Source organism: Daucus carota, chromosome 2, assembly GCF_001625215.2.
Source record: "Daucus carota subsp. sativus chromosome 2, DH1 v3.0, whole genome shotgun sequence".
Lineage (NCBI taxonomy): Eukaryota > Viridiplantae > Streptophyta > Magnoliopsida > Apiales > Apiaceae > Daucus > Daucus carota.
The window spans coordinates 32,541,954-32,610,614 of record NC_030382.2 but is presented as its reverse complement, the minus strand read 5'-3'; the positions used below and the strand labels follow the sequence as shown (position 1 = coordinate 32,610,614).

The 68,661-nt window shown below is 33.4% G+C and overlaps 6 protein-coding genes and 1 long non-coding RNA gene across 12 annotated transcripts; 2 read left to right on the top strand and 5 right to left on the bottom strand.

Moving 5' to 3' along the window:
- Positions 1–10,120: 10,120 nt before the first annotated feature.
- Positions 10,121–12,354, bottom strand: LOC135150507 (uncharacterized). The gene is made up of 5 exons (XM_064086845.1): positions 11,974–12,354; positions 11,427–11,838; positions 10,767–11,264; positions 10,329–10,661; positions 10,121–10,239 (listed from the first exon to the last, which is right to left on the bottom strand). Exons 1-5 carry the CDS (start codon positions 12,352–12,354, stop codon positions 10,121–10,123), a joined length of 1,743 nt encoding a protein of 580 aa, XP_063942915.1.
- A 3,613-nt stretch (positions 12,355–15,967) lies between these two features.
- Positions 15,968–20,661, bottom strand: LOC108206968 (probable mitochondrial-processing peptidase subunit beta, mitochondrial). Its single transcript, XM_017377422.2, has 9 exons — positions 19,978–20,661; positions 18,876–19,040; positions 18,415–18,549; positions 18,168–18,328; positions 17,964–18,072; positions 17,381–17,479; positions 17,160–17,219; positions 16,797–16,904; positions 15,968–16,194 (listed from the first exon to the last, which is right to left on the bottom strand). The coding sequence occupies exons 1-9, from the start codon at positions 20,602–20,604 to the stop codon at positions 16,108–16,110; spliced, it is 1,551 nt and encodes a 516-aa protein (XP_017232911.1). The 5' UTR covers positions 20,605–20,661; the 3' UTR covers positions 15,968–16,107.
- A 1,224-nt stretch (positions 20,662–21,885) lies between these two features.
- On the top strand, positions 21,886–25,991 carry LOC108205934 (uncharacterized). 3 transcript variants are annotated; one of them, XM_064087165.1, is made up of 8 exons: positions 21,899–22,681; positions 22,927–23,175; positions 23,281–23,529; positions 23,722–23,787; positions 23,944–24,026; positions 24,130–24,301; positions 24,619–24,709; positions 24,809–25,027. In XM_064087165.1, exons 1-8 carry the CDS (start codon positions 22,327–22,329, stop codon positions 24,867–24,869), a joined length of 1,326 nt encoding a protein of 441 aa, XP_063943235.1. In that variant the 5' UTR covers positions 21,899–22,326; the 3' UTR covers positions 24,870–25,027. The 3 variants fall into 3 exon arrangements, with proteins under 3 accessions (XP_017231555.1, XP_063943235.1, XP_017231554.1); XM_017376065.2 differs by having other exon boundaries at positions 21,906–22,681; positions 22,927–23,529; positions 24,809–25,991; XM_017376066.2 differs by lacking the exons at positions 24,619–24,709; positions 24,809–25,027 and adding an exon at positions 24,476–24,612 and having other exon boundaries at positions 21,886–22,681; positions 22,927–23,529.
- Positions 25,992–30,846: 4,855 nt separating this feature from the next.
- Positions 30,847–38,771, bottom strand: LOC108206890 (uncharacterized). 4 transcript variants are annotated; one of them, XR_010288794.1, is made up of 14 exons: positions 37,770–38,771; positions 37,277–37,342; positions 37,041–37,144; positions 36,771–36,967; positions 36,621–36,679; positions 36,341–36,445; positions 36,068–36,198; positions 35,344–35,943; positions 34,084–34,158; positions 33,895–33,993; positions 33,258–33,336; positions 33,096–33,160; positions 31,815–32,036; positions 30,847–31,164 (listed from the first exon to the last, which is right to left on the bottom strand). It is a non-coding gene; the product is annotated as an uncharacterized LOC108206890 (long non-coding RNA). The 4 variants fall into 4 exon arrangements; XR_010288792.1 differs by having other exon boundaries at positions 30,847–31,059; positions 37,240–37,342; positions 37,770–38,770; XR_001804188.2 differs by having other exon boundaries at positions 30,847–31,059; positions 37,770–38,770.
- Positions 38,772–40,842: 2,071 nt separating this feature from the next.
- On the bottom strand, positions 40,843–44,125 carry LOC108208287 (uncharacterized). Its single transcript, XM_017378806.2, has 2 exons — positions 44,047–44,125; positions 40,843–43,265 (listed from the first exon to the last, which is right to left on the bottom strand). Exons 1-2 carry the CDS (start codon positions 44,123–44,125, stop codon positions 40,843–40,845), a joined length of 2,502 nt encoding a protein of 833 aa, XP_017234295.2.
- Positions 44,126–45,758: 1,633 nt separating this feature from the next.
- Positions 45,759–50,860, top strand: LOC108208343 (uncharacterized). The gene is made up of 7 exons (XM_017378868.2): positions 45,759–45,868; positions 48,277–48,970; positions 49,059–49,234; positions 49,320–49,400; positions 49,519–49,594; positions 49,678–49,764; positions 50,398–50,860. Exons 2-7 carry the CDS (start codon positions 48,301–48,303, stop codon positions 50,589–50,591), a joined length of 1,284 nt encoding a protein of 427 aa, XP_017234357.2. The 5' UTR covers positions 45,759–45,868; positions 48,277–48,300; the 3' UTR covers positions 50,592–50,860.
- Positions 50,861–53,518: 2,658 nt separating this feature from the next.
- Positions 53,519–64,281, bottom strand: LOC108210179 (fatty acid amide hydrolase). Its single transcript, XM_017381458.2, has 20 exons — positions 63,891–64,281; positions 63,697–63,806; positions 62,904–62,964; positions 62,022–62,209; positions 61,817–61,946; positions 61,614–61,691; positions 61,391–61,538; positions 59,748–59,860; positions 59,574–59,649; positions 59,415–59,486; positions 58,600–58,648; positions 57,781–57,861; positions 57,604–57,687; positions 56,594–56,697; positions 56,385–56,477; positions 56,035–56,103; positions 55,697–55,761; positions 55,049–55,110; positions 53,893–53,988; positions 53,519–53,757 (listed from the first exon to the last, which is right to left on the bottom strand). Exons 1-20 carry the CDS (start codon positions 63,967–63,969, stop codon positions 53,698–53,700), a joined length of 1,818 nt encoding a protein of 605 aa, XP_017236947.1. The 5' UTR covers positions 63,970–64,281; the 3' UTR covers positions 53,519–53,697.
- Positions 64,282–68,661: the final 4,380 nt, after the last annotated feature.

The window sequence follows — 68,661 nt, the reverse complement described above, 5'->3', positions numbered from 1 at the left end:
AAAGGACAAAAGGCTGATGCGTCCCAAAACGTGACAGTCACGTTCAGGGTATGTACATTACTTTTTTTAATAAACTAAAACGGGGCATGTGTATTACTCCCTCCGTCCCCCTATACATCGGGGGACGGGGACGCGGCACGGATTTTAATGCTCCTGTAAAATGTAGTTGTGTAATTTATTTTTAAAATTTTCTTTTTCTGAATTAAAGTTTGGATGTTATATTTTTATTCAGAAAAAGAAAATCTCAAAAATAAGTTACGGAACTATGTTTTATAAGAGCATTGAAATGCATGTCGAACAGTTAAAAAGAAAAACGTATACAATTAAATGGAACAGAGGGAGTACTTGTTTTAATAAACTAAAACGTTACTTTAAGTAACGTTTAAAGGTACGTGACATTAAGTTGTGTTTTACGCTCTAAGCTCAACTTAAAGTTGCGTTTTGAATATTTTTTTAATATTTGAAATTAATTTAATTTTAAGTATAAATAAATTAAATTTAGGGCGTTGGTAAATGCCCTAAACCCTCCATCCTAAACTTTAACCGTTGGGCAATTTAATTTTCAATATACTAAATCATTCTAAAAGTCAAAAGTGAACCCTAAAATATTAAAAATTATTAATGTATGTTTTTTGGATTACTTTTTAATTTGGTTACTCATCTTTAGGGTCTCACGGCCCCAAAGCCTCGAATTAATTAGGGGTTTAGTATTGTGGGTTTAAGGCCACCCTAAAGCCTAAACCCTAACCGTCGGGTATTTTAATTTCCAGTATAATAAATTATTCTAAAATCCAAAAGTGAACCCTAAATTATTAAAAATTATTAATTTCAAATTTATTTTTATTAAAAGGCAATTTAATTTCAAATATAAATAAATCATTTTAAAATCCAAAAGAGAACCCAAAAATATTAAAATTATTAATTTCAAGTTTTTTATAAAATAATATTGTTAAACGTAACTTCAAGTTACGTGTTGCTTGCATACAGACATGAAGATCTTCAAAACGTCAGTGCAGGTGATATTATAAAAATATAAGGAAACGTAACTTTAAGTTGTGTTAGAGCATCTCCAAGGGAGATATGTATACTTGTTAGTTAAAATTGTAAAAATAGATGATATGTGAAAATTTGCTGAACCTGTAAGTGTTTGTGCTCCGGTGATTAGTTATAATGGTTAGCTATTGTTTTCAAATTTTAAAAACTATATGTTATAAATAATTTCATCAATAATGTTTTTCAAATTCAATCAAATAAAACTTTACATATATATATATATATGTTATCCTAATTATTTGTAATTTTATTATTTAAAATTTTAATATATCAAATATGTATTTAAAATTTGCTGATCCTGTAAATATATATGTTATTCTAATTATTTGAAATTTTATTATTTAAAATCTATATTTAAAATTTTAATATTTAAAAAATATGTATTTAAAATTTGTTGATCCTGTAAACAAATTTTTTTCGGTGTAACAGCTATAATGATTAGCCATATTTGAAAATTTGCTATTTGGTTATTTTAAAATTCTCACGACTATATATTTAAATAGTGATTATTTATTGTGAATATATTTTATAATTTTTAAATTCAATCAAAGAAATTTTTTATTATATATTGTTAATAAAACTCAAAAATAATTTTTCTTCCAAACTCAATCAAAGAAAGTCTTTATATAAGGATAAAATATATTTTTCATATAACTCACAACGTTGTATATTTTACAAACAAAAATGAGAGATTATATTTAAAAACAAATATTATATATACATATTTGTATTTATAATATTTTTTAAAATAAACATTAAAATATGTCTTCTTTTATAATTTAATATAAAATTTACAAAATAAAAATTAAATTTAAGTTTATTATATTCATAAAGAAATTGAACAACACTATATTTAAATTGAATTGAATTTAAAATATAAAATTACAATAATAATATATAATATAATTATTAAATATAAATGAATGATAAAAATATAAAGTAGGGTACATTTTAAAAGAAGTTGATGTGGAACCAATATAGATGATGGGTTTTCATTCAACAAACGTACGTGTTTTATATTATTTAAAATTTTCACGCGTTGGAATAGTTTATTTTGCAACCATTAGGTATATTTTTAAAACCTAACATGATAGCTAACAAATGCATGGCATTGGAGATGATCTTATAGAATGACACTGAGGACCATTTTTCGGGCCTTTTCTCCATAAAGGTTAATATACAATTATACATAAAGCCAACTACTCCCTCCGTCCCATTGAGTAGTATACATATGGGGAGTGACACAAAAGTTAAGAGAAAGTGTAATTTAGTGATAAAAAGAAAGAAAAGTGGGTGAAGTGGTGGGACCTATTAATATTTAAGGTGTAAAATGAGTGTAGTGTGGGTAATGTGATGAGACCTATTAATATTTACAGGTCGTTTGGTAGACCGAAAATTAGTCAGGTATTTCAAATAGCTGGGAAGTGCTAATATATGCAGGTATTTGGTTTACCGAAGTTGAAGTCACCAGGAAGTTACATTAGCGGCAGAAATTAGTTACCCACTTCCCCCTCGGTTACTCAGACTTCCTGCATGTCGCACGTAATTTAAATTTTATGGTATAGAACATAAAAATACATAATCCACTCCTAAATAATAAACAAATATGTATAATATTAATAATAATTAATTAAATTTAAAAATTAAAATTGACATTTATTTATTTATTTATTATGTGTAAATCAAAATATTATTTTGGAACACACCGAAATTTAATTTTATTTAATATACTGGGAAATAACATAAGCGATTCTAAAATAATAAATTGATACATATAATAGTAGAAATAATTAGTAAAATTTTGAAAAATTATAAGATTGTTATTATTATTGTTATTTTATATAACTCAAAATATTATTGTTGAATTATATTTCTTCATTAAAAAAAATTCTAGAATATGTTCATTTAATTTAATAAAAGAATAAAGAGAAAATGAAACATATTAATAATATTTTTTTTCAAAACTTTATAAATATCAAAAGTCAGGAATAAATTGAATACTTAATTTGTTTAATAAATTAATATATAAATATTTATATAAAATATATCTTAGGTCAATGTTATAATAAGGAAGAATAATATATAATAAATATTGATCAAATTATTTTATAATAAATTAAATGATAAAAATATTATTCAAAATTTATTAATAATACATGTATAATTTGGTTAAACAAAATAATGAACATAATTAGTACGTAATTCACTTTTGTCAACCAAAGATGTTTATTAGACTTCCCACATAATTTTGACAACCAAACATGTTTATCATACTTTCTAGGTAGTTTTTAGGGTTAATTATCTAGTTGGTCACTGAAGTGGGCTTGATGTATCAAATTGGTCATTGAACTCAAAACGGTATCAAGATGGTCACTGAAGTGGCCATAAATATCAAACACGTACCTTGAAATATAAGTTTAAGCAGTAAAAATATTATTTATAAACTTTTACACATTATTTTTGAATGTTACCAAAACCAAGTAAAAGATTATAACTTCTAATATTTATGATAATATATTTAGATTTTATCAAGTTTATTTATTTTTTATTTTTAATTAAAACAAAGAAAATAACTATATAATAAAATATAAATAATAAATAAACATGATAAAATATAAATATATTATTTTAAATACTAGAAGTCATAACCTTTTAGTTAAGTGTGATATCATTTAAAAATAATGTGTAAAACTTCATAAATAATATTTTTACTACTTGAACTCATATTTTAAGGTACTTGTTTGATATTTATGGTGACTATAGTGACCATCTTGAAATCGTTTTGAATTCAGTAACCAACTTGATACATTAAGCTCACTTCAGTGACTGACCAGCTTAATAATTAACCCGTAGTTTTAATGGAAGGGAAGTATAAATCTCTTTGGAAAGTTATTTCCTGCATCCAACCAAACGAGCCCTTAATGTATAAAGTGGGTGTGGTGGAAAAAAGTAGTGGGTGTAGTTGAGTTTTTATATTATAATGGAAAGTTATTTCCTGCATCCAACCAAACGAGCCCTTAATGTATAAAGTGGGTGTGGTGGAAAAAAGTAGTGGGTGTAGTTGAGTTTTTATATTATAACGGTTTTTCTGTGGGACACACACTAAGCGCTAACTTCCATGGGTATGGTGCATTTTTATTGGTCCTCCAATCATAAATACGGACGGCCCCTGCGTTTACACCAAGTTCACCAGTAAAAATCCACCAAACTCATTAAATTTAGTGTTTATTGTGTGCCCTTGGGCACACATTAGAAAGACCCATATTATAAATCCTTACCTTTTTTATATGTACCATTGATGATGAGACATCCCAAAAAAAACTGTATACAATTTAATGGGACGGCGGGACTATATATTAGTCCACAGCCAATCATGCCAGGGTGAATCAAGGATCCGCATAAGAGTTTTATATTCTCATAGACAAACAGGATAACCTTTGCGGAACCATTCCGAATTCCGATAACAAATGAATACAGAGTCTGGCCAAATAAGAAGCTAGATTATTGGAGGACAGGCTTTAATTACTACGTAGTCATATACCTCTAAAAATTTAACATTATCTATTACTCCCTCCGTCCCTTCGATTTCTATGCACTTTCATTTTTGGATGTCCCATTCAATTCTATATATTTTAAAACTTTCTCAAAATAGTAAACTTTTATAATATAAAAATCCCACCCACCCACTAACTTCATCTACTTTTTCAAATCTATCACTTAAATATTAATGGGTCCATATGAGGGTAGAGAATAAATAAATAATTAATTCTTTTCTTCAGATCTTTTTGTCTTCTTGTCTTGAAATCTTCGTCTTTGATTATCTTTCGCTTGAACGACCACCTTCCTTTGATGTTAAATATTCAATATAAATAGCTGACACACAAATGTACTGTCTGGTTCATTTGTGTCTAACTAAATTAAATACGGTTTTTCTATGGTGTGCCCATGGGCACACATTAAGCACCAAAATTTATGAAATTGGAGGATTTCTATTGGCTTACCTTCTTTAATAATGGTGGACCCCCCTGCAGTTACAACAACCACACCAATCAAAACCCTCCATTTTTATTAATGTCAGTGCTTAGCATGTGCCCATGGGCACACACTAGCCAAACCGAATTAAATATTCTCCATCAATTAAACATTTGAGCTGTGGTCGGGTCTTCGAATCTTTGTCTTCTTGTTCAACTTCATTTCAATACACATAGGGAATCTCTAATGAAATAAATATTTGAATCTTAGTACCTTCTGAACTCCTTGAACTGCTACACAATTTATTTGACACTGAGGGTTGATCATATGAAATGAACTTTTTCCAGTGGCTTGTAGCTGATATCTTGGAATTCTTCTGACATTCTGATTCTTGTATATACTTGACATTCTTGATCAACCTATTAGGAAACAATCCCAATTGATAAGAGAAACATAAAACATTAAAACGTACATAGTAGATGGTTTCTGGTAATACATATAACATTGTATCAGTTTCCATTTTTCTTCAGACATCTACTTCTTTTGGAATACCTTTCAATCACTTAAGACCTTTAATCTCCCCAGAGGCCTTGTAACCTCCTTCCAAGATATAACATGTAATTCTCCCTTAATCTTCTCCCTCATAGGTTCATAATATTCTCCCCCTTAGATGATAGATTAGAATATTCATATTCTCCTTCTATGGGTTCTGGCAATATTATTCTCCCTATGTGATTCTACACTCCCCCTAAGTGAGGCATAGAACATCTTCCCCTTAGAGCATGGATCATAGAATATTCTCCAAGAACATTCTCCCCTTTAACATCATAGAACATTCTCCCCCTTAGTTGAGGAATCCTCAATTGTTATCAATAATGATATCAACTGATTAGATAAAACATTGAATGACAGAATCCAGTATGAAGAAGACAGGGCTTTCAAGAAGGTGCATCCAGTAGAAAAGTAACCATAGTAAGCATCCACTTAGATAAAACTTTTTAGATACCAATTTTGAACAATTAGGTTTAAATTTGGTAAACAGTGGGTGTCTCACTAAAACATTCTGCAGGTGTATCACTCGACACTCAAAATATCTCTCAGTTTATGGGTAAAGGTGTCACTCACAAGTTCTGTAAGTGTTTCACTCCAAACAAATCCCGAGCTTCCAAAGTGTGATGTACCTGCAAATAAGATCACCTTAGCCTCCTCATGGAAGGTCATTGGTGGTGCAATGGGAGTTTATAATTCCCAGTCCTCGTAGACTCATCGGATAAATCCAAGTCATAGTCCACAAGTTGCCTACTACTTTCAGAGAGTAGTAAATCCTTAAAGGTTCCAGAGTTTGATTCTGGGAGGGTATACAATAGGCCTTTCAATGGCATGAAACCTATGTTTCCCTCAGATACCTGTTAAGGCACTTGATCCTTAGAAGAATCCTCTACCAAAGTAGATTGCCTTTCACCTTCAAGGGTGAAAGATCCCTTAGGGGATCCGGAAATGTTCCTTCCGGGAGGGTAGACAAGGACGTTTTTGATGGCAATGTGTCCAAGTTTCCCTCGGATGCCTGTGAAGGCACTTGGTTCAATAAAGAACCAGCAATTCCAATGTCTATCCGTGATATGGACGACAAAGTTATTGCAACCGTCAATTACTTGAATATTTACAAACCACAGAAATATTCACAACATATTTAGTATTCACAAACATTATGGATATCAATGAAACTAACTGTACAGGCATACAATAAATTAAAATTGAAATAAAAACAAAAACTATTTACATGAGCTCATGTCATGTTTAACATTCCAAGTTCACAAACCAATCTTGAGAAAGTGGGTTCATCAAGTGGTTTAGTGAAGATGTCAGCAATCTAATCAGATGATGGTACAAAGTGTAACACCATTCCTGACATGTTCTCATATAAAATGATACCTGATGTAGATGTGCTTGATTCTTGAATGTTGTACATTGTTGAAAATGGCTATCACACTTTAATTATCACAAAATATAGGAATTTTGTTTAATACAAGTCCATAGTCATTAAGTTGATTCCTAATCCACAAGATCTGAGCACAACAGCTACCCGCAGCAATATATTCTGCTTCGGCTGCCGAGGTAGATACTGAGTGTTGTTTCTTGTTGTACCAGGAAACCAACCGTCGTCCTAGAAATTGACAGCTTCTAGAAGTGCTTTTCCTGTCTATCCTGCATCCTGCATAATCAGAATCTATATAGCCTGTTAGGTCAAAACCAGTATTCTTAGGGTACCAGATACCTAAAATAGCTGTACCCTTAAGATATCTAAAAATTCTTGTAACAGCTATAAGATGTGACTCTTTAGGATCACGTTGGAACCTTGCACATAAATATGTTCCAAACATTATATCAGGTCTACTTGCAGTGAGATAGAGTAATGAGCCGATCATACCTCTATAGCTTCAAACCACAACTTTCTTACCAGATTTGTCCTGGTCAAGCTTAGTGGCAGTGGTCATGGGTGTCTTTGCCGGTGAAGAGTATTCTAGAATGTACTTCCTCAGAAGATCTCTGACAAAATTTGATTGGCAAAGGAAGATCCCATCATCTTTCTGACTTACTTGAAGACCAAGAAAGAATGACAGTTCACCCATCATACTCATCTCGTAGTTACTCTGCATCAACTTAGCAAATCTCTTGCACAAGTTATCACTAGTAGATCCAAATATAATATCATCAACATATATTTGGACAAATATCATATTTTTTTCATGCAATTTGTAGAAGAGAGTTTTGTCTATGACACCTCTAGTGAAACAAATTAAAGTAAAAATTTAGATAGTGTGTCATACCAGATTCGTGGTGACTGCTTGAGTCCATAGACAACTTTGAATAAGAAGTACACAAAGTCAGCAAATTCTGGATTTTCAAAGCAAGGGGGCTGTTCAAGATATACTTCCTCTTCAAGCTTTCCATTCAGAAATGCACTTTTCACATCCATCTGATAGACTTTAAAGTTGGAATGTGCATCAAATGGAAGAAAAATTCTGATCACCTCAAGACGTTCAACTGGAGAATATGTTTCATTGTAATCAATTCCTCTTCATGGGAGTAAACTTTAGCAACCAGTCTGGCTTTGTTCCGTACAACAGTGCCATCACCATCAAGCTTATTGTAGTAGACCCATCACAGACTTGTTCTTTGGTCTTGGAAACAGGGCCCATACTTCTTGTCTCTCGAATTGATTAAGTTCTTCTTGCATGGAAAAAACCCAATCCGGATCGGCTGGTGCATCTTCAATTTTCTTCGATTCTTCTTGAGATGAAAAACCCGAATATAGACATTCATTTTGAGATGCACTCGTAGTCCGAACACCAACATCTGGATCACCAATAATTAGATCAAAGGGATGATCTATACTCTAGATCCTCTCCCTTGCAAGATCCAATCTTGATGATTCGCCAGAATTATCATTGTGATGTTGTGTTTGACCATTTGATCCACCATCTCCCCCTGAGTTGCTGCTAGGTTGACTAGATGATCCACCACTGACATTAGTAGAGTCCACAGTGTTTCCATTGTTTTCTCCACCATTACTTGGATCATTATCATCATTATTATTGTCATTACCTGTTGCAGCATCAGGTGCTTCATAGTCATCATCCGAGTCCGAGTCCGGATAATTTTCAAACTTTAGTGACTCAGATGGATCTTCAATTTGGATACTTGGGAGTTTAGTGTCGTCAAAAGTAACGTTGACACTTTTCTTGACTTGTAATTGATCAATGATAAACACATTATATGCTCGATGAAAATAACCAACACAAAAAAAATGCTTAAAGTGCTTTGGCCTCAAACTTGCCACGATGTTCATCTCCATCCTTAAGCACAAAGCATTTAGCTCCAAATACATGAAAGTACTTGAAAGTTTGTTTCATACCATTCATAAGTTCTAAAGGGGTTTTCATGTTTTCCTTTTTGATCAGAGTTCCATTCTGGGTTTAACAAGTAGTATTCACAACTTCAGCCCAGAAGTAGATGGGCAACCTTGATTCACAGCATAGTTCTTGTTGTTCCTATCAAGGTACGATTCTTCCTTTCTACTACTCCATTCTGTTGTGGAGTCCTTAGAGCTGAATATCATCTTGTTATCCCATTGTCGGAGCAAAATCTGTTGAGAGTTTCATTCTTAAACTCTGTTCCATTATCGGACCATAATGCTCTGACACAAAGTTTATCATTAGAATCCAACTCGATCTTCATGACACGATCAATTACCAATTACGGAGTTTCATCCTTAGAATGTAGGAATAAAACTCATGTGAACTTTAGAGAACTCATCAACAATCACCAAGGCATATATTTTTCTTGATACAGACATCACATTGACTAGACCAAATAAATTCATATGCAGAAGTTGCAGTGGTTCAGTAATGTTATCGGTGTCTATGCCTTTGTATGATGTTATCTTAGCCTTCCCTTTCTGACATGCCTCACAAAGTCCTTGTTGAGTGAATTCCAAAGGAGGCAGTCCTCTCACCAAATCCCTCTTGACCAGAGAGTTTAAAGTTTTAAAATTGAGGTGAGACAGCTTCTTATGCCATAGCAAACTATCTTCAGGTGAAGCCTTTGAATAGATACAATTATCTTCATCATTGGTTCCTGAAGATCAGCTATGTATAAGTTAGCTTTTCTTACTCCACAGAGAGCAAGACGATCATCTTTAGTGTGAGATATCAAACACTTCTCCATGACAAAATTTACTTTGTATCCTTTGTCACAGAACTAACTGATAATGAGGATGCTGTGCTTGAGTCCTTCAACCAAAGAAACTTTTTCAATGATAACATTTCCAGCATTTAAATTTCCATATCCCGTAGTACGACCTTTGCTGTTATCTCCAAAGGTGACAACTGGGCCAGCTCTCTCAATCACATTTGATAGAAGGGCTCTATCACCGGTCATATGTCTAGAAGATCCACTATCAAGGATTCATACAACCTTTTCAACCTTGTTTGGCTCCCTGCACATATCAAACGAATTAAGCCTTCTTCGGAACCCAAACTTGGTTGGGCCCGACATACTTAAAGAATTGACCTTTGTCGGCTTTGACAACAGATCATGTTCGAATAACATCAGCATCCGCCTTGACTGTACTTACTTTCCTACAAACAGCCTTGAACACTTTAGGTTTAGGCTTAGGAACATAAGTATCCTTCTTAATAGGAGAAGGACCAGCTGTCTTGGTTTTTGCAAACTTACTATTCTTGTGCTTTCTAGGTGTTGTGTTTTCTTTGTTGTTGTGTTTTCTTTGTTAGCATGCATACTTTTGAAATAAGAAGACATTACATTAAACGCACACAACATGCAATTATCAACACCACAAGGTCTATGGCACATATCAACTAAAGGAACAGTAGGCATGTTATTCAGAACAACAGGGGGTTTAATAGTTTCTACATTAACATTTTCAGAAGTTCTAATGTTATTAGTAGATGAGCATGTATTGTTACCATTCCTGCATTTAACAAACTTATTAGGCTTGTTAAAATTATTCTTTAAGCCATTGGCACCTATGCCAGCTTTGGACGAACTGAATGTGCCCCCAACTTGCATTGGCTCTACAGATGCCAAAATCTCCCTCTCATTCTCAATATTCTCTAAATTCATTTCATATTGAATAATCACGGGCATATCAAGTAATGGTTCTGCGATAGGGGTTTTGAATAAAGGTTTGGGAGCATCCTTTAAAACATGTGGGATACCCCTGTCTTCAGCACTCTTAACAAAAGGAGTTATGTTACTAGCCTTACCTACAGACTTGTTGTAATAGAAACCTATACCAACTTTCCTTTTAATCACTTTTTGGTCCACTAGGTTCTTAACAATATTAGTCGACTCCTTATAGGCAAGGCACCTAACCTTCTCTTCAGCTAGTTGCTCATTCAGTTTGTTCTCCCTATATTCTAACACTTTAACCTTGTTTGACTGAGTTAATAAATCACTAGTCAATTGTTCAATTTTAGGAGTGAGAACAAGCTTTTCTTTTAACTTCAACTCATGAACTTCTAGCTTTAACGCTTTGTGTTCAAGAGTCAGAGCTTTGAGCTTCTTAAGAGCATCATCACGATCAAGTCCTAATTGCATAAGTAGTTTAGGGCAAGTAGGATCCACCGGAAATCCACCAGTGCGATGTGGAGGTGTAGAAGGTTCCATGAAAGCCATTAGAGCAACATTCCCCCGCTCTTCCTCCTCATCACTGTCTGTGTCATCCCAGCTTTTCCCTTTTGCCACATAGGACTTCCCTTGGCTGCTTTGGCCTTGATGTTTCTTTAGCAGAGCCTCATACTTCTGCTTTAGCTCGTCGTAAGATTCTTTCTTCTTTTCCAGCTGATTGGGCTTCTTGCACTCCGATGCAAAGTGACCAGGCTCATCACAGTTGAAGCATTTAAACTTTCTTCGATCAACCATCCCAGTCTTGTAAGCCCCTTTTGATGTTGTGGACGAAGATTCCCCTTTCTGGAATTCACTACCATAAGATTTAAACTTGTAGGAGGGATTCTTCATGAATCTCATGTTGCTAAACTTCCTAGCAAACATAGCACGAGATTCGTCCTCAAGCTGATCCAACTCTTCCATAGAGTAGAATTCATCATCACCCGTATTTGTTGACGTATGTCCTATTTCAGGAACCACATACTCTTGGGTGCTTTTAGAATGTACAACAACCTTCCGCTCTTTCACAACAGGTGATTCTATTACGAGAGCAGTAGAATTGCTGACAGATGTAGACGCGTTGATCGTCTTTCCCCATCCGTATCTCTGTTTCATCTGGACCTGTTCCAACTCATAGGTTTTTAGAACGCCATAGAGTTTTTCTCATGAAATCTCTGACAGATCTCTGCTCTCTCTGATGGCAGTTATCCTATGTTCCAGATGCTCAGGGAGCGTCAACAAAAACTTCAGGTTCACCTCTTTGTTGTCATAGTATTTCCCGTTCAGATTCAGATTGTTTATCAAATTGTTGAATCTAATGAATACTTCAGAAATCCCTTCTCCGGGATTGGAACCAAATTGCTCGTATTGAGCCACAAGAATTTCCTTCTTGTTTTCCCGGACTTCCTCAGATCCCTCGTTGATTATTTGCAAGGTATCCCATATTTGTTTTGCACTAGTACAATTAACAACATTATTGTACATGACACGATCCAAAGAATCAATCAGAATGAGCTGTAGATTCATGTCCAGTTGAATCAACTCATTATCCTCATCAGAAAACTCAGCATGAGTTTTTAGATAGGTTCTGTGAGGAATCGTAACTCCATCTTCAATATGTTCCAAGATAATATTCATTGGGGGCGAGAGACCCTTTGTCAAAATATTTATGTATTTTTTATTCGACGCCCGGAGGAACAACAACATGTGTCTCGTCCAGAGACCAAAATTAGCCTTGTCAAAAGGTGGAATTTTAATGCTGCTAATTTTTGCGGTAGATATGGTAGAAGATTTGAGTGTTTATGTGTTTGGGAAAAGATTTGGATTTTGAAAGAAAAATAATTTCGAATCAAAAATAATTTTTGGAATTAAAAATTATTTGGAAAAAGATTTGAAATAAAAATAATTTTCGATCAGAAATAATTTTTGGAATAAAATTATTTCGAATAAAAAATTATTTAGAAAAAGATTTGAAATAAAAATAATTTTCGATCAGAAATAATTTTTGGAATAAAATTATTTCGAATAAAAAATTATTTGGAAAAAGATTTGAAATAAAAATAATTTTCGATCAGAAATAATTTTTGGAATAAAATTATTTCGAATAAAAAATTATTTGGAATTTTTAGAAATTTTCAGAGTGAGCGTAGGATCTGATAAGGTAGATTATATCAACCGCTCTAATACCAATTGTTAGATCCCGATACGATCGTAGAATGGGGGGTTGAATACAATCGTCACAAAATTCGCGCGGAATAAATCTGATTTGGATATAACTTGTTAATCAGATTTTAATTAATTAATATAACAATGTTTTAAGTCGTTACTCCCTCCGTCCCACCAGGTTTTTTACGCTACTTTTGGACACGTATTTTGAGGCTCCTATAAAGTATAGTTCCACAATGTTTTTTTTTATAAAAAAAATTCTGAAAAAAAGTCTGACGTTTAAACTTTTATTCAGAAAAAAAAAAAACGTTATTGATCTATACTTTATAAGAGCCTCAAAATGAGTGCAAACAGTGAACGTAAACATCCTTGCGGGACGGAGGGAGTATATAATTAATAAGGTTCAGTTTTAATGTCCAATAATGTTCGTAGAATAAATTCGACAAAATGTATTCTAGATTAGTGGTTAAAACAACCGAGTGATCAAAGCACAGGAAACTGTGGATATAACAAGCAAGTTACGAACAACTTGAAAGCTTTACAAATGCTTTGATTTACAAAGTGATGAACACTTAGAAATGAATAAACTAAGCCATATTTATAGGCAAAGCTTTGAACTTGTAAGACAATAACAAGACAAGACAATTACAAGCTCGGAAAGACAAAAACAAACAAGGCAAGACAATATAGCCTTGGGCAAGACAATACAAGGCAAGGAAAGACAATTCCAGATTGTCTACCAAGCCTAAACTAGCCAGAAAGACAATTGTAAGAAGGACAAGACAATTGGAGACAAGGTAAGACAATTTATCACAAGGTAAGACAATTTGACACAAGGTAAGACAATTTGTCACAAGGTAAGACAATTTGATTGTCTACCAAGTCTTTGCACATGGCAGAAAGACAAAGTGGCTTTGTCTTGGCCACACATGAAGCAAACGGTAAGACAATTTAAATTGTCTTGCTGCCATCAACCCATTTCGGTAGGATAATTCATTTGAATTGTCTTGCACTTCTCCTTCCTTCCTTGAAGCAAGCTCGGTAAGACAATCTTTGATTGTCTTAGAGTAGTCTTAGCCACCATTCTTTCATCAGTAAGACAATAAGCTAAATATTGTCTTAGAGTAGTCTTTAAAGGAGCAAGACAATGTAATTCTTTTCTTAATGGTTGTAGTAAATGAATAGATAATAAATAGAATATAATCCACTTAATTAATTTATTGAGTATCTTTATTAGATAAATTAATTCAAGAGTGAATTAATTTACTAAATAAAATACACAACTAATATAATTATATGAGTAGTGAATATATATAATATATTTAATATTTAATTACTTTCCTTCTTTAGCAGAGCTTCGGTCTTCTATCAATATATTAATTTATTTATTTATTTTCTACTTGATTAATTAATTGAATAATTCAAGAATTAAATTAATTCAAAGTGAATTAATTTAATAAATAAATCAAGCAACTAAATTAATATGAGGGTAGAGAATAAATAAATAATTAATTCTTTTCTTCAGATTTTTTGTCTTCTTGTCTTGAAATCTTCGTCTTTGATTATCTTTCGCTTGAACGACCACCTTCCTTTGATGTTAAATATTCAATATAAATAGCTGACACACAAATGTACTGTCTGGTTCATTTGTGCCTAACTAAATTAAATATTCTCCATCAATTAAACATTTGAGCTGTGGTCGGGTCTTCGAATCTTTGTCTTCTTGTTCAACTTCATTTCAATACACATACGGAATCTCTAATGAAATAAATATTTGAATCTTCGTACCTTCTGAACTCCTTGAACTGCTACACAATTTATTTGAAAACGAGGCTTGATCATATGAAATGAACTTCTTCCAGTGGCTTGTAGCTGATATCTTGGAATTCTTCTAACATTTTGATTCTTGTATCTACTTGACATTCTTGATCTGATTCCGAATAAACTATCTACTATCATATCTTATCAGAGACTAATCCAGGTGGAGTTACATGTTGAGTTACAAGTAGAGAGGTTATCAGACACAAGTTGAGTTATCACCGGTTGTACAAATAGGCTTAGACATGTACCTTGTAATAAGGCCTTTCAATTTTTTTCAAGTGCTGATATTGTTGGAAATTTTTTCTAATATTCAAATTGGATCCCACGTGCAGATGTATAAACTCATAAAGTAAAAGTTGTTATATACTACTCTTTTTTGTCCGCGCTCCGTGCACGGGTGTCTTGATATTTTAGTTGGTTTTTTGTGGTATAGTAAAATAATTTTTGTGGAATTAAACTATCAAATAATCCCAAATGAAGAATAAAATTAAATAAAACAAAATGCCATACTTAAATCAAAATAGTTCGGATGATAACCTCATAGTCTATAAAGAATTTGAGTATAATCTCAAATACTTATTACATTATTATTTCATAAAAATCTAAATATTGTACTACGATTATTCAGCATTCTTGGAGATGTTATAATCGGAGATCTAATAGCGATACATATCCATCACGATCAAGCTTGGAAAAAAATAAAAAATTTATAAATTATTCTCGTATTATTTTGATAGAGTTGGGCTCTTTGAAATCTTTTTTAATTAGACTACTTGGAGACCTAGTCTACAACCATTAGATCAAAACTGAAATAGACGGCAGATATGAAGGACAACTTTACTTTTTTTAAAATTGAGAAACCGCTGAATAGATACGGCTTCGTACAAGACTTGCTAATTTCTTAAAATTGAGATTCGAGCGTTTTTGAAATTAAGCGAGTTAAGCGGTCCAAATGATATTGACTTGCTAATTTTTTTTAATTTTAAAATATTAATGTTTTTATATTATAACTATAATTATATCAAAATATTAAATATATATATTTTTTGTTATAAATATAAAAAATTTAAATTCTTACCACAAGTCCACAACATAATATTATTTTTAAATATATTAATATTATAATTATATATTTAATTATATATAATTAATCCGCTTATTGACCCGCTTAAAATTCCGTTTAAGCGTCCGTTTTACCGCTTAAGCGCTAGAAGGTCCTTCCGCCGCTTAGCACGGATCTGCGTAATGTTAGTAAATCCCTTATAGCATAAGTATGATACTTTATCGCTAGGTATGCTAGTAATTAGCAACTCCTAAATGGCACAAACAAAAGATAATTTAGGACAGCCTTCTCCTAGCAGCTGTCAGCTGATTTTGATGTAGAAAATTAACAATTTTATCCACCTAGCATCTGTTCCAGTAGGTTCTACGAGCAAAATAGTTGTAATCGGGTAGGCCTTGGACAGGCCCAACAGCGGCAATTGCAATATCCTGCAGGAAAAAAAAGCATACAATTACTCATCATAATGCCAAAAAAAATGTATTATCAATAGAAGCAATACAGTAAGACTGCAACTGGGGGTGTAATCGAGCCAAGCCGAGTCGAACACTAACAGGCTCGGCTCGAGCTCGACTGAAAAGTTCGGGGCTCGAGTTCGAGTTCGACCGAGCCTTTAATTTCAAGTTCGAAACTCGGCTCATAAATAGTTCGATAGGCTCGAGTTCGGCTCGAAAGCTCGAATCGAGTCACTAAATACGACAAAAACTCGAAATATGATCGGCTTGGCTCGAGTTCGATTCGATTAAATATATGAATTATAAATAAAATATTAAATATATTTGAAAAAATATATTTATAATAAAAAAATTTAAAAATAGTGGGGGCTCGATAAGGATCGGGAACCTTACGAGCCGAGTAATTTGAAGCTCGAGCTCGGCTCGGTAAAACATCCAAATAGCTCGAGCTCGAGCTCGGCTCGATTATTACCGAATCAAATTCGAATATTTTACGAGCCGAGCTCAAGTAGCTCACGAACAGTTTGGTTTGTTTACACCCCTAACTGCAACTTAGCAAAATCTCTTACAATACTTACCTTATCTTTTATAAAACGACATGCAACACGTTTGATGGTGCTGGAATCCACAGCATCAATCCTAGCAAATAGCTCCGCATATGGAATTCTTCGTCCGTATGCAAGTAGCTATTTAAATAATCAGTTGGCAAAAAAATTAAAACAATCATAAGATCACAAAGCTAAAATTTCTAATTTGCTGAATCAAAAAAGTTCCAGTAAACACATGAAATACAAGTAAATTATTGGTTTTATTATAGAATATTCACAAGTACGAAGCCTGTCAGAATTCAAAATTGCAGCTCAAAGTAATGATCACGTCCTATCTACCTGATAAGTACCTACATATTCAAAGTCAAATGTTTTTATGGCATAAATATGTACCTGGTGGCCAATGTCTTGTGCAACAGAAATGGTTCCCTCCGTTAGCAGGGAAAATTTCAGCTGTAATACAATATCGTGTAAGCACAATACCACAAAAGAAGGGAATTACATTATGACCACATCCCATATTAATCATCTCCTGGTTACTGACATGTCAATCGAAAGCGATAGAAAGAATAAAATAAACATAAATATCAATTAATAAGGTAAGCAGTGAACACCTGATTGCGAGCACGAACCACATCATCCTCCGAAGCCCTATAGCATAACTGGGTCACCTCATACATTATCGCATAAGCTAAATCGTCCAAACAATCCGGCTAAAACAGAAAACGATCACTAAGATATTTGGAAATTATTTTAAAGAATCAATTTTCTCAGTTGAGTTTAAAACTCTTAGTCAATTACAAATGCCATTAGAACAAGTCATGAAAAATGAAATATTTGAAATGCAATTAAAGGTAGGAGAGCTTAGTTGCACTGGCAAAACTTAATCAGTGTGACAGTTTTGAAGCATGTTTATACTAGGAAATATATGGAAGACTAAGATACTGGACATACAAAAGGTTATTGCAACTAACATTTCTTATAAGGCTATAAACTTATGTACAATCACGGTCCTTGCCTGGGAGCTATATACCATCCAGTTTATAGCAAAAGATTTCCAAACAGACAAATTACAAAGTTTAGTATCGTTCTACACTTCTTTATCTACATTCCTGTTAAGATTAATGAATATACAAAGCAAGAGAAAAAAAGTCACCACCATTTATTCAAGGTACAGAAGATATACAGTAGGCACACCTTAGCTACAGCATGAACCCCAAACAAACCAGTATCTTTATAGTTATAGTTAAAGGCCGTCATGCTTTCAGCTATATCATTAATGGCAATCCTCTGCACGAGCATAGAGCTGTGCATAGATAAAACTCATAAATACATCCGGCCAATATGTAATGACACAGACAAAAGCATCGAATCAATTAATTATCAACAGTCACAACTTACCCCTTGTGCTTTCCACCACCTGAACTAACAGATCTTTTATTATAAGAACCCAAAATTGTTCGCATTACCATTAAGGCTGTGGAATCTGGATCTGTCCAAGATGCTCCCTTAAAAGCAACGGCAAATTGCGCAAGAGGAACACTGTCGTCAATAATCCTAACCTGATTTTGAGAAAATGTCAAAACAAGTAACGTAATTGTTTCACTACACGAAAGTCATGGGTGACAATGCACAACATAACTATTACCTCAGAGCCTGTAAAAATTGCAGGTTCTTCTGCAGCTAACTCGGAAGTTGTTAAACCCTCTGAGAACTTTATAAACTTAGACTGTACTTGCTCAACAATATCTTCATGTTTAACTGCTCCAGAAGCAACAATTACCTACAATTATATTCCCACGAACAAAAAAAATTAAAAAAATTTTATACAGCTATAGTACCATAAAATTGAGTTCGTCTATCAGAATGTTAGAGGTTGAGCTCTGTAACACACCACAGTCCCACATCGAGGAGTGTGGAGACTTTAGTACAGTTTATAAGCATAAGTTGTTGCAGTTGGGCCAGTATATTGGGCGCTAGGCGCTCCCGACATAGAGGTCTCAAACAACTCCGTCAATAAGTGAACAATATATTACAAAAATTGCGCAAGAAAATATACTGACATGTCTATTGAATGATATAAACAACACTCAAGCTACTTTTGTGTACCATTCTTGGAGCTGTGTAGTGTGTCGATATATAATTCTGAAGATCCTCCTCTGTGATTAAGCTGATATTTTTAGCAGGTCCAGAAATAGTCCTTCCTAAAGGACTATGCTGAAAAGCAGTTGCATGGAGTTGGTCAAAAATGAGTTCCTCTGTCTGTGCTAACACCTGTAACAGGAAAAACACTCATGTGAACAACAGTCGCATGTAAAACTAACAAGATAACCTTATCGACTTGAAGAATCTTTTGAGCATCTAGTGGTAAATTAAAGATGCTAAAGCTTAAGAGCTACAAATGCACCCAAATGCTCTTAAGAGCTTAAGAGCATCTAGTTGATTACAATGCCAAGTCATGGTAGTCGTGAGGTGTACATTTTTACAAAACAAATGGGTTAAATCTCAAAGTGCTCACTGAAGTGAAGGGCTGGTATCAAATTAGTCATCAAACTTAACGGGGTATCACTTTAATCACTAAAGTGTCAAAATAAATATCGAATAGACACCTCAAATATGTGCTCGAGAACTAAAAATTATATCTACGGAGTTCTATAATTTTTTTACTTGAATGCTACTAGAACCAAATGAAAAGTTATGATTTATAGTATTTTGGATAATACAATGAGATTTTTAAAATTTTATCTACTATTAATTTTAATTTTGTAGTTATTTTTTATTTAAATAAAAATAATCAGTAGATCAAATTTTAAAAATCTCACTATATTATCTAAAATACTAAAATTCATAACTTTTCATTTCGTTGTGGTAGCATTCAAGAAAAATGTATAGAACTCCATAGATATAATTTTTAGTTCTCAAGCACGTATATAAGGTATATGTTTGATATTTGCTTTAACTTTAGTGATTCAAGTGATACTCTCTTAAATCTGATGACTAATTTGATACCAGACCAGACCTTCACTTCAGTGAGCACTTTGAGATTTTACCCCAAAACAAATTCACAACTATTCCATACCACTCAAAATAATGATAACAGTAGAAGAAAGTTACTTGTGCTGAAATAATCTTATATCTTTTACACAAGGTAGATAGATTACGATAAAAGGGGAGAATAAAACTGAAAATGAATTGACCTGGTAGGTGGTACCTTGTGGTTGTCTTGGTTCATGAATTCTTTTAAAATCTCATTACGCACTATATGAATTCTTTTAGTAGTGAACCTGGGATTTTGCAAGATATCAGACAATATATCAAATGCTAGAGGGACATGATTACCCATGACCGTAGCATAATAAGATGTCTTCTCTCTGAAAGTTTCTGCAAACAATTCCCCTCCAATATTTTCAATCTGCTCAAGTTGTCTCTTCTTCCTCCGCTTACTCCCTGTAAAAATAATACGATCCAAGAAAGAAGCAGTGCCGTGAGTGTTATCAGGCTCATATCTGGACCCGGCGTCAATCCAGATACCTACAGTAGCCATATTAGGAGAATTAGGAGCAGACTCGGTGGCCACTCGGAGACCGTTAGGGAGTGTAGTGACACGAGTGAGTGGGAAAGAGAGCGGAGGTGGTGGTATCATATCTTTTGGATGTGGATTGTTGTATTTTAGAAACCTATCCTCGGGATTTTCAAGCCTTTTCAATTTCTGCTTCACCGCTTCCGCCAACCGGTCGTAGATCATCACATAAGGTCCCGGAGGACCAGGTAGAGTCGATATTGATTGAGAATGACGATGGGAGCGGCGAGCTAGGTTTAGAACATGCCCTTTCGCCATGACTGTCCTTGAGAAGTGGGGAAACCCCTCTGGTCAACAAAACACATGCAGTACCGAACAATAATAAAGCCGTCTGGGTCGAGCGCCACATAACCGACCCAAACCGTGAAACCTGAACCAAACCAACCATTTTTTGGATCAATTAAATTCAACACTTCAAAACCGATAGTTAAATGGGTCTATTTTTGAAAAATCTGAATAAATTGAGTTGGGTCAGGATTTAACATATTATAATCTTCAGGTCCGATCCTGAATTTTTGGGGCCCTACGCTAAAAAAAATTGGGACCCTCTTTAAAAATAATAATTATTTTGACAAAAATAATTTTAATAGTTTCTACCTTAAAAATAATAATATAAATGAAAATAATAATTTTTTTTGACAAAAAAAAGTAATATAATTAAATAACTTAAAATTTTTGGAGCCCTCCTAGTCTTGGGCCCTAGGCCACTGCTCCTCTGGCCTACACTCAGAACTTGGGCCTGATAACCCTTAACCAACCTAACCCGTTTATATACCAAACAAATAAATTAGTTTCGTTCACATCTAGTCATGTGACAATATAGTGCATGCAAATTCTTCTGTACAGTCTCATTTGGTAGTATTTTGGTATTTTAATTTGTTTTGCTAACTAATATTTGTCTAATTCGTATTAGATTTTTCTATGTACTTGTGAGCTATGTTCCAGAAGTGTCAATGACATCGAACTAGTAGAGTAATTTTTTATGAACATCAAATTCTGATATTAAGGGCATCTATATATAGTTCATAATTTTTTATGTTCTAGACTTGATATGATGGAGGGTTGATTGGATTATTATAATATTTTACTTCAGATGTGTGCGAACTGATGAGAACAGAACTCCCATCAGAAGGCTAAAGACTGGGGAATTGTTCGTTGGTGTGGTTTTACATATAATTATCAGAAGATTGTTGTGAGTGGAAGGCCATATTTAACCAGGAACTTCTTTCAAGATCGAATCTGTTAGTTATCTCACACCATCACAGAACAGAATGTTTTCTTCTGAGTGTATTAGTGATGCAAAATATCGTAGAAATGCTAGATCTTCTAAACTTGGATGTGATATTTTGAAAGGGCTTTTATGGTGAAAAATGAGTATATTGTTCCTCTGAAGTGATATTCTCTGTCGGATTTTATCGTGAATCACACGTGTCAACTTCTTTCACCAACATCCTTTGAAGTATTATAATTTCTTTGATATTTTCTTTCGCAATATGTGTAAGTATCTAAAATCATAGACCTGCCAGCCCTTTTATAAAATGACTGACTAGATCTCTGTAGGCTGCAAGGAACAAACTTCTACAGAGTTCAGTCACTTGTGCGTCTGAAGGAGATCTTGCCATCAGTTTTTGGTCTAATAGTTATTATGATTTTTATGAATGCTAGTTTTTATATGAATTATTTGGAATTTTCACCATTTTTAAGTTCTTTCCTTGTTTACTTTGAAGCATAATTTTAGAGTAGTTGCCTTTGTTATTGTCACAGTCTCTTTCCGTTTATATTTTAAAATCTTGATCACTCCTAATATCAGAAGTGTACTCGTACGAATGATTGAAATAAAATTATAAGTGGGATATGGGGCAAGCCCAACTTGTGCGAAACCAGAGTGCGAGTAGCAGACTTTGAAATCCAAAAAAGAAGAAGAAAACGAACCCCCTTTACTCTTTCACAATCTAATTGAAACCCTTCGTAGAATCAGGGATGTCGGTGTTTATAGAATTAGTTGAGACGTTTTGTCTTCCTACTCTAACAGAAGAATCTTACTACGATAAAATCAGTGGTTTACTTGACAGATATCCCAAACGCGGTCGTGCCTTTCGATCAGTTTTACCAGAAAATGATCCCAAAACAGCCGATGATTACGTATCCATGAAATTTTGTACAATAGGGAGAGTTCCTGTATATGGAATCTACAACAAGAGTGACTTGCAGCTTAGTGCTGTCTGTGTCCAAGGAACCTTGTTTGCTATTGATGATTGTGATTTGGATCCGAATCTTGTTCCTGATCTTCAATTTCACAGAGTTATTTTAGATATTCGACACTCTTCTTTAGCAGGTACTCTGCTTGGTTTCGTTATTTTGTGATGCTATTTTCTACTTTTCGCTCCTAGTCAGATGATTCGTTGTTTAAATCCCAGTAGTTCTGTTTTCACATGTTGTTTTTCTTGCCATACACTTATACTCTCAATCAACTATTGTTGCTCCTGGTTCCTTTTTTACTTTTGTAGGTTAGATTCTTACATTGTCCCTGATTATTACTGATTATTCGAAAAGTTGTATCATGTATCTACTATTTTCCAGTTTCAGAAAGTTTAAGCTACACAAAGGGAACCATGTGTTCTGCAGTTAGTACCTTAAGCCTTGGGTACATGCCAGAGAAGAAAAATGAATGGACCAGTGCAATTGTGCTACTTAGCGGAATGACAACCCAGGCTGTTAGGTTTTATCGTATGAAAGGCCATGTTGGACAGGGATTAACGAAAAAGGCTCGTGTTCCCAACATACCTCATTACAGAGATTTACGGCTTCAAAATAGATGGCATGATATTTGTAAGGCTGTCAGGAGAGAAGAGTATCCCTATCAATACAACCTCTGCAATTATGATAACAAGTTTACAACTGATTTAATCGAACTTTGTTGGATCCGATATACAGTAGCACTGATCAATTTTGGGGACGGAGTGAAAGGAGAGAATTTCTCGAGAAAATATACCAAGGAGAGGGGACAAAGCAAGGGAAGCCATGAAAAACATGTGCACGAGCAACTTCTGAGGCTGACAAACTGTAGATGGTTACCCAAGTTGCTAAACGCAAGAGTTTTAGCTCCAGAGTGTTTGGTAGGACCGATGATAAGATATAAAAAAAGCCATGTACCTGCACCAACCGATGCAGCTAGACTTCAAGGTAACAGGTCGAGTATACTGAATGTTAGAGTACCATCAAGTTTTATGCCTATGAAATATAATTGAACTCGTGCTCCAGTCAACTTAAAAAACACAAACATAATGTGAGTAGAAGAATAATATTGTTTTCCCCCTTTCGTGAAACATTTTTGAAATTGTTTGATCGGATACATGTGTTATGTATTTGTTGTAGGGAGAGGCAAGGTATATAAGTTTGATGCATCAGGCTCATTTCTTTGGTTCAAAAGGCACAACGCCAGTAAGATTTAATCAATTCCTTGTAGAAACATATTACATATCTATTTGCTACGTGCTGAAGCTTTTCTCGTCAGACCTACCACTACGCCAAAGTATTATTTTTGTGAATATAATTTTTTTTTTTAAATCTAAGCACATAAAAATTGATTCCATGCAGCATCACCAGCTTCATATGGGACAAGTGCTGGATGCGTGCGCACATTGTTCACTGCAACAATATTCTCAATGCAACGATCCAGGGTATCCATTTCACACTCTAAATTCTTTTATGTAAATAATGAAAAACTGGGAGTGTATAAATGGGATATTTCTAAATAATTATGTCCTCTCTTTTGTTTGACAGTGTGAGGTTGACAAAATCAAGTCAAATCCTTTTTTTAGATCCTTAGATTCTGAATTAGGAGGTGTAACTAATCCCGTCATGGTCTCAACCTCCGGGAAGTATCTTTCTGGCTTTGATCAGTTTGAAATTTCAAAGGAGGAAAAGAATCTTAAAAGGGATAAAGGGAACCAAGGTAAATATTGTGTACTTTTTGTTTCTAGTAAATAAAACTTCCCAGATCGGTCCTTTTTGGCCCAAGCTATGTTTTACCGGTCCACATCCGGGTTGGTTCTAGGACCGAAATAAATGGTACTATTTATGTTTACGCTCCACGGTTACCTAAAATTTCATCCCTTCCTGTTGTCAGGTCCCTTGTGGAACCTAGTGCTAGTGGTCTGGCTGTCACAGGAGCGCACACACTGCCTGTCTCTCTAGATCTTGTGAAACAAGATTACAAATTTACTTTGTAATGGTGCAAAATGTGTTGTTGACATATTTTACTTTTTGTAGGACCTTGGCCGTTTGTGCAAATGAATATTGAAACAATTTCAGGAAGACTTAAAGCAACATATGCTTCTGCGATGCAGGTTACCAGGACAAGGTTCAGATATATAGTATTTTTGTTTTCTTCAAGTTTTTTATAAATATTTTCCTTTAGGTCCTTGTCCTTAACTCTCATCTTATTGTTTTGACTTTCCAGAATGCAGGCTGAAAGTTTTCACCTGAAGATATGGACAAAATGTTTACTTTGCAAGAAGTGATGCGAGGAAGATTAAGAAGAAACCAAGCCTTATTGCTAGTTTTTCATATTTGTAACTGTTTGCTATCTTCAAAAATGTGCTTCTATTGGAAAAAATGTCTGCGAGGAAGATAAGAAGAAAAAATAGTGTGCTTTTATATTTGTTTTTTGGTTCTTGCATTTCTATTCTTCATTATTGGTCATTGTTTGCTATCTGCAGAAGGTTGTGCTTCATAATATAAGTTCATGAATTTATCTAACATATTATTAGTATAGAGCCCGAGCCAGGCATGGGTGTGCATATAAGTTCATTTTAGAGTTGGTATGCATATATTGTCTGGTTATTATTATTAACACGATATCCAAGGAGAAGCCAAGTTTGCAGAAATTTATAAGTTTAGTAGCTTGTTGAAGTAGGGATGGTAGTTTTACTTGACCCGACGGAAACTCGACTCGTTCCGACCCGATTAATCTACCCGAAGCCGATTTTTTGGATCTGGATATGGATATGGATTTTATTTTTAGACTCAAAAAAGTTTGGATCTGGATCTCAGGTATTCTGAACCGAGACCCGACCCGAAATTTGATTCAAACCCGATCCGACCCGAAAATAGAGCTTACGCTATATTATATATGGCGTAAACGCTTTTTTATGACGGCGTAAGCACAGTATTTTTATTGATTTCTGTGCTTTGATTGCCTTTTTTTGGACAGTTGGAGATGAGTTTGATTTTTGTGCTTTGATTGCCTTTTTTCTCTGTTTTTGCTGTAGTGGCTCGAATGATAGTGGGCAACAGTAGGAATAGAATTACTGTTAGGCAAAAAGAAGTGAAAGGGGAAAGAAATGGTGTTCTTTGTAGTCATAATTCAAATGAAGATCCCTTAGGTAATGGATCTCCAGGTGCTGCAACAGTGTCCAGCATGCTCAAGAGTACTGATCTCAGCAAGATTAATGGGAAACTTTTGAACCTACCTTCCTTGCCAAATGTTTCTGACTTTCATAGATTCAAGAATGAACTGAAGACATTTTTGCCTTCAGTTCATTTTCTTCCTTCATTCTCTGGTTAGAATAGATTGGAGCTTCTCGTGAATTGTCTGCCAAAACATTCAATTGCGTGCCCGGCCAAGAATTGTATACTGGTAATGCTTCTCTCCGTGGCTTTTAGTAATTACCTAAATTTAAATGAGTGTTAACAATTTACGAGCTAAGTAATACTTTTAAATTAGGCCAGAAATGTACAATTGTATCTATTGAGTATGTGTTTGACAAAGCAATTGGAAGCCTCTCTTAGAGTTGTGTTCGGTTGGTTGAAATGAAATGTGGAGGTAAGGATGGAATCAAACCTGTCGACAAAATCAGTGGTGGAGAAGGATGTGAGACTGAGAGTGAAGAATATGATAGGTTTTAGTTATTAAAACTATGAAGAATAGTAGCCACAAATGATGAGCTTTATGTTATTTAGAAAGATCAAGATATAGTTATAACTTGCGTAGTAATGGAGCAGATATGAACATTATGTATAATTTTGTATGTTATAATTCAAATTGGATTCCATTCTCCCACCCACCAAACACCAAATGAAGTCATGGAGTCTGATAATGCATAAGCTTATTAGTTTAATATATTAATAATATGCTGCCTACCAAGTCTCCTTTCTGTATCAAAAAGTTAGCTACTTATATATCAAAATATGAGACCCGAGACTCTTTAAGTGGATCTTTATCAATATGCATTCTCCTGTGTTTTTAGATGGTCTCGAATTTAGAACTTTTTTGTTTTCATCTTTGGGGCAATATAAATCTTGTGTGCAAGTTATATGTTTTAAAAATTTGAACTTGGGACTTGGTACTTATGCCTAATATTATCTTAGATTGCCCCCACACCCCGAATGGAGCCATATAACATACCGTGCCTTTTTGAAACCAGAACTGTTTAAGTCAGTCTAGGATAATAACACTGCTGTGAAGTATAAAATAATTTGCTGGACTAACTCTTAAAAACGGGCTGCATTTCAGCTTTTAGGCAGAGTTAGTATTTAGTCAGCTATTTTTCTGCATATTTTCTGTGATTCGCAATTGTTTTTATGTCTTTGTATGTGTCTGACTGACTATATTTCTTTGGTGCACCTAAAAAAAGATCGCAAGCTCTGAGAACACAATCACTTTTTCTGGATGGTGATGGGTGGTGTGCCTTCTGGAGGTTAAATTGTTATCCTGGAGAATCAAATATCCTGGTTCAAGGTAAACTTTGATGCATATTTTATTTAAGGTTTTTTGGGATGAATTTTAGAAGGCAATCTAAATTTCTACCAATGTACAGATATAGGGAATGGGGATGATTCAATCGTCTTTGGTGAGAAATGGATAGCCTTCGACAATGAGCAGGAGAAGGTGGTCGAAAGGCATGTCTCTCTCCGGTGAGTTCCGAGTCCACTATTGAGTATTGACCAATCAATGACAAGTCTTAAGGACTTTTTTACAGAGATTTACTTGCGTGAACTGCTGTATAAAAATCTTAAATTTGGTCGTGTTGGATGATTGGTACCCTTTGGCTATATTTATTGAGGATCTTAATTTATTTTGTTGTCCTATGTGAGGGGAGAGAATGGTAAGAGCTCATTCAGCTGCTATACCTTCATTTCAGACCCTTTGTTTAGTTGTTCCCCTTTGTATACATTGCGTGTTTGCGACCACTTCCAGTAAACTCAAGGTGATATATAATTAAATATACATACCAAATACCTGATACTGCTCACTGAGCTTTAAGTATGCCAACTTATGTATGCGATTGGTTAATATGATGCTCCTAGGTTTGAAGCAAATGTTGAATCCCATTGGATAGTCTATTAATAAAGATAAAGGGTAAGTTTACGTACATCGCAACATTTACTACACCCTGCTAACGCGGGGGCCATGTAAACTAGGTACAACCATTAGAAAGTCGAACTTGGCATGACATTCAGAGTGTCCACTTAATACCCGATAGTTCCTGAGTTCAGAATCGACCCTATGAAAGATAAGGGACCTTTCTCGGTTTATGTTTATACGAAAGTCCTTTGCAATAGTTACAACTGACTGTATTACCTGCAGGACATTGGACACTCCAGGCTTTTATGTACTCATGAGTTTTAGGATACTACTTTGTGTCTTTTTATCAGTTTGATTAAATTTGTTATCATGTACATCGCATTGCAGCCAGATTCAGAGACTCAGTTGCTGACAATTCTGTTAGAATGGAATGGCGTGATGAAGTCAGTGTCAAGCACACTGGTTGGACTGAGCCCAGAATTTGAACTAGCTCTATACAGATTATGTTTCTGCATGGGCAATGAGAACAATTATGTGGAGCTTGGACCTTACTTGGTGAACATCAAGTGCCATTGTCTGGGAAAAAAAATATTGGATCAGCTTTCCCTGTTGCTGGAAACTGGACTGTATATGAACTGCTCTGATGCTTCTATTTTTCATCATTGATGGGATTATTTTGACCGAGAAACATTAGATTTGCTTTCAAGTACTCAACTCACAAGAATTTATGCAGTATTTTTGTTTTGCTAATTATACGTGCCTTTTTTTTTTTTTTTGGGAAATTGAGCGACGAAGAACCACTCGTACTTTGGCATATGCATGCGAACTTGTGATGTTTCTGCATATGCATACATTCTCTAACATTCGTGAGAGCAGTAGGGTACAACCATACAGGTGTACTAAAAACTTTGATTCTTTCAACTAGTATGGGAGTATGTTATTCACCGCTCTCTTGCTGAAAAATTGGAGCATATGTTGTTATCCTTATATCTATTAACACGTTAATAATCAGCAGGCTTGCAATGATCCGGGGCTACAGTATGATCCGTCATGTTATGTGGGCAAGAAGAGTGCTAATTATTTATGTGCTAATGTACTTCGGTTTATGTCGTAGATATTTATCTGCCTTGGTCATAACAAAAGTTATATTAGTCAAAAAAATTAACTGAAAATAATGATTTGTTAAACTTTTTGGGCATATTTTCTAATTAATAAAAAAAAGGTTGAAAACTTTTAGTATATTAATATTTTGATTTGATAAAATTATATTAAATAATTTTCTTTAATCGCGCGGAGCGCGTTTTCCTCCCTAGTTATATTATAAATATTAGTCTTTAACCCGTGCAAAGCACGGGAGGAGTGTTTTCAGTATATGAAACTGTTTAATAGATATCTACATGATGTTGTAGACTTTTAGTCTTAGAGGAGAGTACCAAACCAAAATTTTGTACGACTACAAATTATACCTATGTTGGCTTTTTTTATAATACTAGCCTTTAACCCGTGCGAAGCACGGGCGGGTATATAGTTCGTAATTTATTATTTATAATTTAAATTTTAACATCATTTTATTAGTATTTTAGTATTAACGGATTGAATTTTAATTAAATTATATTATTCAACTGACTATATTTTCACCCGATTACTTGAAAATGGACAAACCCTAATACACACACACACACACATGATTTTTTAATACATTTAATCTGAATTTAGTAACGTAGATTTAAAAATAAAATAAAAAAATAGAAAATTCAAATATTTTCCAAACATAGCCGATCGTGTAATACCTTTGAAAGATTTAGTAAATCAGTCGAATTTCAACATTATTTTGTAATTTTGGTTTTTTGACCGCAATAACTTTTAAGATTAGAGTTGGAAAGAGTTATATAATGGTTTTATTTTGAGATAGAATAAGTTAAAATTAAAAAAAGTTATATGAAGGTTCTTGTTAAAAGAAGATATTCAAAATTGTATATTTATAATTTTATTTATAATATCATTATAATTTTTTTAATGAAATCGTATATGATAATGGATTGTTATGAATGTTATTAAGATTTGAAACTGTTTAACAATATAATACTAATAGACTCCACATTTGTAGACTTATAGTACCAAAAGGAGAGTACCAAACCAAAAGTTATACCTAAAATCTTGGACTACAAATTATACGAAGGTTGGCTTATTATAATATATAGCCTATAACCCGTGCGAAGCACGGGCGACCATATAATTTTAATTTGATTATTTATAAGCTTAATATAATTTTATTAGTGTTTTTTATTAATTAGACAAAATGGTATTAAATTATTTTAATCGATTGGTTATATTCACTTTTGAAAATTTGTCTTGTACAATATTTTTCCATATTATAAAATATTAGTATAAGCAATCAATTTTTTTTCCATATGCGAATGTTTTCTTAATATTAATATATGATAATGTGGTTTTTGATTAATATTACCTCATATTTTTCATATTATATTGCATAGCACATGATACTGTTGTATTTGAAAAAATTTAGCTATATTAAAATATTGAGCTAAAATTTTTAATTATTGAAAAAAAAATCTATTCATTTTAAAATGTTTTTATTATTCATATGTGAATTTTTTTTCTTAATATTAATATATGATACTATTGAAAAATGCTACGACAATAAGGGTGTTGCCTCTTGAGTAAGAGCTCTTTGTCAATAACTGTATTCTTGTTTGTCTAATGTGTGGAGAAGGTGAACTAACAAATTTATATATTCATTTGTGCAGGTAGAACTTGCTAACATATTTATATATCCATTTGTGCAAGTTAAGTAGAACTTGTAGGTCATTGATGGGGAGTTTCAGAGCAAAGCTTGGGTCCATGCAGGGCTCGAACTTCTGCCATTGTTTTCGTTAATTTTATTTTTATAGAAAAAAATAGTTATATAAAAATATTGAGATAAAAGTTTAAGTAATGTCATTTTAAAAAATTAAATGTTAAAATATTTAAAGTTTTGATATAATAAAATTTTCCGACGTAATGTTAATAATGATATTATTACTTAACTTAAATAGTTTATTATTTTCCGAATAATTTTACATTTTTTACATATAAAATTTGAATATTTTATCATGACTTGTTAAGTTATGCATCACTCATTTGTGACGGCTAACATGTATGGTTAATCGTTTGTCAAAAACAATAAAAAATTCTCTCAGATATGTATGGGTCGCACTCGGCTAACATAAACTGAAACGGGAATCGTAAGGATTTAGACATCCATACATTCAAAAAAAAAAGTACATCTAATTAATAGTTCTAACACAAAATTCGAGTGAGTAATTAAATTTAAATTTGTGATAGGCTGAGTTGCAGATGGGGTATGCATGCATCTCTGGTCCTTGTCCACCCTGCTGCTGCTCCTGTGAGATGTGAAGTGAAAAAATTGTGAACATGCATTGGTTGTGAAACCATGGATTTAAACTTGACTGGATAGTATAAGCAAAGGCATAGATGATATCCACAACCTATAGCCAAAGACAATCCAAGTAGAATAACTTGAGAAATTTCCATTGTAACAGGCAGAGACAATTAGTTAAGTAAAGATAATGATGATATAGAATATAAGTAAAGCCAGATTGCCAACTGACTCATGAGTTGAATACTACAGATGAGCAAACAATGTCGAATACTATAACATTCGACTATCTATTATTAAATATCCACATGACCAAACAATGTTAAAGCAAGACTTGAAAGCTATAATATTCGACTGTATGTTACTAAATTCCCACACAACTGATTTTAGCTGAAATATTGAAAACAAAAGAAAAACGCTAAAATGGGTCAAGTACTTAATTACAGCTCAGGTTTCCAAACTAAGCTCCATATAAACACTTTCATTCAACAAATAACAACCACGTTTTTGCGTGTTAGAAGCGATAAGTAAAGAATCTCTCACCATTCACCAATTAATACCTCACAAAGTTAACTATAACAATGCATCATTAACTATACCCAAAGGCTATATATTCACACCAAAGATAAACACATCATGTCGATCAGGAATTCATAATGTAACACTAATTATAACCGCCCCATTCAAAACATTGAACTTTATAGAAAAATCATACAATCATGTTCGATACAAAAAACAAAATTCCATAAAAACATATACCTTATTTGAAGTGACGGGCACAATCCTAAGAGTCTGTGTCTCCTTATCAAGAACCCCAGAAGCATAAGTACATATCTGAGGAGCAGCAGCTTCACCGGAATAATTAGTCCCTAAAAAAATTAACATCAGTCCCGTTAGGCCTCACCACCACTTGGTACCTACTGCTCCACTGCACATTCTGGTACACAGTAACCTTCGAATCCTCATCCACAAACGATGAACCTGAGCCCATTTTTAGATAGTGAAAGCAGGAAAAAGTAGTGCATTTGCTGATTTAGTTAATCCATAGTTGTTCATGTATACTTAATAATACATTTCTTTGACTAATATCATCTGAAACAAAGCAGATATTATCAAACAGTGATAAGAGAGGCCATTATGACAGGTATCTATTATCAGTTGTTCAGAGATAGTCAAGAAAGGCTCAGTACTATATATATACGAATCACACTCAACAATGAAGCAGATGGAAGTTGTTGGGTGGCTAAGATGATATATAGATGCACACCACAAGTTTTGATCAGCCTACATCCGATGCATATGAAGATCTAGTTATGCATATATCGGGACGGGTTATTGTTGGAGCTACAATAATACCACATCTTGTTATAAGGTTCACATAGCTACACTTGTTAATATTTTCTGTAGACAAATTGTATAAAATCTAGATTATCACAAAGCTCTCTAAAGGATGTGATTCTGCTGCAGCTCGCACCTTTAGTAGGGCCATTCAGATGGTTGTGAGGATGTGTATATTTCATATTAAATTTGGCTGGCTCTTTCAGTTTTGTCTGGACATTAAAACTACTCATCTTATCTTCTGAAGTATAGGGTGACACTTCAAGTTTCATATTTTCCGTCTATGTTGGCTTCTCTGGCTCATAGCTACATACGAATGGATGGAACCAGCTAAATACTGAAAATATATAGATAAACATACGTGTCATTTTGTTATAATCACCAACCAAATGCGAGTAGTTCTTACTTCTTAGATACATTAAGGCGGGTTCCTATTTAAAAAAATTTCTAATATTTCAAATTAAAGAGATTAAACAAATATTTTATAATAATATTTAAACATTTAAATGGTAGTGGGGCAGAAAGTCACCAAAAAAAAGTTAGTTAATATTAAAAAATTAGCAAATATAATATTTATTTAGTTATACAAAATTTAAGATCGAGTGATGAGTCCCACAATAGCATTCAAGTACTTTAAAAAGAAATTAAACTAATATTCACATATTCAACTTTTAAAAGAAAGCAAAATGAATATTGACAAACCATCTTGCAACTTAATCCTGCGTTTCCCCGCTAAAATTTCCAAATTCCTCAATATCCGGAACGCTCTTCAGTACATTCAAAAATTTTCAGAGGTTATGATTCAAAAGTGGCAAGCAGCTATATTTGTTAAAGTTAAAGTTTTGTATATATTGTACACGGTACCTGTTCTTCAATATCTCGTAAATGTTTCCTCCGATTTTCTTTGAATTTTTTCGAACGCTCCTCATCTTGTTCCATCGACCTAATAAGCATATAGCAAAAAGGGAAAAAACTACATTAGGCATAGTTTATATTTATATGCAAGAGAAAATGTATATTATTTTTGTCACATTTATAATTAATTTAAAGCAATAAAGATGGTTGTCATTTTATTCACCTTTAAGTGGGCATCAGTACTTCAAAAAGGATCAAATGCTATAGAATTTGCACATATTTATCGAAAATTTGAGTGAAGTAATCTATTGTCTATATATACCTTTTTTTTTATAATTGCATATTTTGAGTTATAATATATAATAAATAAATAAATAAATAAAATGGTGAGGTTTGATAGTGAAATCTATTAAAGCTTCCGGCAAAAATTGTTGTTACTATCTGCGACAATAATGTCAAACGGAGCCTAAGGCGTAGAGCCAGAGCATCATATTGCCCAAGTCAAATACCATCATATAATCATATTGACAAGATGAATTAGCAGTGAGGAGCTCTATGTATGTTTAATTTGTAATAGTGTTTTTAACTTGCTTCATTATTTTGTACATATTTATTCTATTGGAGAAGCGGGAGAGAGAGTGTTTACCGTGGGGATCATTACAATGACAAATTCTGTCGATTCTGTGTCGCGGAAAAGGTCTCGTACTTTGATCATCCTCTCTCTTAATTTTTCTAGTTTGTCCGCCTACATAAGAATTAGGTAGTAGGAATCAAAGCCTATCTTTTAATTGAACTTAAATCAACATTACTAACCAAGGGCACAATCGGGCCTTACTGCATCAGGCCGGTTTTCTTCTTGACCAAATACAGATTTGATGGCTGAAGGAGCTGATGATATCTTCTGCCTAAGCTGCATTAGGCAATATGATCCATGAAGGCATTGGAGAAAAAAATTTCTACATATCAGGGTAAATAGTACAACATATATATACATTCACACACACACACAAACGCATCTATATACAGTATAGGGAAATTCTTATATAATCAAGTAAGTGTGTAGATAACCTTACAAAAAAGAAAAGAAAAAGTAAGTGTGTAGATAAGTTCTTTGACCACGACAACTCTTGCTACAATGCTGATACCAATAATGAACAAAGAAAAAAAAATCAAAGAATATTCATCCAGGAGTTGGTAGTAGAACATATAAATATTCATTGTCATTGTACTAATAGCTCACAAGCATTCTTAACATCTACAATGTGTTGTGTGTTGGGGCATGAGCAGGTGCAAAAGGTCTAAGAGTTGACCATATTCAGTCTTTAAAGACAATATAACTATACATAACAAGTTACGATAATCTATCTTAATGCATCAGGTGTTAGTTTGTCTTATCAGGCCACAATTGCTTACTTCAAATGAATAGATGTTGGCCTGCATCTCTCTCACCATTGCTACAATTCACCTCTACCATCACTCTGAATAATGAGAAATGCTTTATCTATCATATTAATCATTTGCCCAGTTTATTTGTTTGGCATAATATAAAAGCAAAGGGGTTTTAGTATTTCGACAGTGAAGCTTCAAGAAAAAGAGGTGATCTATTATCATATACAAGTTTGACCACTTCAAAAAAAGTGGTTAGAACATAAACAGGTACTGATTAAGAACCTACAGGAACGGTGTTAATGAATAAGGGCTCAGCATTACTGGACGCTCACAATATCTAGCCACATCTCCCTTATGAGTGGACGGTGTTGTGACTTGAACATTAAATTTTAAGAGATTTAAATCAAAATTAGAACCAACGATGCAACAACTTTATCGTCTAAATTCTAAGATTACCAAAAAAAGAATTAAAAAAATGATAACTGCTTGGTCACTGGAAAAAGTTGTCATATAGTGACTATTTTTCTTATGAATCGTCTCAGGTATTGGACCCATGTGGTCAATTGACGCAGTTGTAGTGCTGCACATAAAGGCCTTAACGGTGGCACTACAAATTATTGCAAATTTGTAGGAAGTTATAAAGTAGATGTACTATAATTGTGAATAAATATAAATGAGCAGTCGACAAAAGGAGTAAAATCCTTACTTAACACCGTAGCAGGATTCCCGGTCATCGTCTTCGTTCAGGCCCGTCTCACGTAATCATGTTTCTTTTCAAATCTCTGTCTCGAGTGCTAATTGAATCAGATCCCCTTTGCAAGCGCTTCAGAGAAAGACAGAAGGAGGGCAGAGGAGTCGAGGAGAGTGCGGATGTTTGTTTTTGTTTTTAAGACTACTACTTGTTTCTAACAGGAGATAGACTTCTGGCAATATTCTTTATATCTGTTTTTTTAATACTAAGATAGATGTTTAATATTATTATTTATATTTTTAATAAGGATAACATTGAGATGACAAAAAAACATGACCAAACCAAAAAACTTAACAAAAAAGTAGGAATACAAATTATACCTATGTTGGCTTATTATAGTATAGTATAGATGTCCCTATGAATATATTTTTAGAGGATATCAAGCATATTTTCTAAATATATATATATATATATATATTAAATTTTCTAAGAAGATTTTTATAAAATTAAGAATGATAAACATGTTCAATTTTTATTTAGAAAAGACATTTATTTCTTGTAACCACAATCGCCAAGTAGTTCCGTGATCAGGTTACAGCATTCATTCACTCTTTCCTGTAATAAATCACATTTCAAACAAACAATTTAACAACCTGTTTGACAAAGGTATTTAAAATTCAATCTATCTGATCCAAAGTTTACAGTATGTTGTGTATATTCTCATGTAGCAAAACACAACCTTGCTGATTTTGAGGATGCCCAGAAGCTGGTTCTGATATTCCAGTGCATTATTAACATCAACTTCTTTGATAACAAGACACATTATGGCAGTAGCTACCACAGATGGAAGGTAACAGAGGATCCTAGAATCTGTAAGTATGTACATTGTCGAAATGATCAATAAAACCGAGTAGCTCAACTTACTATTCCACACTACAACATTGCTATGTCAAACTCGATATACTATCAATTGCAAAAACTGGTAAACAAAGTAGATGGTTTAAGCACTTACCAGTGACAATCGAATGGAAAAGGCAGTCACACCTTAGAAACTCCCAGTGTGGCCAGGATGATAAGATGCAGACATACCTCGAAAGGAAGAGTCCTTCATATACCTCTGCCCAAGAGAAGGATACAAAAAGGAAGGTACAGAAACAAGTCAATCAGCAAGTATTTACTACTTGATAATGGAGAATAATTTGTGGTCAATGAGAAAAAGACTATATAATATTTCTTCACAATGAAAAATAATTAGTATATACTGATATTAGTTTCAGCATAAAACAAATTACCGCAATTTGATCTTTCAGATCCGCATCCTCAGAGAGAGATGGCTGCACTTGTGCAGCAGCTATATACATACAAAAAAGGAATGGATCAATGTAGAGAACCGGTGCAAGCTACATTGATGCAATGGTGATGTGACATGGGTAGCAGTCTACCTTGATGAACAGCAGGGCTACAGTTCAACAGTAACGATGTGAAGCTGGGAGGAAAATTAGGATGAGTAGCCTCAACAGGATTGTAATATATGGGTTCTGGTGGGTTTGAGGTTTGGAGAGCATCAGGATTCAAAATTGGTGACATTCGTTGGGACTGAGTATTTGTAGAAGGTGCAGGGCTCCAATCCTTGGTAGGTCTGCACACACCATAGGTATAGGTTACTTAGAGAGAATAACATATATGCAACGAAGGGATAAAAAACTTCTTACCTATATGGAGATCCACTTGAAATGACGCACTCTGATGGAGGTTATTGAGCAGACCCAAAGTTGCTAGAGGGCTCTCCAACATCACTTGAATCGTCCAAGATATCCTGTTAGAGGAACATAACATGTTTATACTGAAAGGAAGTGAAATGGCAAACAAGTAAACTGATACAATATTCAACTTGACATAAGACCGACATACCTACACAAGGAACAGCAAACAAAACCAAGAAATATACCTTTAATGAGCTTATAAACTGTTCTGTTTCATAAACCGACAAAAAGCGAAGAGCAAATTTATGGATCTGCAAACAAGTAAAACAAGAAAAAGCGAGCACATATTTTAGCAGCACTGTAAATACAATTGGCCGTTCACAATAGCTCATCAACTTCCGGCACAATCATTCTCAGGGGTGATGCTAAATTAGTTCATCAGTGAGTGAAACTGTGCCAAACATCAAATGTTATTTAATTATGTATTTATGTGGCACTTGAAGATGATCAATTCATACACACAAGTAAAATACCTTGGAGGTAAAACAGACTGCCCACTAAACAAATTCTACAACACAGGTTATGCTACATGTGCAAATTTCTTTCAGCAAAAATTACAAAAGTTTATTAGAAATACAGAGAGGATGAGAGAGAAGAAAGTCATCTACCCGTGCCAATGACTATCAATCTCAATTAGAAGATCTAAGATCTAAAATACAACCATATATGATAAAGTACCTATAAAGCTTCTTGCTCTAGTGAGGAGGACAAAAATGTCCTAAGAAGTTCAATACTGTTTCTTGCAACATCGAATACTTCTTTTGTTTGCTCGGGAGAAAAGCTTATCACAAGAACCTCATTATACATTTGTTGTGCCAAGCTCGCATTTGACTCCGGTACTGTGGTCGAACGAGGAGGAGTGAATATAGGAGCCATCACAACCAGGAAAGCGTATACCTCTGGACCTCAAGCTCGGAAAAAACCAAGGCCCCAAAAAGAACATATATCCAAGGTGATAAGTTAAGTAAATAAAACAGAGGAAACAGTAAAGAACACGAAATCTAAAGCATTGAATTAAAGATTCTACATATTTTTGACACTAAGCAATCATTTTTGGTGGTACGAACATACCTTGTACGTCTCCTCATAAACAGGCAAATAGCGAAGCTCACTCCCTCCACGCTTTAATCAGAATCAAAGCCTTACTGCGGTTATTAACAACTGTCTGAGGATCATCAACTATGTTCACCATCTCATCAAACACCCTTTCAGCCGCAAATTTCGAAAACGCTTTCTCACAATTTTTAGAAATAGTCTCAAGCAAAACCAAACCCAAGTACTGAACCCTAGGAACCTTCATCATAATCCTTTTCTTCACACCTCGATCGAATCAATTCAAGGCTATTAATCCTATCATGATTAATCATATCACAAAGCTCAAGATTCGTAGCCCAGTCAGTCTCATCTAACGTATCCGCAGTCGCTTCCTCCACAATTGCTCTGCAGTATTTGCTTTCGTTTGTAAAACCAGTGAACACCAGGAGTTAGAATTCTAATAGGAGGCGTCGTTTAAGTATTAGTCCGCCACAGCTTCAGTCGGAGAAAGGATGAGACATAGAAAGAGTTCTATGAAATTTGCAGTGTTTGTTTTTGTTTATAGTATCTATATTAAGAGATAGAATTTTAGCAGGAGACAGAATTTTAGTAACAGTTGAGACTTGAGAGATACGGAAAAAAGCGACGAAACGAAAAATATATACCAAAACATGGGACTACAAAATATACCCATGTTGGCTTATTATAGTATAGTAATAGTATAGATAGTATATAGTAGATAGTATAGTATAGATAGCATAGATAAGGTAGTAGAGACTATTTGTTTTTGTGTAATACCGTGGCAGAGAAAGAAGATCGCAGGTACCGAGAATCAATTACTTTGTATTAGAGTTATGATATCAATCGATAGATATATTAATTCTTAGACTCTATAGGTGCAGGATTAAGTTTTGAAGTATAAGTTCGGGTTTTTGCATTGTCAGTATTCAGCAGTAGATTGGTAAGTGTACTTATGTTTTATACTTGGTGTTATACATATTTATACTAGCTACTTGTCGTGTGCACTGTGTAGGTGAGATAACATTTTATAAATACGAGATTTTCTGATATGTTCATGCATCCCGTGCTCCACCCTCTCACCAGCGTGCACCCCTGTACATACGCACTTAATATTTAATATTTTGTAAGTGATGCACACTTTTTAATTTTAGTAATTATTTTCTGTTATATTTGTAATTATATTTAGTGTGCACGTATATGTCTAACAATGAGATCTTAAGGTTTATTTGACGTGTTTGCATGATAGACATGTTATTTTATATTCATCCGATTATAATTATTTTATGTGATGAATTATTTATGTTGATTGGGTTGTTAATAAATATAACTTATTATTAAATTAGTGTTATATTTACTACTCAAATTATTGTGTAGTAATTTTATATATTATTAATATTAAATTTTCTAAGTCTCCAAATGATATTTTGGTGAAACAAAAGTAAATTTTAAATATTTTAGTAAACTTAGTACTTATTATATTTTCAATTATGTGTGTACATGGGTTAACGTATTTGCTCCTGGCTACTTGATACTTTGCACTAGTTTTTGGTAAATTGCCCTGTAACTTGTAAATTGGTATATAATTCGTATAAGCGGTGTCTTGGTTGAATGCGTATCTGATCGTAATAATTTGAATATTTTTTATTTCTTTATTTATTATTTGTTTTAAAGATTTTAGTCTGGACTAGTTAAGTGAGTAGTTCAGCGTCTAGTCCAGATAAGTCTATGTGATAGTCTACTTGTGAATACTCAAGTTGTGGTCAAATATATATTGCTTGTACATGGGGAGTTATCAAGGCATGCTGTTATATTATGTTTCTAGCCATAATGCTTGCTCATGGTCAGAAGTCAGTTTAGTAAAAAGGTTTTCAAAATTTTCCTTGCGCTGCATTACTACTTTTCGGCATGTAAATCATCACCTCATCTGATGGGGTCTGATATTTTAGAAAATCAGTAGGTTAGGTGTGCAAATATGCTTTCTGCATTTTACTTTAATTTATATAATCAACGAGTGATAAATATTGTGCTATTTATTATAAGTATGTGATATCAATGATTTCGCCAATTAGAGATCTAATTAGTTATGTTAATATATGTACTAGTGTTAGAAGCATGAGCATGTGGTCATAAATATTAGTTCGGGTAGTAATTTATTACGATGATTTCTAATATATTATTTATTAATTAACACTAGATTGAATAAAGAGCTGTGATCTATTCCGGACTATATTCAAATTTATATCGAGGTACGGATTCTATTTCAATATCTCCTTTTATTTAAATAATAAATATTTATTATATTTATTGTTGTGACATCCTTAAAATTTCTTTTGTTATTACACACTACTCTTTTCGCTTGGCCTCCGTATATTTGAATTGTTGTTGCCTTGACTCATATTGTTTCCTTTCGTTTTATTATTGTATCATTGTATATATTTTGTTCATTGAGTCGGCAATTTTTGTAATTGTTTGGGCTCTTAAACTGACCCGTGTGGGTAAATCACGGACAATGTTCACATGGAGTTCGTAGTAAAGGTGAACTAGACACCAACTCGTATCGGTGATTTAAGCATACGAGCACGTTTTTGGGGTCTGAGACGTGAGAAGATCATGATCGTTATTGTTTTGTGCAGGGGCAGAACCAGGATTCAAATATGGGGGGGACCAAATTGATTAAAGTAGAAAACATACCGGTTTATTTGAGATGCGCGCGCCTTTCTTTGATTGAATAAAATGAATCAATAATCTCGTCAGTAGAAATGGTCTCGGCAATCTCCTTTTCAATATATAGCAACAAATAATCTCTAAGAAACTCATCTTCCATACGATTCCGAAGGCTTGTTTTCACAATTTTCATAGCTGAAAAAGCCCGTTCAGATGTTGCCGTAGATGCCGGAAGAGTCAAGACAAGCCTCAATAGTCTATCAACTAATGGATACATGTCAGCTTTGCCGGTGGTTACCAATCCATGACATAAATCTCCAAGAGTAGACAAATTCTTCAAATCTGGATGAACAGGAACATCTAAGCCATAATGTTGTAGTTCATACCTTAAGTGAATTTTTTCATCTCCCAAAAAATCTTCTGAATAAAAATTTTCAGCTAGCTTGCAAATGTTCTCTATATTGAAAGATTTGTAACAATCCCTAGGATTTAGTGATGTACTCAGAATTAGAAGCTCTGTCGTTTGCTCGCTGAACCTATTGTTTAACTCCTGCAATTGTTGGTCTATGGCAGCAGTAAAGATTTCTACTTTGTAATGATGTTCCGTTGTCACCATTTGCTTTTGTTTTCCTTGCCGACGGAGAGATTTAAGCACATCAAAGTAAGGAACATTCATGTCCGGAATCTCTATAGTATATCGCTCACAGAATGATTTCACGTTCTCTAAAAGACTCTCCCAACCATCACTTCTCAATTTTTGAATCAGCAACTTTGTAGTGGAAACCAGATGCATAGCATTTAAAATATCCTGAGACTTTTGTTGTAATGCTCGACAAAGTAGATCAGTAATAGCCATTATCTCCTTGACCACATGTAAGATAAATACAAATTCATAAGACATCAACATTTTAATAGCACTTAAAGCATCACCTCTTTGAGCAAAAGTTGTCCCTTGAGCAGCAACATCAATCAAAACTGAGCGAGTGGCACCATACATTCTGATCAAACTACATATAGCAGTTAAATGCGAACTCCATCTAGTATCCCCAGGACGTTGCAATGTTCCAATTTGATTGAGACCTTTACCCGTTTGAATCTCTTCAATTTCCTTTAAATGCTCAATTTCAGCAATTTGATTAGCTTGCAACTCATCATGCTGTTTACAAGAACTAGTAACTGCATTGATAACAAACACCAGATTTTGAAAGAAAGTGTGAATCTGAGGTACTTCTCTGGTTGCAGCCACAAGTGCTAACTGCAACTGGTGTGCCAGGCAATGAATGTAATAGGCATACGGGCATTCTTTAAGAAATAGTGCTTGCAGCCCGTTCCACTCACCATGCATATTACTGGCGCCGTCGTATCCCTGGCCTCTTATGTTCTGGACACTAAGATTCTGATGAGACAAAATAGCACATATTTCTGTTTTCAATGTTAAAGATGTTGTATCTTTAACATGGACTAAATCCAAGAAACGCTCCCTCACATAGCCATTCTTATCAACAAACCTAACAACGATGGCCATTTGCTCTCTTTTAGAGATATCTCTAGATTCATCCACAATCAAACAATATTTAGCATTATCGATCTCTTCACGAATTAAACTTTGCACTTTCCTGGCAAAAACATGTAAAAGCTCTTTTTGGATTTTTGGTGAAGTGTATTTGGCATTTTTTGGGGCTTTGTCTAAAATAATTTCTTTTACCTCAGGACTGTAAGAAGCCAAAAGCTTTAGCATCTCAAGAAAATTACCTTGATTCTTTGAGTTGCATCTTTCATCATGCCCTCTGAATGCACAAGCTTGGAATGTCAACCACTTGATTGCATCAATTGATGTTTTAAGACGCATTCGATTTCGTTTAATTTCTTCTGCACTTTGTTTCTCTACTATCTTCTCCAAGTGACATGGCTGATTTTTGAGATTATAATAACATTTGGCCGCAAAATTATGAGCTGAATTAGAACCATCTCCTTTCCCAACATGACATCTAAAAGCACAATCTTTTCCATTATTTACTTTCCTCCAAGTGTTAAACCCCTTAACAGTAAATGTATTGGAACCACACCTTCCTAATGGATTTTTAGCAAAAAGAAAACAATAAAAACAGTATGCTGCATCTTTTTCTGGTGAGTACTCTAACCAAGGAAATTTCTGAAACCAACATTTTTGAAATCGACGGGGATGATGTTCTGGACCCGAGAAAGGATAGACTTGCACAGGTTGATATGGACCAAGATCAATATATGCCCTCCTAATTAAATCTTTTTTATTTGGGTCATAAGTCTCAATTTGTTTCCGCAAACCAGGATCACGTATCAATGAATTAAAATCAATACTTTCATCAATATTATCAGAGTTAGTACCTCTATTAACATCATGTTGCTCGGAGTTGTTGTTTGCCCCGCCAAAAATCTGAGGCTCGACTCCATGATCTCCATCTCCAGTGACTCTAACTGAGGCAGCAGTAGGAATAGGTTGTGCTTCACTTTCAAAGATAGGTTGCTTCTCTTGGGTTGAAAATAAGACGTGATTTCTTTTCTCTTGCTCATGTTACTGATAAAACTAGGGATTGTAATTTGTAAATTGGGGATTTTGGTTTTGGGGGTTTAAAGCAGACAAGTCAGTGTTCTGTTTTTTCTTAATGTGTTAGTCGTTCCCCCTCCCCCCCCCTCCCTGCTATCTTACTTTACAATTTACAATTTACATGTTATGTTTGTTTTATTAGCTAATAAATAATTATATATAATACATCAAAAATAATATGGGTTAGATTAGATATATATTTAACAAAATTAATAAAATTTGTTTACCCAATTTTCATTTTCATTTTTTTTTTATATTTAGGGGGGACCGAAAATAGAAATCATAAAAAATTTTAAATTTTTATATTAAAATTTTACGGTTATTTCGAAGTTGGCGGGGACCGGGGCTCCCTTCGGTCCCCCCTAGTTTCTCCCCTGGTTTTGTGGAATGTTTTATACATTCTTTATTTCTTCTTGTGGATATCCGAAGAAGAAATCATTGTTCTGTATTTGCTCGGTGATTGGAGTGAGCAAGTACAGTTTGGTGTAAGAGACCCAAATTGTGTCATCTATTCATCATTGAGTCTTATTTATAGTTCATTGTTTATCTCGATTATTGTGGCTTGAGGTACTTATTTGTACCAATTTATTTTAAATCATTGTTTCGAGATTATTGATACTCCTTGCACCTACATTATTTTTATATTCGTACTGGGCATTGGCTCACTCTCGTTTGTTTCCTTTCCGCAGGTAATCAGGGGTAGCGGGGATCGTGATTGAGTGACACCCATCTTTAGTTGCTTTCTTTGTTAGGGGCTAACCAGACCTTGGAGACTTATATTCATATTGTTTTAAGACTTTGTTGGATTTATCACCATGGAGTTTGAGACTTTAGCATTCATTATGATTTTTAGTTCGCTAAACTATTATATTTCTTAACGAATTTAGACTTGTTAAATTGTTTGGCCCTATTGTATAAGTGGGGTGTTACATTTGGTATCTTAGTTTATTGGAATGAAAGAGTTTGCTTGTATTGCGAGTAATTAGGTGGATGTCAATCTTTTTCCTTTTTCAGTGTTCATTATGGAGGCAGCAACTGAAGTGTTAAGAAAGGTACCAGAATCAAAGCTGCTTGGATATTCATTTAAATATGGAATCATGCTTGGATATTCATTTAAATCTGGAATGACAGAATCATATGTGGATCTTCATTTAAGTCTGGAATGTTGGGTACTGCTGTCATTGCTGACTGAGATAAAATTGTGATGTTGATTGTAATTTTGAGAATCACCTGTGTAAAATAGTCTGTGAAAAGCTGTTGTGTAAAGTTGTGTAAAATTATTGTGTAAAATTGTTTATGTACTATGTAGACAGATTTGGTAAATCCATTTGTATTTAGGCGGGCTGCATTATTTTGTTTCCCCCCATAAAGTTACAATAATCTTTATTTAAGTATGTGTTGATCTCTTGACTTGCAATATTAAACAACTCAAATATAAGCTGCCTTGGTCTCCGTGTCCCTCTCAAGTGTAAATACTGAGAGGGACAAAGGGAGTTTTAGTTTTGATAAATACATCTTTGATTCACATCTTTGAGTAAAATTGAATAACTTTAAAGGTATTAATTCAAGAGGAAAAGAATAAATAAAAAGATAGCGGTGAAAAAATATATCACCATAAACTGAAGAGAAGAAATATATTATTTATATGAAACCTTTATGGGAAAAGTGTCGTAATTTTTTTATCATATACTCTTAATTTTTTTTAAAAGGAGAGATGATGAGTTCTTAACTTTTTAAAGAGTTTACAGGAGTCCATTGGAGCTCTCATTTTTGTCTTGGTTTTCTAAATTTGAAATTAAGAGCTTGTTTAGAGAGCCCGTTGGAGATGTTCTCAAGTGCAAATTTGTGATATGTTTTTGCCTCGGTTTGTTTAGCAAAAAGCAAAAATTGCTTCTTGATTCTACTTTTCTCGCCCATTTGTGTGAATGAGTAGAAGCAAGAAGCACTTTTAAGAAATTCGGAATACTAGCTATCCTCTCAGAGTTTCTAATTCTTTTGCAAATATTTTACTCTCTCTGTTCCAAAATAAGTGGCGTTTTTACTTTTTGCACGTAATTTAAGGTGGGAAAAAAAACACATCTACACGTTATTTTTCAAATTTTCATTTTCTGAATAAAAATATAGATGTTAAACTTTTATTCAAAAAAAGAAAATTTGAAAAATAATATATAAAAATTTATTTTTTCTACATCTTAAAATATGAGAGAAAAGTCAAAATAACACATATTTTTTGACGAAGAAATAACACATATTTTGACACCACTTTTTTAATTTAAACAAAAATTCGATTCTTTTGTGCTAAAACAAACGGCCCCAAGCCCACCCTTTAATAAAACCAGACATATTGTAGTTGTGTAAAAACCCTCATACTATCGTTGTCGCCTTTTCAAAGCCCTATACATTTCTCTCCCCGATTTTCTCGATTCGAACCGATACATGATTTTCTTCTAGTCTTTCGGGGATCGGGTCACAGGTATTATTACTTCATGTATGTTTCAATTTACAATTTTTACCGCTTTTATTTGACGATCATATACTCTTTTGGTACTTGTATATGTGCGTGATCATCTATTTGTTTACCTCAATTCAAAGTTTTAGTTTAAGTAAATCGATGTTTATGATAATCAGTTGTCATTGATTGTTAAATTTTTATTTTGACATATACATTTCGATTTTTATATCTCTATTTAGGTGGCCATGTATTAGATGCTCTTGTTAGTGAAATGCCTTGTTGGGGATATGTTATGGGTGCGTAAATTGGGTTGTATCGGTTGTTTATCCATGTAATTGGTTTTAGTGAAATACGCTGTGTTGATTATTTGTTGTTGTCAGTTTTAGAGGATATGGATACAAACAAACCAAAGCAAACTTCACCTAGATTCTACAGCCTACTCTTGCAGAAATTATTAACCATAGCCAACTTTTCACCGTCAAATTCATCGTCATCAATGTGCACAACTTGACAATAGCTTTGATTTTCCTTATTTTTTCGGCATGCTTTTTATATGTTCTGCTCAACTGCAATGAATGCCTAATTTTGATGTCATTCATCTATTTCAACACTTTTCTGAATAACAGTCACTGAAATCTTCTTTTGTGGTGGCTCGATCCACCTGGAGTATGCACAGCCATTCCAATGTAGTAAGCGTGAATAACAAACCGTTTATGAATTTTGAGTTACTAAACATAGCATTACTGTTTTATTTTTGAGAGAATTGCTGAATTGGAAATGATTTAAGTTTTGATGTTTATTCATATATTAGAATGTAGTAAGCGTGAATAACAAACCGTTTATGGATTTTTGATGAGAAATCGTGCATCATGTTGTCCTCAAGCGGGTTATAAGATATTTTGTTAAGATATTCACAGTTTTCTTTTTATAGTTAAGTTGAATCTCATTGAGAATTCGCTCCTCGTCTTGATTGTATGTCGCTGTTTTTAATTTATATATAAATAGGTAAAATTTGATATATTACATATGTTGAGCATGTTAAAGTACTTTATCATTTGAAAGGATGTGATTTTTTTAGTTCAGGTAATACATCATATACTTGTAACCAGAAGAAAATATAATCCTAATGACTTCATATTTTGTATGTGTATATTTATGTGGTTACCAGCAATTAATTGTATTAGATATACTTTGACTTGTACTGCTATACTGGGAGATAATTGATAATTTTTGTTTGATGAAATCTAACTCTGTCACAACCGGTGTTTTAAATCCGTTTTCGTAATTATTATATGTTAATTAATACAGTATCGGCAGTAAGTGTCTTTTTCTGAGTAGATGGTATTAGCTGGGTTTATAGTGAATATATGCATATATATACCAGTGCTAACTTTTTATGCACCTTTTAATACAGCAAAATTTACCATTTTAAGAAAGATTTATTTCCTGTGAACTCTCTTCTGTACTTTTGATGCTGAAAAGTGCAGACATGACTGAAGAAACTTTTTGATAGTTAATACTAGTTGATTATTGTGATTCTAGGAAAGCTTTGTTACCTTATGCAATTATGTAAAATGCAACTTTATATAGCCAAACATTAAGAACACTCAGGTACTTCATGGATGAACTTTTTCCCTCTCAAAGGCAATCCTCTTTCAGCGATAGAAATTCTTATCTAGATATATTGGTATTCCAATTTGTAGATTCTTGTGTAAATGTTGGTGAATTTCGTAATAGTTTAGGGTTATGGGTTTCAAATTCAGAAAGAGGTGTAATTCAGCTGTTAAATATGAATGGTCAACTTGGAACGGTTAAAAAAATGATTTTTTCGGATGAAATTATAAGATTTAATGATCCAGGCACTTTTTGTGTTTTTTAATCATTAACCATTTAAACAATTTTTATCGAATGCCTGTTATTTTTATGCAGTCATCAAAAAATAGAATTTTAGATTACCAAACTACTAATGTGCAGAAGTTTTGGAGTTTTCTCTTCATGGATATATTGTAATAATGTTTATCTGAACGAAGTACTTCTGACTTGCAAGCTGATTATGGTTTATAGTTTTCATTCCTACATAATATTATATTTACAAAAGTTTCCTATATAGTACTCCCTCCGTCCTTTGGATTGTTAACATTTTTGAGAGATGGTTCGGCACATATTTTAAGGTACCAATATAATATAGCTTTATTAATTATTTTAACTTTTTTTTTCTTCTGAATAAAAATTTAATTTTCAAACTTTTATTCAGAAAAACAAAATTTCAAAAATAAATTATGGAATTATTTTTTATGTACGTCTTAAAATGAGTGTCAAGCAATGCAAAAAAAGTTTTAACAATCCAAAGGCACGGAGGGAGTAACAATTAGTAATAAACTTCCAATGTGTTATAGAGTGGGTATTTAATGTTTTCCGTTTGTTTATAGTATTCTAGTTAAGCAACAAAGAAAATGAATGGAAGAAGGGGACACTGGGATCCACGTTCCGAAACTGGTGCTCCTTTTGCAGGTTTTGATGGCCCTAGGGGTCGCCAGATTCCAGTTCCTGGGGTGTTTGGGGCACATGACCCTTTTGATCACCCTTTCTTTACAGATCCATTTGGCTTACCTGGCAGGGTTCCTTTAATGAATACACCTCTGCCTGGTGTCCATATGGGTAGAAGTCCAGTTATGCCTGCTCCTATGCCTCATTTTCCTATAGATGAAAGTCCCTTTAACCATGCCCATCTGCCTAATTTCCACTTTGGGGGGCATCCATTCATGAACACAGGTCCAACTAACTTCCCTATTGGGAATAACCCTTTTTCCAGTTCACCTCTTCCATTTGGTTTTGGTACTGAAATTTCTGCAATGAACGTGCAAGCACCTGAGTTCATCGACGTAAAGTCTTCCCAAATGAACAGGTCCAAGGGACCGATTATAGAAGAGTTGAACTCTGATGATGAGAAGGAAATGGACGACCAAGAGGAGAAAAACGGATCTAAGGGGCCAATTATTGAAGAGTTGAGCTCTGATGATGAGAAGGAAATTGATGACCTCATGGAGAAAAATGATAACCCTAGAAAGCATGATAGGCGAAGAAAAGAGGCTTATGCTGAGGATCAAGACTATCAAACAGATGGTTAGTGTGTTTGTGCACATCTGATGATTCTAATTACTGTCTTTTAATGCTAACAGGTCAATGTCTAAACTGATGTTTTGTGATTCAGGAATGAACAAAAGGCAAATGCTTTTCTGCAATAAGTCTAATAGTGTGAATAATGCACAATTGAGTGGAAGTCATAGCAGTCAGAGCTTTACTTTTCACAGCTCGACTGTTATGCATGGTGGTTCAAATGGAACATACTATACTAAATCCAGAACGTTGAGAAGAGGGACTGATGGAGTAAGTATACTTTTGAGCTTTATATTCACCTGACCGGTTATTTGTTGCTACTGGCTATTACATGGTGCATGTTTAAAATTTGCAGTTAATGATCGATGAGAGCAAAGAAGCTGATTTTACGACTGGTCGAGCTGCTCATAGGCTCTCTAGGGCAATTAATGACAAAGTAGATGGCAACTCTTTGTTTTTGATTGTTCACTGTCCCAGTGTCATGTTATATATATAACCTCTTGTTTACCCCTGTTTTGATTATTTGTAATCCTGAGAAAATTGGGTCATTGCAGGGCCATACTGTTGCAAGGAACCTACAGTCAGATGGTAATGTCGATACCATGCAGATTTTGCACAATCTGGAGAAAGGTTTTTTACTATTACTACTTAATATACTTACTGTTCTCACTGTTTTATATTCCGAATAAATAATAAGTTCTTATTGCTGTCAGATGATCTTGCTACTTTTGAGCAAACATGGAATCAAAGTGCTAGTAAAAGTTCGCCTGGATGGAGCGAAGGCTTATACATGCAGAATGGTATGACCATTCTCCTTCTCTTGTTTTTCGGTTAAAATTGTTATCTGATGTGTGTGTCCTTTTAGAGGTAAATTATTAGATATTGAATATTTGTTACAACTGCTTGATTGTCATTTTGCATTTCACTACTTATTCTGCGTTCATGTGAATGAAATAGCTGTCTGTTGAGATATTGTTTGCATCTGCTAATCATAGTTTCTTTATGTTGAGCACATTAAAGATTTGCATGTGGAAAAGCATTAATCACACAGTTAAAGGTTCTTCCACTTTGATGCAGAATATAGTTGCATGTTTATGCAACTAAGATTTACGGTGGTTGCAACAGCTGCCTGATTTATGTTTGCTAGTTTTTATGAATTTGTTTTAAGAATATATTATGTCCTAAAGTGAGTGGACCCTAGTGTATGTGTATCTCTTTGTATGCCACGGACCATCTTTTTTCTTGTATAAAAGATATATGGAGCTTTAGAACTGAAACAGTTCTCTGATTATGGTTTAGGATCTCCAACCTGTACGGTTTCACGTGTTTCAATGGGAAAAAAATTCTTTTAAACAAAAATTGGTCTTGATTTAACTTTCCCTAGTGGTGCAATCTGTGAGGTATTTTAAACATTTTAGTTGATACTTTTGTAGGCTCCGGGAGTAGTAGAGAGGGTGTTCTGCAAAGAAGGGCAATTCAGGCTCTACCTTCGACTGAAAACCCTCATATTTTGGGTGGTACGCAACCAGGTGTAAGCAGCAGGCCTGGTTATTCTGAGTTTCATAATCCTGAGAGGATGGATGTGAACAATGGAGGTGGAGGCAATTCTTTTGGGGGTAGATTTTAATGTCAAAAAGGGAGGTGTCGGCAACTATCAAGTAAGTTTCAGGGAGATTAGCCATTGCACAGGGACCTTGTACACATTCCTTTTAGCATAGTACACCACTTCATCATTTAAGACGCACATATATATATTTAGCAACTCAGAGAGTAACACGATATTGGCTGTGTGCATGCCTATGATCGGTAATATGCTACTGCTTAAAGATTGCATATTATGGTAGACTTTGCACCCAAATTTATGGTCCGACTTGGAATACATTTAATTTTCATGCAGTTATATCCACTAAAATTGCACTACATATTACATTGATGTTGCCTGTTCTCATAATGAACTTGAATGGCACACGGGGCACAATGTCGAAATGGTGTCCAGGCCTGGGCCTTCTGGCGTTGGCAAAGACCTTTGGTGATTGTGTTAGGGGTGAGTATTCGGTTAACCGAAACCGAACTTTTTTTCGGTTAACCGAAACCGAAATAAACAAAAATTAACTACCGAAAACCGAACCGAAATTCTTTCGGTTTGTAACCGAAACCGAAATTATTATTTTGGTTATTACCGAAAACCGAAATTAAAAACCGAATTTTAAACTATTTCCCTGCTAATATCTACTGCAGCTTTGATATGAATTCATGTTACATCCAGATTTATTAAAGTAATTCATTTGTCCAAAACTAAGCAAATATTAGGTGATCTCTTATGCTTTTATGTAAACTCACGGACATCAGCCAGAGCCAGAAGCTAAGTTTCTCTTTCTCATGCTTTGCTTTGTCCATTGGTAAATCTAAGCAGAGTGAATGACAAATGATTAAATGAAACTGCTGAAGAGTGAATTGCAGATGAAGCTTATGAAGGTCTGAAGCTACAGGATTGACACTTTATCATATAACAACTATAAAAAGTAAATAACTGATATGTATATAATATTAATACTAATAATATATTAATTAAATCTTGAAAATTCGGTTAACCGATCGGTTTTTCGGTTAACCGTGGTTAATAACCGAATAACCAAAAAACCGAATTTCAAAATTTTCACTATGGAAAACCGAACCGAATTATATAATTCGGTTAACCGAACCGAAAAAAATTCGGTTATTCAGTACGGTTTTCGGTTAACCGAACCGAAAACCGTACTGAATAACCGAATTTGAGACATAGCTGAAATGTTGTAACATTGGTTTCAATGTCTGAAATCCATAATGAAACCTTTAGGTTCATGTCTCAAATTACAACTATGTACAGTAGCTTCTAATCATGGTAAATATAGTCTGAGACTTGGAACAGTGTTTCATAGCATGGTAAATAATATTAGATTGCCTTTGAGAACATGTATTTCATTTGCGAGTTTTATACTACTAAGTTACAGAAAAGTGTAGAGTAGATCCTTCTAAGACAAGTCACAGTGTCCCCTTGTATTGAAGAAACACTATTTCCTGACATTGTGAATGCAAAATTTCACATAGCTACATACAGCAGCGTAGACAAAATTCTACCCTGTCACCTTCATATTACATTAGTAAAATAGTTTTTTAGATTGGATGAGAACTTGAACTCTGCTTCATGCTTCTCCAGAAATACAATGTGCAGGAAAGTAAATATCTTACAAAAAGACACACAGTTTCACTAAGATCCGGATACAATTTTTCAGTACCCATGTATTCATCAGTGCGTCTGCAAGCCATCTAGCAAAGACTATAAACAAGAACATTGACCTCCTCCAAGAGGTGTTCTTTGCAGATAACTTCAAGGCCAAAAGATGATATAAGAACATATAATATATTAATAAAATGTACATATAGAATACTTGGAGAGGAACATGTGCACGTCACTAACCAAAAGAATCAAAAAGGGATATCAATGGACTTGAACGTATTGTCAATACAGATGAGAAAAAAAGAGAAATCACAGAAATTTGGCTCCTGTACGGGGTGTCAATGAACTGAGACGAGTCAAACAGTACCAAGCTGCAGATTGACTAAATTGTTTGGGATCCGACCGATTCCCGAAAAGCCTTTATGGATATTCTTCAATGTCTCGGATACGCTTGTCCATGCCGAGTCATAATATTCAAGCTCTTATTTTAGACAGACAAAACTCAAAAGCTCAATATATTTAAGTTCAGTTCAAAATCCCGAATCTATTCTATTGAAACCTAACAAAAGCTCAAATATTCCATACAAAAATTATATTGAAAAAACTGTCTGGATTTGTTTTTGACAAAAATATCATTAACTATAAATTGACCGGTAAAGCGCCTCTTAAAATTCTACAAAATTTGTTGAATTATTTGAATTAGTATATTTTAAATCACGATCATATTGTTCTGTAATGTTCTTAAATTATGAAAAATAATTTATTTTTATCTTTAAATGTATGTAAATTAAGAAATAGTATTCCATAAGTTTTAATTATATCTTAACCAAAATATTACAAGTTGATTACATGCATATTAAGTTTACTTCTGTAAATAAAAAATAGGAGGACCTAGTTTATAGAAAAGTAACGATAAAAAATTAAAAAACTGGGCGTCACCGCTGGAGGGATTAGCAGAATAGATCATGGATAACTCCTGCGAGCCTGTAACGTCTTTTCGAGTCAAAAAGTTGGGAACCTAGATCACTGCTAGACAGGAGCCCGGCGAGCAGATTAGGAAGCCATTTGGTCGAGATTAAAATTGTGATTTGATTTAATATGACTTAATGTGATAAACTCGAAGCTTAACATGTTTATTCAAATAATTTTGACTAATTAATGATTTATATTATTAAAAATATAATAATAAAAATAAAAGTGATTTATAGATAGCTTATGCCTTATGGTAAATTTTCTCAAAAAGTTCAAAAAAATTACCGAAAAAAAATATCTCAAACTAATTTCTCACTTAAAAAAATTAGTTGCAGGTTATTTTTGATTTTAACCGACTCATAATATAGGGTCACACTCGGAACAGTTTTTATATAGCACGGGAAGTTATCTTATTACATTGAGAGCACACACAACACTGTTTAAACTTTAGGTGATTCATCATAGTTGTGTAACATCTTCAAAGAACACAAATTTTTCACCGATAATAAACATGTCCTAGGATTTTAGTAGAACCAGTTAATATTTAGTTTCCCTTGAGAACATCATAATAAGATTGAGGTTTCTTCCGGGTAGCAGAGAGTTCCTGAAGATAATGCAACAAGACAATAGCATTAGCTTGCAGAAGAAATATACCTCACAAAAGCAACACACTCCAGTCCAGATTTAATGTTATAGCCACCATATATAGATGAATGTTCAAAAAAACAATAAGAAATACCTCTACCGCAGCAGCAAGGCGCAAAATTGTAGCTTCTGCCCAGGGACGACCAATCAGTTGCAAACCTATTGGAAGCCCTTGCTTGTCATATCCAACCTGAGGAGAAATATGAGAAAACAAATTACGATTAACAAAATACAAAAACAGAAGAGTTTACCGTCTTTAAGAAAAAAAAGATAAAGAAATAGGTATAAGTTGTTATTCACAGTCAGTTATGCGAAGAAATATTGTAACCAAGAGTATAAGCTAATAGTGCCTTCTTCACAGACTATTAAATTGATTTATTCCCATAGTAATTAAACTTGAAACTGAAGAAATTAAGCTTCCGGAGCTCCTTTCTCCCCAAATTGTCTCATCCTCAGTGAACCCATTGCATTGGGGAAAAAAAACTCTTCTGTGACTTTGCGAATTTTCAAGCTTGAAGATCATATATATCAAGCTACCCTTGAGAATAATAAGATAACTTTCTCGGTCCCTCAGGTTTCATTACCTTGTAAAAATTGAAATATAGTGTAAAGCAGACCTCAAATGATACTCAGTGATATTACTCTTAGAAGGTCTGGGAGGGGGTATTATGCATACAAACCTTAACTCATCCCCTCTAGCCCTAGGAGTGTGTAGGTGCTTCGATGATGACCACCTTACTTTGATTGTGCAATAAACTTTACTACACTAATGTAAAACAACATAGAAAAGACTAGACATCATATAAAATTCTATTTAGTATTGTAATGTGAAATGCGCATAATGTCTTTAGATGGAGAACCCGAATCCAGAACAAGTTACAAGATACTGAGCTATATTTAAAATAAAACTATACTAAACTATATTTAAAATAAAACTATACTAGGTGTTTCAATGATGACCACCTGACTTTGACTGTGCAATAAACTTTACTACACTAATGTAAAACAACATAGAAAAGACTAGACATCATATAAAATTCTATTTAGTATTGTAATGTGAAATGCGTATAATGTCTTTAGATGGAGAACCCAAATCCAGAACAGGTTACAAGATACTGAGCTATATTTATAAAACTATACTAAATATGTCTTCCCTTCTTCAAAAAAAAGATGGGGCAAGTATGCATAATACTGTCCAATTTTGTTTAAAGGGAACAAAACTGCTAATTTAAAGCAATGATATAACTTACAGGGATAGAGATCGCTGGGAGTCCAAGAAGATTTGGGGCCAAGACAAACCGCATGAGATTACCTGGACGAAAATATGCATAACCAGTCTAGAAGAAACTACAAGCTATTAAACTGATACAATGCACAAATGATACCTATTTCGATTTTATTATTTTTATTTTTAGCTACAGTAATATTGTAAGATCTTGTGATCAAAGACAGTGGTTTTACTAGTATAATTTGAGAAGAGTGCGCATTAGTTGCAGTTATCTAGATATAAACAGTTTATACAAGACCTTTTTTGTCCTTGCTTTTAGAAGGAAGAATAAAATATGAAAATTGCAGTTTACATAATGATCATTAATCCAAAATAATTATGGACAAGTATATACTAGACCACAAAGAAGCATCTTAAATTCACTCGATTTTCAAGATATGAGGCCCTGATATCACTTTCTTCGGTTAAATAATTGCATGTCATAGTAGAAAGAATGCTTGCAGTGTTATTAAGTGTAAAGATTTAATTATCATGGTAAGACTTCAGAACTGAATACATGCATTTGCTGTTGGACTAAATTACATTGCCATTGGTAGTATTGTAGTTCGACGCTAATTATTTTTTTAACGAAATAGTTGATGATGACTTTAGCAGAAAAATAATTACTTACTTGCAACTTGCAAATCCGTTTCCCCAAAATCAAGAGCAGCAGGAGGTATCACAGGTGCTGTCATACTGACAAAAGGGAAATTATAAGTTTAGCCAGTGCAGTGTCACTAATAAAACAAGATGGCTACAATATTTAAAGGTTAACTAAAAGGCAAAATCCCAAATGGAAATTACAGTAATTAAGGTGAAAGAATGCAATATGAAATATACATGCTCCAATTTTTTTTTACATATTGTAGTAAGTGTGTGAAACGAGAAACTACTGTGCCAAACAGCATAGCTGACATGACTTGCAAATGTATTATATTATTATTGATAAATAAACTTAGCTTGTATTACCCAGTGGTTGGAGTCACTATGACATCAACCTTCTTAAAAATCTCCATGTGATAATACATCATTCTTTGCCTGCAGCATATTTAGCACATTAAACATACAGATACAAAGCTACAACAAAATACATAAGATTTCAAAGTGTGAACGACTATGCCACTTTATCAACCACAAAAAGACGTTGCATCAATACAAACCCACATCTGTAGTTCAATATACTTCTTAAAGATACAACAATATATAGGATGTAGAACATTTCCATTTGCTCACTTAGTTGTCAGATAGACTTGCTACACTTGCTGCAATATAGAACAATTATATTCTGCACTATTGAAGAACTAACACCATCATTTTACCTCAGACGTTGCGCAGCAACATATTCTGAAGCAGTGAAGGACCGAAAAAGTGCAAGATTGATGCGAGTGTCATGGGTAAATTTTATGCTATTCCTGCATATAAGAGGACATATTTTTTTATAGATCGTGTCTTTTAAAAGTGTAATATGAACTTTCGTTATATAAATAAGAAACAAAACTTTGAAGATATCCGCAAATGCAAAACTTACCCATCTTCAAATTCCGGGGATAAAGCAGATGCTGTCTCAGAACCAAACGTGACAAGGTGAGCTATGCGCATATGGTTTAACTCTGGTATTACGATATCTACAGTCTTCAAACAGAAATATATGACACTTGTTAGAGATTAAATACATTTTTCACGGCATCCGCTTTCCCACATGAATAAGGTCTTAATTATGCCATTCAACTCTACTTGTGTATTGGAGGTGTAGTAAACATGCATATAATGTCGCACATAGGAGCATAGCTGGTTACATATGGAGCTTACTATCAGTTTTTTATTAAGAACTATATAGCTAATTGCGAATTAGAAACTGTAGTTTGAAAGTTGTATAGGATTTTCAGATTTTCGTTCTCTGTTATGCATAATGGTTGTATTCCGAAGAAGTATTAGACAATTAGGAATTCAGTTATTTATTCTGCAGTTGGCAATTGGCAACAAATATTTATATATTGCTTCCAAACATCATAATATATTAATATTGATGCTGAAAATTTGTTGAACACAATAATCAAATAATCATTCACTTCTGTCAAAATTAATAACAATTACCAAAACTACGTAACTTTATTTTAGCACTAAATGAGCATGTATAAGCCAAAATTCTGTTTGGGTTTGTTTGATTTCTCCATAGGTTGTAACCAATTTTTGCCGATGCTGCTGTTTATCCGATATTAATATCATGTTTATTTCGCTACGACAATCTGTTTCAAGATTCTTATTATCATTCCCATATTTCCAGAAGTAACCAAAAATTTCTATATTGGCTATGGGGTTTGGTATTAGTTCTTGAACAAACATGGATGTTTTGTTAAAATATTAAATAAAGAATTAATATTCCCTAAAACATAGCAGTCAAGCAGGAACTTAACAATGCCTATATACGAAGTTGTTCTTTGAATCCGTAAACAAAACTGAACAGGACATAGACTCTTGCTGAGGAAGATCTTACCAAAAATTATGAGAGTACAGATCATAAATCATATATATACTTACTTCGCATCCATATGTCTTCGAGAGCATATCAAGAATGTCATCACATTTTCCAGAGATTTCAGGTGAGAATACATCATTAAACCACTGTGACAGCCATAGAGTCGTTATGAATATACAGTGAAGATGAAATGACTGAAGTTGAGCTTAATCTACTAAGAGTTAGATAGGTATTATCACCTCTGTGTATTTCCCTAATCTCAGTGATCCTAAAGCATTAGAACTCTCATGTGTTGATAACTGTGGTAAAGAAGTTACATACTGCAAGATATAGCAGAAAATGATATTATGATGAGATAAAAATGCAACCAGTCATATGAAGATAAAATAATCATACGAGCCATTCAAGCATCCTGAACAAAATGAGCATATATACAAGCCAATACAAAGGCAACTAGATGCTCTGACTAGTTTGAGATAATGAAGAGTTATAACAAATTAAGAGTTAAGTTTATAACAAACTATTTCGAAATTAGTGTGAGTTACTTTTTCTCATTATCAAAGAACACATATTTGACATTCACACTTTTTGGATAGACTACTTTTATTACCAAGCTCTGAAATTAGAATTATCTGCTATATTTTAATCAGTATTATAAAATGCATATTTTTTTAATTGATCCAAATTCAGAGCATTTATATATTATTTCATCTTGTACATGATGGTTCACAGTCAGAGGCACTACCCATGCGGGTATGAGGATCAATATTTATAGAGGTTGACTAATTAAAGTATTGGAGACACACAACACTGACATAGCAAACTACTTGTGTTGCTCAAGGAACAGTATTTTTTTATTTAAATAAGAATTGAAGACCATTTTTCGTAAGATGCCTATCACTATCCTTTTAATACTACTTGAACCAGTCATTTTCAAGTTACCTCTCATTTTAATTCAGGTGTATATGTCTTAAATTATATATACATGTCTAAGATTTCATAGCCCCAAATAAGATTTCACATAATTTGACAATGTACAGTGTTGTTAGCATAATTACCGGGTTCAAACTGATTTTATCAGGAGCGGTTTCAGAGATTACTGAGTACCTGCAGAAACAAATCCGAAGTAACATTTCTTTTATGAGTCAAAAGATACTGCAAGCAGTCATGTGTAGGCCTGGCAATTTGACACGTAACACGCTAACACGAAACGAAACGACACGAAAAAAATGGTTACGGGTTTTGATTTTCGATACACGAAACACGAAAGTACACGAACACGAAATTACACGATAGATTTCGTGTCGGATATGGGTTTTCATTTGGGGTACACGAAATACACGAAAGTACACGAAATATTTGTAGATTATATTTATTATATATATGTAATGATATATTAAATATATAATTGAGTATAAAGTATATATTTATATGTATGTGTGGATATATATTGTAGATACATTAACAAATTTATAAAGAATTGTATACAAGTATAATATATATCATTCACATTTAATAAATTTATAAAGGAAAATATATATTAAATCCATTTTTTGATTAAAAAATATATTAATATATTTATATATAAAGTACACGAAATATACACGAAACGATTCGAAACGGATACAGGTTTCAAATTAGGTACACGAAATTAATAACGGGCGGATACGGCTTTCACCTTTGAGTACACGAAAGACGAAAATACACGAAACGAAAGTATACGAAACGAAACGATTGCCACCCCTAGTCATGTGTGTTGTATTATCGAATTATGACACTAATTAAGTTACTTTACCTAGAGAGATATGGTTGATGAATATACACACCAAATAACTATACTTCTCAGCTAAACATACAAATCTAAAACACTTACACTAACATAACATCCTCAACTGTTGATGCAATAGGGCCAATAATTTCCACAGTCCCTATATCACATGTAGCCCTGAAAGGACATGAATTAACATGATATACAGGAAATCATTAGCCAGGTAAATAAATATTGTTAACGAAGTCATGTTCGGGGGCTTACCCTTTCATGCTTGTTCTCTTATATGTAGATTTTAAGCCCACTACTCCACAAAGAGAAGAAGGAATACGGACCGATCCTGCTTTCCACATAAATTATTATTAAGAATAGGGACCACAGTCACAAAATAGAAATAATCCATAAGGCGTGTATATATATAATTGACTTCTGTACAACCTCCACCATCAGTTCCCAATGCAGCCGAACACAATCCAGAAGCTACAATTGCTGCAGGCCCTGAGGAAGATCCACCAGTGTACCTATCTGGAGCATGTGGGTTTCTTGCCGTGCTGCAAGAATAATAAGGTTCTTAATTTTAATATACTTGAACTGCAGTAACTATGTATACAACTAGAAACATAATAGTAAGGTGGTACTAACATAAGTACTTGGGTGATATAAACAGGAATCAACGACAATGCAAGTTGTATATATATATAAATTAAATACGACCAGTTACCACAACTAGAAGTGGTTGTCCCAAAAACTAGTTGGAAGCTTATCTATTCTTCACTCACAACAAAATATGAGTTCTGCCATAGGAACAGTATTCAGAAACACAGATCAGCAACAGACAAGCAGTTTTGGCTGTTATCATAGTCTAAGACACTGGAAAAAAAGACAAAAATTCAGGCCCTGTTTGGACTTCCCACAAAAAGAAGGATTGAATAGTTTCTCTTGACTTGTATATTGTAGGTTTTGAGGAAGGCTACAGATATCTGGGTAGCAAATAAAATCATGGGAAATATGGTTACATGTAGGAGCCAAAACATGTAGTAGCGAAAAGCAATGCTGAAGCAGAATCGTGTCATGAAATTTGTGAAGGAACATATATTTGATTCAAGAGATGCAATAAGAACTTGGAATTCTGAAAATAATTTCCAAGACTAAATATGCGGATCATAAGGTTGTAATAAATAATCTTGTAGAATAACAAGCGTGTCAAGATCAACCACTTCTTTCAAATGTAAAACTGAACATGGTATACCAAATTCTTTATTTACTTACTAAAAGAGAATGGACATTCAGAAAAATGAACATGGTATACTATATATTTTACCCCACTTACTAAAAGAGACCAGACATTCAGGAAACAATTACTTGGTCTTAATGGTGGAAGAACTGAAAACCAAACTAGGCATATTTGACATCTACAATCCTGCTCAAAGACACTGTAGAAAAGGTTGGGAAGATACATTCTAAACTTTTAGGTATCCATTAATTAAAAATAATTTCTAATTCAATTTGTGAATATCTTCTTTTTAGCAATTAAGGCTAATTACTTAAATTTTTTTATCCTCATTTACATATTTTAACAGAAAGGCCACCAGAACCACTTATCTAAAAACAGGTCAAGCTACTTTAAAGCAAAGAAATCATTAAGCACTCGATAATTTCATGCAGGACTGTACATGGACACCTAAAACAGTAAGTGGGCTAGATGCTTAAACATGAAGATTGCAAAGGACCTTCAAACTCCCACATATAGATCAGCCACACCAATATAGGGAACTTGACTAGTTATAAATTATATAAGTAATCCAAATTACAAATATATATTGGAATCAATACCCAGAATAGAAGGCAATATAAAGATTTAAAAAAAAAAGAAGAAGAGGAATGTGGATGACGAGAATTATGTATATGTGCTACCACATCTTGATAGCTTTTCTCGTGTGTCATTCTAGTTGTCGAACTACATTGGAAGTGGATATCAAAATATATGATATAGATGTTGAGTGGGAGGCATGTATGTGCTTAAAAAATATTCATTGTATTTCTCTCAATATTTTATACTTATAAAGGTCAAGTATACTTGCCCGTGATTGGGATTATTTCCAGTAGTACCGCATCCCATTTCATGCATATTCGCCTTTCCAACAAAGATAACGCCACAATCACGCAACCTTGACACACAAACTGCATCTTTTCTTACGGATCTTACCTCATGGTACCATGAGGAACCACCTGTTTGTCATTATTAATCAAGTAAACAGTATGTTTTTTACTGAATGTAAATGGTATAAAATTAAAATATGTTGCCTTTAGATGGGTGAGGAAAACAGTCTATATCATCCTTAATAGCCATAAAGATCCCGTCCAAGATTGACAATGGACTTCCTGCACCGCAGAACACATGGAATACGTTTATACGTCTATACACCCTTAATCCATATTACTAACACTGCTTTATACTACATGTAATGTATATACTATAGACTATAAATATAATAAGTTAGCAATACCTTTCTCAAACCTTTGTGTGGATGCTTCAGCTTGCCTTCTTATGTCCTCAGGGTCAAAAGATATTAACATTGGCGCTGGAGGTATCTTATGGCTGAACTCCTCAATAGCCGAGATAATTCTCTCTGCAACCTACTCAAGGCAGGTTAAACTTCTCAAAACATTCAAAAAAGGTTCACAAGATTGTCCAATCTATGGGGAACTTACAATGGCTGGAGTTGCAAGCCTTGATCTGTAGGCATATGCATAATCACGGATTTTCCAGTAGCGGAATGGAGACATATCACCCGTCCAAGTACTAGAAGGATCATACTGAGGAAGACACTTTAAGGCTAATTCAACACGGTCTTCAGATGTAACACATTTGTCCAGAGTAGTTATACCGACTTCTGGTTCTGATTAGAAATCATAAAGGAAGTTATGTTTAATCACAATTTTAAGCAAATACACTAGATATTTCACTTATACCTTGGAAGTCAGTTTGTTTAATTTACATTGCAATAAGCTTATTTCATATTTGATTGTGCCATTTATATAATTAGTAGTAATCTGTTTAGTCCATTAATAAAAAAATAATCATCGAATTTACGGGTAAGATCAACCTGGAGCCCAATACTTATATCTAACAAGTGTAATGATTAGTGAACCTAAAAACAGATATCTCTACTTTTACACATCAGGGAATTGGTCACTCAAACAAATTATGCAAAACACATGTACAACTTTTCCCAAGTGAATACTATATGCTTTGGGTGGGTGAGTGAAAGTCTACTAGAGTTAAAGTATTCAGCTCCTTGGCAAGAAACTGCAATGATAAAAAACAATTGATTAAAGTTTGATTCAATAACTTGAGTTTAGAGAGTACTGTTCAACCTGGAATATTAATGTTTTAGAAACAAGAAGACAATAGAACTGGATGCATAACTAGATGAAAAATCGAAAGTTCTATATGTTCTTATAGAAGATGATAACAGAGTTGATAGCATCAGAGGTTCCTAATGATAGAACATTACAATTCTTTTTCAATACAATGAAACGTCTATCAATAATAAGAAACAAACATAGATGTATGAAGAGTAAAAAGTAGACCTTGAAAGGGATACTCAGGTTTGAACATGGGCGTCTCTGGTATCGCAGTATTACGTAGTACCTGTAAATTGTAAACCAGTTTTTTTTATTAGTCCTATCCTATTTTATGAATGATAACATTCAACTTCAAATTGTGGAGAAGTAAAAGAAAATAAAATTGCAAGAGTATGCTTATCAATTACTCAAACAGTTACTTGCAGGAAAGAAACATAAATCCCTTTATTGAATCAGTTATGTTGTGCTATGCAAGTGCCACATTCATTCTCGGCATTGTATATCCATGATAGAATGGGTATATAATTTTAAATAGAGTAAAGTGCATTTCAGGTGCTTGCACTTTGGCCAACATGCCACTTGCAATACCTGACTTTCAACTACCATTTGCTATATACTAGAGTTCACATTTGGTTCCATTTATGCATATTTTGCCCAACAATATTTAAAAACTTCTGCATCCAATTCTCATTTCAATAATTACATTTTTGGGTTGTAGCAATCATATACTATACAAGTATAGTCGACAAAGTGTGAATTGGACAAAAAATGTCTTGAAATAAGATAAAACAAACCTACTTGTGAACTTCGACATTACAAGGGATCATTCACATAATGTACTTTACTCTTTTGTATACCATTTCATCAAGTTTGTAGCAACACATATTTAAACATTACTTGAATCCATAAAACATGGTACCGCCAAAAAATAAATCAGACAATCTAAACACATCAATAAACACAATTGAACTGTATTAACATCGTAAAAGCAAGAAATAAAGACAAACTATACGGGTACCTCGTTAATCTGATTCTGCTTCTTCAAATGATCAGCAATAAGAGGACCAATGACAGGAGCTTCGAGTAACTTAACAAACAACTTGAGCATAAACCCAGTCAAGTGTGGAGCTGCAACACACAAAGAAACAACATGAAACCAAAACCCATGATACAAATACATAAATGGCATAGAATTATGAAGAAGGAATGGACCTTTGATCTGCTGAAACTCATATTTCTGAGCAGTGACCTCAACTTCCTCTGCTGGCAACAAAACTCGCTTCTTGCCCATCTTGACCCTCCAAGACACTAGTAGAACAATTTTAATAAACAAATTATCAAACACTTATCATGCACTATGAAATCAGTCAATCACCCTGTGTTGTGTTTGAGGGTGATTGATGAAACCATTGACTCAAATTATGCTATCTATGCATGAATACTTTTTTTCCTAAAGAAAGATAATAAGATATGTTAAGATGTGTTAGAGTGCGTAAACGGTGTTTGGAAATTCAATTCTTGGTAGTTGGTATTTGGTGTGGAAATTATTGATTGCTGTTTTGAGTTGGTTATTATGCAAGGGACCGTATATTTTGGTTGGATTGTTTCAATAGTAACATTTAGACCCTGTTTTAAAAATGAGTGATTGATCTCCATTAATCATTAATTAATCCATCTTTCGTAACTTCATGAATTAATTAAATTTTGAATTATATAATTAATCATTCAATTAATTATCGATTAATTCAATTAATACTTGTTCTGTATCTTTATTGATTAATTTTAATTCAAGTTTCGATTACTCACTAATTAATTCCTGTAACTTGACAAATTGATTAAAGTTTGAATTATATAATTAGTCACTGGATTAATTAAAATTGATCTTTATTATATATTTTTAACGATTAAGCATGATTCAAAATTATATATTTTCAAACTTCGAAAATTAAAAGTATAGATTGGAATATCATTCCTAAGTCAACTATGAGTTCAATTTGGTCCAAAAGCTGGTTAAACAATTGTATATATATGAAATAATTAAGACTGCTTAGCAAAAAAATAAAAATAATTAAGATTAGGTATTTGGTTCGCCTAATCAAATATCATCAAAATCGATGTAATAATTTTATTATATTAATCAAACTGATGACTTTAAAATTTTCTAAATTTTCGATTTCCTTCTCAAATTAACAGAACAACTCAAATTAATCAAAAGGTACAAACAAAATAAAAAAAAATCATTTATACAAAACCCAAATCACATTCAATTTGTATCCGTTTTGCTTTTGTCACTCTTATCCAACGGAGTCACTCATAATAATAATCAGCCCTTTGATCTTCGACTACTATTTAAACAATCAAAGTACCGACGCTACAAGAAAACTAGCACAAGAATGACCTAATGAGATTTTTCATATAATGATGTTGGGGGATTTTCAAACTTCTTCATTCGTTGAATGATGTGGATTGCCGATGGTAGTACATAGTTTTAAGATAAGTAAATTATTTGATAATCTGTTCATCCCAACTTTAATGATGTTTTTGTCATTTTTATGAAAAATTTCTCTACTATTTTATAAATTCGATCTTTTGTTTTGATATTCAAATTTATGATTATATTTAAGAATTTTTCAAAATATAACCTATAATATATTAGATAAAGTACGACAAATAATTATTGGAATAATTTTGCTCTTAAATTAAAAACACACACATGTATATCCACACCGAACATATTACGACGGATCATGAAATTATTATAAACTTTACAGGTTTAACAAACCCTGAATATTAAAAACGATATAGTTAATGATCTGAATTGATTAGTGAATTTTTTTTACACAAATAATTTTTGTGAAGCTAATTGCAGAGAAAATTTTAATTGTAATGGCCCTAATGAGGTTCAAGTTTACCTTCATTCACGGGGTCTTTCTTAGATAATATCGGAAAAAAATCAAACTCGTAAATTTAATTGAACCAGACTGCAATTGAATGATAAAATAAGCAGAAAAATTAGATAGTTTAGCTCGTTTAAGTTATATTATTCTAATTTGGCACACTTGGGTAAGAATATAAATCATATATATACCAAATAACCGAAAATATTTGAAAAATTCACATATTTAAATCATTATATATATATATATACATATATATAAAGTAAGCTATGTGTCATTTAAAGCTAAAATCAAATTCAAGTTTATAATTTGATATATATATACGAAATATACATGTAACATACTCACATATACCAAAAAAATAGAAAACTCTAACTTATAATATAAAATTTCTTTTACTTATAAAGGATGAAATAGAAAGTGAAAATTAGTTAACATTGAAAGATATATCAGAAGTTAAAAATGTGGAAACATAGTAATGTAGTTGGTAAATATGTGCTGAAATTGTTATTACTAAAAATCAAGATGTCATGCATGCACACAAAAATACATATAACAATAAATTTATATAATTGCAATAAAATTACATGGTATATAATGACAAGTATATAATATTTGGTCATTGGACTTATCACACTAAAATAAACTTCAGAAAATATAAAAAAGTAAACGTGAATGCCTATTGCAAAAATTGACGAAATATTTTTCAAACACAACAAACAAGGAGTAAGTTGGGGTATATTATTTGAACTTTTAAGTTGTATAAGGAAGCACACTCGTCATTTATGACTGAATTCTTAATATACAGTAACTTGATTCATAAGGTGGTTTCAAATTCAATAAATATTCTAATAGATATAAGGTACACATAAAGTTACCGATTATTTTAATGGCACTAATTATATGACTTAAACAATCTTCAATCTAGTAGATCTAACATCACACAGGTAACCCAAATTGATAACGTCGTAGAATTTTTTTTTTAAAAATTGTCAATAATGAGTGTCTTATTCCAACAATTGCAAATTCATATTTTATAAATGAGTAATTTACACTTTACATCCCAGAATTTTGAGCGTTTTTTGGTTTGGGTCTTAAACAAATTTCTTGGCAAAACACACCCCAATATTTAATTCTGGCTTAGTTTTGCACACCCTTTTGACCATTCGTCATTTGAATTGACTGTTATTATATCTATGGTTGATGAAGGTGGTGTTGCTGTTGTTGGATCAGATATTAGTATTTTAGCTGAAATTGAGGAGGAGATTCAAATGGCTAAAGATAAGGCTTCGAGTAATGAGGGTTCTTCTTCTTCAGCTGCTGCTACTTTGGCTCCTGCTCCGATGGAGGCTACTGTTAGTGTTTCTGTTCCTAAAGGTACGAATTGACTTGAAACCACCTTAATCAGTGGTTAGGGTTGTTGGAACAAGTAAATTATTGCTTTACCCGAGGCCATATTAACGTTAACGGTCACGTCAAACAGCGGATGGTCAATGGGGTGCAAAGCGAAGTGAGAATTAAACGTTGGGATGTGTTTTGCTAAGAAAATTTGTTCAAGACCAAAATAAAAAAGTTCTCGAAGCTCTGGGTACAAAGTGTAAATTACTCTTTCTAAATTGACTTAATAAAGATTGGGAAATGAGTTCATTAAATTTACTAAACCATATTTAAAATCTTGAAGTTCCTTTGGGTTGTAAAGTGATACTAATCAATCTTAATTTAGAACAATTTCTCGCATCCTCATCTTCAATAAATTAGAATTCAAGATATTATAAAAACATGTCAACTATCTTCTAAAGCTGATCTGAATTTTTTGAGAACATGTATAAGAAATTGGAAAAATTAAACCATTAACACAAGTAAATGCATCAAAATAAGGAAGATCGGTACCTAGATTATTTCCTGTAGTAGCATACTTCCCAGATCTGGTAGCAGCATGAGTAAAATTGCGTTTGTCATCTATTGAGATTCCACAAACTAGATCTTGTTTTTGTTTACTACAACAAGAACAAGATACTATGATGGAATTGAGAGATTCATAAGAAGGTTGTGATCTTGCCAGCAATGGCAAAGATTTTGCGCTAATTGAGTAAATTGGGGAAAAATTAAGGATTTTGGGGAAAGTTCGGTTACGAGCTATTAGGTCCGTCATTGTTTTGATATGACTTGGTTATTGATAGTGTGAGTTCACTTTTTATGCATTTTAAGCCTGTTTTGTTATTGTTTTATATTTTTTCCTTAGATTTGCTAAATTTTATTATTGTTCATTTTAAAGTAGCCCACAGAGGTGTGCACTCTTCGATTTTTTTTTATTAAAGTTAAAATTCAAATTCTTGATTTTGATAATTTTTTAATATAAAATAATCATTTAAGCTATAATATATGACATAAATGCGCAAGTTGCCCACAAGAGCTCATTAAATTGCAAATTTTATAAATTATAAAAGATATTTAACTGAATCTAAGGTCATTACCATCTTTTTAACACCCCCAAATCCAGGGTCTGGGATCTAGGTTGCCACGTCACCATCCAATAACATAACACGCATATTATCTCATCTTTTATATGTTTTTTACTTTAAAACTTGCCCTTAATTATTTTTTCAATTAAAATTGTGTAAAGCTGCGAAAATAGGGATCCATCGTGATAAATAATAATAACTTGATGTTTAAGCTAGAAAAAATCCCCAAGGGAGGTGCTCGTCTCGTGTTCATTGAACTATTGAGTGTGTTTATGAAACTCTTAAGTTACTTAGTTGCAAGAGTACGAATAAGTGGATTTCATTTCATTACAGGAAATAAGGTTTATCGGTCATTATTCGCCTAAAATCGATCATATATATAATTGGCAAATATCGACGAATTCCCATTTATTTTTCTTTTTAGAATTACGACCGCCATAATGGTCGCCCTCTCGATTGTAATTGGTTCAGTCATTCTAATCGGTCTTTATCATTCCAGAGAATAATTGCCTTTAAAAGGGTCGACAGATTAATTATAAATGACTATTTTTATGAAGATGGTCGCAATTTCTATGAAGGCGATCACTATTAATTTTTTTTCGATTGTTATTCTTGGAGGGCCGT

Excerpts from the sequence above, each read along its gene's own strand:
- LOC108208343 (XM_017378868.2), top strand. The coding sequence starts at position 48,301 with ATGAATGGAAGAAGGGGACACTGGGATCCACGTTCCGAAACTGGTGCT. Across the intron at positions 49,235-49,319 it reads TGAGAAGAGGGACTGATGGA|TTAATGATCGATGAGAGCAA; the intron begins GTAAGTATACTT and ends TAAAATTTGCAG. Across the intron at positions 49,765-50,397 it reads AGGCTTATACATGCAGAATG|GCTCCGGGAGTAGTAGAGAG; the intron begins GTATGACCATTC and ends ATACTTTTGTAG.
- LOC108210179 (XM_017381458.2), bottom strand. The coding sequence starts at position 63,969 with ATGGGCAAGAAGCGAGTTTTGTTGCCAGCAGAGGAAGTTGAGGTCACT. Across the intron at positions 62,965-63,696 it reads AGCAGAATCAGATTAACGAG|GTACTACGTAATACTGCGAT; the intron begins GTACCCGTATAG and ends TACAATTTACAG. Across the intron at positions 55,762-56,034 it reads ATAGTGACTCCAACCACTGG|TATGACAGCACCTGTGATAC; the intron begins GTAATACAAGCT and ends CCCTTTTGTCAG.
- LOC108208287 (XM_017378806.2), bottom strand. The coding sequence starts at position 44,125 with ATGGGTGTCACTCAATCACGATCCCCGCTACCCCTGATTACCTGCGGA. Across the intron at positions 43,266-44,046 it reads CGAGAGTGAGCCAATGCCCA|TTAGAGTCACTGGAGATGGA; the intron begins GTACGAATATAA and ends CTGCTGCCTCAG.
- LOC135150507 (XM_064086845.1), bottom strand. The coding sequence starts at position 12,354 with ATGAATATTATCTTGGAACATATTGAAGATGGAGTTACGATTCCTCAC. Across the intron at positions 11,265-11,426 it reads CTTCAACTGTGATGAGCCTG|ACAGTGATGAGGAGGAAGAG; the intron begins GTCACTTTGCAT and ends GGGATGACACAG. Across the intron at positions 10,662-10,766 it reads TAAGAGTGCTGAAGACAGGG|AGAATATTGAGAATGAGAGG; the intron begins GTATCCCACATG and ends AAATGAATTTAG.
- LOC108205934 (XM_017376065.2), top strand. The coding sequence starts at position 22,327 with ATGTCGGTGTTTATAGAATTAGTTGAGACGTTTTGTCTTCCTACTCTA. Across the intron at positions 23,530-23,721 it reads CGATGCAGCTAGACTTCAAG|GGAGAGGCAAGGTATATAAG; the intron begins GTAACAGGTCGA and ends TATTTGTTGTAG. Across the intron at positions 24,710-24,808 it reads ATGCAGGTTACCAGGACAAG|AATGCAGGCTGAAAGTTTTC; the intron begins GTTCAGATATAT and ends TTGACTTTCCAG.
- LOC108206968 (XM_017377422.2), bottom strand. The coding sequence starts at position 20,604 with ATGGCGAAAGGGCATGTTCTAAACCTAGCTCGCCGCTCCCATCGTCAT. Across the intron at positions 18,073-18,167 it reads GGTGGTGGAAAGCACAAGGG|CTCTATGCTCGTGCAGAGGA; the intron begins GTAAGTTGTGAC and ends ATCTATGCACAG. Across the intron at positions 16,905-17,159 it reads CACAAGACATTGGCCACCAG|CTACTTGCATACGGACGAAG; the intron begins GTACATATTTAT and ends TTATTTAAATAG.